The 72,089-nt window shown below is 43.9% G+C and overlaps 1 protein-coding gene across 2 annotated transcripts; it reads left to right on the top strand.

Annotated features, from left to right (window-relative positions):
• Positions 1-12,461: 12,461 nt before the first annotated feature.
• Positions 12,462-71,198, top strand: LY86 (lymphocyte antigen 86). Of its 2 annotated transcripts, XM_057493840.1 has the most exons (6): positions 12,462-12,596; positions 12,944-13,076; positions 44,385-44,471; positions 45,926-46,054; positions 65,592-65,644; positions 70,156-71,198. In XM_057493840.1, the coding sequence occupies exons 2-6, from the start codon at positions 12,953-12,955 to the stop codon at positions 70,237-70,239; spliced, it is 477 nt and encodes a 158-aa protein (XP_057349823.1). In that variant the 5' UTR covers positions 12,462-12,596; positions 12,944-12,952; the 3' UTR covers positions 70,240-71,198. The 2 variants fall into 2 exon arrangements, with proteins under 2 accessions (XP_057349823.1, XP_036777224.2); XM_036921329.2 differs by lacking the exon at positions 12,462-12,596 and having other exon boundaries at positions 12,865-13,076; positions 70,156-71,197.
• Positions 71,199-72,089: the final 891 nt, after the last annotated feature.

The following is a 72,089-nucleotide window of genomic DNA, read 5'->3' as shown; positions in this document are numbered from 1 at the left end:
CTAGTAGAGCAATATTTAAAAATTTTTAACTTGTCCAAGTGCTTATGTGTTCATTGTAAAAGTTACAAATGTTATAGAAATATGCTTTTAGAATCTTTCTTCTTACACTGCCTATTACAGATTATTAGACTGTTGTGAAAGTTACATATAAAATTTTCAACATAAAATGTGTAGTATACACTCCAAAGATAATGTAAAGAATTTAAACTTAAAGAAATTAAATGGTGTATAGGATCACTCGTGGCTACCTGCCACTATAAAATGGCCCTGGTGTCATCAACTCAGCTCAAAAATCTTTTTTGAGGGGATAAATTGAAATGCTTTCCCACAGACATGAGGTGGGATTTGAAACATTTTTCCCAGACCCAAGGACATAAGAAAACAGGGATAATATAAGGTCAGTGTGAGGTTGCCAATTGTCTTGATTGTAAAGAACTGTTTTAATCTGAGAATGCATTTTTCTTCTCTTTTTTTGGTGTTAAAATACCCTTTCTTTAAAAACAACTATAACAAGACTAAATGATAATTTGGGGTTTTTTTCCCCTAATACCATTTATTACAAAATAAATTTATTAGCAACACTAGCATAGCTCTTTATTAACCATTTTAAACATCTTTAAGTGTACAATTAACTGACATTAAGTACATTCACAATGTTGAACAACCATCACCATCTCCAGAATTTTTCATCACCCCCAACAGACATTCTGTACCCACTAAACACTAACTCCCCAATTCTCCCTCCCCAGTTCCTGGCATCCTCTATTCTACTTTCTGTCTCTATGAATTTTCCTATCAATGAGCCTCACATATGTGGAATCATACATTTGTCCTTGTGTGTTTGGTTTATTTGACTTAATGTATTTGAGGTTCGTCCATGTTGTAGCCAGTGTCCGAATTTCATTCCTTTTTAAGGGTGAATATTATTCCTTTCTATATATAAGCCAGTTTGTGTATCTGTTCTTCAGTTACTGGACATTTGGCTTGTTTCCACCTTTGGTCTTCTTTGAATAATGCTACTATGAACCTTGATGTACAATTACCTGTTTGAGACTCTGCTTATAATTCACATGGATATATACCTAGGAGTGGCATTGCTGGGGCATATGGTAATTCTATGTCTAACTTTTTGAAGAACTGACAAGCTATTTTCCATAGTGACTGCACCATTTTGCACTCTTACCACCATTCATAAGGGTTAAAATTTCTCTACATTATTAACAATTGTTACTTTCCATTGTATCATTATATATACATATTTACTTCTTTATATAAATATCATATAAATTTATTGTAAATATTATATAAATACATGTGTATATTATAATATTTATATATATATAACATATATAATAGTCACTCAAATGTGTGTGAAGTGGTATCTCATTGTAGTTTTGATCTACATTTCCCTAATGACTAAGATGTTGATCATCTTTTTATGTATCACAGAACTTCTTTGGAGAAACACCTGTTCAAGTCCTTTGCCTTTTTTAAAATTGGACTGTTTGTTTTATTGTTGTTGAGTTGCAAAGTTCTTTATAAATTTTGGATATTAATCCCTTATTTGTATCCTGTAACTTTGATGAATTCATCTATTAGCTCTAAAGACCTTTTTTGGGGTATGGGGGGAGGAGTTGTGGAATCTTTAGAGTTTTATACATACAAGAATGTCATCTGCAAACAAAGATAACTTTACTCTTTCCTTTCCAGTTTGAATGACTTTTATTACCTGGTTTGTCTGATTGCTCTAGCTAGAACTTCCAGTACAATGCTGAGTAGAAGTGGCGACAGTGGGAATCCATGACTTGTTTCTGATCTTGCAGGAAAAACTTTTCACCTTTCACCACTGAGTATGATGGTACCTGTAGGTTTTACATATATTGGCCCCAAATTTTTTAAATTTTATTGAGCATGAAATCTACCATCTTGGAACTACTGGTAAGAAGAAAGTGTGTCAGCTTGAAAATCAGACAGGCTTCTTATTTCCCCCTATTTCTTAATTTCTTTAATAAAAGACAACTGACTGTTGTTGGTAGAGGCAGTCTACCACGGGTCGTTGGCACCTGTGCAAGGTCTTCCTACCTTATCTGTCTTCTGATAAGGAGCAGTTAATGAAGCTAATAAAAAAGGCAAGAGCATTGCAGGTCATAGCATTGACAGTGCAAGTCCTGGAGAGCGGCTCCTTGACCAGGGGTGGCGACGATTGACGTGTTTGCTGTTTTCTAGTCTTTACTTCTTGATCAACGAGTGCTAGGCCCTTGGCCCTGGGATCCCTAAGCTGCATCACAAACCCTCTGCACAGTATTTATCTAGGCCCATCACAATGCCCATGTGGGATTTGGGGACAGGAGGAATCACTACAAATGTACTGATGTTCATACTGCTCATTATACTGTGAGTAATAAGGTTCTTTGTCTGGGCCCAGGAATTTCATGTCTTCTGCCAACCCCCATTAAACAATAACCAAGGAACTTATTAGCTTGCAAGCAGGGCAAAGTCTCTGAAACATCACATGGGTTTAAGCAAAAAAATAATAACAGTCTATTGTGAGGTTTATAACATATGTCGAAGCTAAATGTATACAATAGAATAAAGAATGGAGGGGATTAAAGGGAAATGTTTTACTGTAAGTTTCTTATGGATGAATACTATAAGCCATAGAGTAGCACTAACAGAAATATAAACCACAAATGCAAGCCACATATGTAATTTAAAATTTTCTAGTAGCCATATTAAAAACATAAAAGAAATAGAGGAAAGAAAGTAAAACTGAAGGAACAAAACAGCAGCAGATTCACAGACTGCAAGGGACTAGTGGTTACCAAAGGGGAGGGGGAGGGGAAGGTGGGTGGGGAGGGAGGGAGACTGGGATTGAGGGGCATTATGATTGGAACACATGGTGTGGGGGGGGTCACAGAGAAGAGAGTGTAGCACAGAGAAGACAAGTAGGGACTCTGTGGCATCTTACTACGCTGATGGACAGTGACTGCAATGGGGTGTGGATGGAAACTTGATAGTATGGGTGAATGCAGTAACCACAATGCTGCTCACGTAAAACCTTCATAAGAATGAATATCAATGATACCTTAATAATAGAAAATTATAAAAAAAGAAATAGAGGAAATTAATTTTAGTGCTTTCTCTAACTTTAGTGATAAAATGTTATTTCAACATGTAGTCAACATAAATATTATTAAGACATTGAACAACCTTTTCTTAAATTTTCAAAACTCAGTGTATATTTTACACCATCAGCACATCTCAGTTATTTTAGCTGCATTTCAGGTGCTAATGTAGCAGATGGCTGGCCTATTGGACAGCACAGCTCCAGAACAGCCACAAGCAACATAAACCGGGAGAGGTAGCTCAACAGCCAAGAGAGGAGATAAAGTGAAATACTCAGGAAATATTATGTTAATTCAGAAGAAGGCAGGAAAAAGAAAGTCAAGGAACAGGTAGAACAAGAACATTTGTAGGTATGGCAGATGAATTTCTCATCAGCTCCAGCTGCAATAGGGAATAGGAAGAGTGAGCAAGAAGGCTCGATAAGGCAAAGAGAGAGTTTGAGGTCCAAACCTATCAGTAATAGGATTTCTGAACTTGGGTAAGAGACCTAGTCTTTCTCATCCTATGTTCATTCTTTTACTGTATAACTTGTTGATCTCTTTACTGGAGAGATACAGTGTTGTAGTTACTAAAACAGATTTGGCTATTAGCCCTAGATTTGAGTATCAGCTCTGCCATTATCGACCATGGACAAATTACTTATTTGTTCTAAACTTCAGTTTCTTCATTTGTTTAATGGGTATTATATAATACCTACCTTAAGTCCATGTAAAACAGCACCTGTTATCTGGGAAGACCTGAAAAATATTAGTTGCTTATTAATATCATCCAGCAAACTAACTGTAGGGACCATGAACTGGACACCACTCACAGCATCAAGGATTCAAGGGCAAATGGCAAAATTCTTTTCTTCAAGAGAGAGGTCAGACACATGATATCTGACTGCTAACTCAAATGGCTATTATGAGGTTGAAGTAGGAAAATAGATAAAAACACTAGAGTACAAATATGAATTTGCTGTGTCAGTGTTCATATTATGATGTGTAATCTTTTTTCCTTGACAAAATATGGTAACCAAGGAGCCTGGGCCAATCATGAACAGTTCTGACCCAGTCATTCTTTCCAAAAATTAGTAGGTTTTATTCTAACAGTGAATAGGGAGTAAATTATTCTCATTTAACCTAAAAGAGTATTTTCCATGTGTTCACCAAGATGTTCAAATTTTCTGAATCTTACTCAATACTGTCAGGAACTAGTATTTTATTGATCTTTTCCTCCACAAAGCAGATAGTAACTACAATAGTTGGAGTGAGAATTTAATAATATATATCACTGTTGAATCACTATGTTATATACAATATTGTATATCAACTAGTCTCTAATAAGAAAAATAAGTCAAAAACAAATTTTTTAAAAAAGGTGTGTTTATTCACATATATGACCCAGCCACTAATTTATAGAGTGAGAGTTATTCCCTAACGAGGACCATCAGGTTTTCAGGGCCAGGTATATAGCAAGAACTTTCTGTATGTATGTACTCGGTCTAGTTTTGTTTTCAAACCTGGAGCAAGCTTCATTTTACAGATGAGTGTCCATGACTTGCCAGGGTCACACAGGGGTCAGCGGTGGGGCCAGAATGCAAAGTTCAACCTGACTCTAGCCACTTAATGCAAAGGTTCCTTCTGGTGGGCGCTTAGGAGAAAGCAATTGTTGACCAACATCGTGTGAGGAAATGTCTTCAATTGTTCTTACCAAAGGTTCAAGGGTTTCCAGGAGGCCCTACACTCCACACCACAGATGCAACAGAGGCAGCCCTAAAATCCAGAATTCCATGTCTGCTGTCAAGACCGCTGGAGCACAGTACCTGGGGAATTCTCCTCCCACTCAACTTCCAAGTTCATCATCTGCAGATAGAAGTTACCTTATGCCAAGAATTCCTCTCATTTGTATTTCTGTATCATAAGCGCCTTATATCTTATTCATAGTCTGCAGCATCCCCCAAGTATACTTACATCCCCAGCAGACCTCAAGGCAGGATCTGCTTGCGCGCACTAGCTCACAGCACAGCTTATTCAGGGACCAAGAGCACCATGCAGAAAGGAGGCAACAATAGAGGTTTTCTGATTGGATTTTCACAAAGTTCTAAATTCTCTTTCTGCTTCTTTTGTTCAAATTTGATTGTCATAATAAGAAAATAGGCAATAGCCAAGCACTGGCATTTACAAAGGAAGAAATACAAATGACCAATAATAATAATGTGAAAAGATGTTCAGCTGTATTCGAGCTGAAAGAAATAAAAATAAATATAAGGAGAAACCAATATTTATCTACTAAACTGATAAAAACATTTTCTAATAATAATGCCTAGCTACTGATGAGATTGTTACATTGCTCAGTGTATCTGGAAAATAGTGTAGTAGCAGGTAACAAGAGCCTTAAAAAATCCAGTACCTCTTTTCACCTAGCATTTCACTCTTAGGAATTTACCCAGAGGGAAAAATCACAGCTAAACAAAAAAAGTTACAGTTAAAATTATTATAATCAGGAAATTTCCCAAAGCATTATCTGTTATTATTTTGCTATTAACAGTGGTCTTAATGTCTACAGTATAAACTGATTGAATAAATCCTGGTCAATCCAATCTATACAATAGAATACTATACAGTTATGAAAAGTCACGTGATGGAGCAATTCTAAATGACCAGTGTAAATAGTGTAGTATGTGACAGTATGTGCAATTTTTATAGTACAATCCTGTGTGTGTGTGTGTGTGCACATGTGTGTGCATGTAGAATGGAAGGATAGTTCACAAAGTGCCAGCAGGTTATCTCTGGGTGTTAAGATTATGGGTGATTGGTTTTCCTCTTTCCCCAGCCTCCCTGCCCCATCTCCCTGCAGGGGAACGTTATCATATATATCCCAAAATTCAATTCCAGTATATTAGTTTAAGGATGAGAAGCAAAAAGACAGAAAAGGACACTGTGATATGCTTTTGGACACAGGTGATATACCACTTTCCTAACTTCTCGGGGATTGTAGACTCTCAGGTGAGGAGGGGCTCTGCTATACCTGTGGTGGTGCCTGGTACCATACCTGGGAGGATGGTGGTGGACCAGGGCTAGGCAGACATGGATGGGGCAGTAGGTCCTTATGCAATGAATGGAAAGCACTTGATGATGAGACTGTTTTTCAGCAATTTCATCTTTAAATCACTGATGCAATCTTACAGTTCAAAAGCTTGAACAAGGGAAAGACCAGCTTTTTGAGCAAGAAGTGACATCGCAAGGCCATGGGTTTTTAGCATAATTAAATTCTAGGTGAGCAGAGGCCACAGCCATGGAGAGAACTGTTTTGCCTGAAAAGTACAAAATGCTTTTTTCCCACTTTATTCATCAATAACCTTACAATTGGAATTGATATACTCAAGCTTCAAAGGAGAAGCAAAGAGCTCAGTTTCTGAATGTTAAGTGTCTTGCTGTGCAATCCTTTGACCTTTTGTTTCAGAGTGTCCCATGGAGACAGGGAATGGGCCGTTCACTGGGCTTCTCCAGGAGCTCATCCTTCCACTGGTCGCCTACCATGGCCTCTCGCTTCTGAACTCTCAAGGTCCTGTTTTCCATTGTCACGTCACATTTCCAATGGGAAGACTTTTCTTCTCAGGTGAAGATATCTACGTCTCACATGGGTCCATCCATTCAGCCACTTGCCATGGGGTGTAAGGCCTGGTTTTGGTGACGAGCAAAGCCTACAAAACTATTTTACTGAGAAACTCCTGAGCTGGTTGTGCAGCCCACCTCCCAGTATCTGGTTTCCTCTAAAGATAAAGGTAGTAATAAAAACAGTTACCATTTATTATTGTTGACCTTTTCAAAGGTAAAGGAATTTATATTCAGAGAGGTTATGTGCTTGCCAGTACCACACAGCAGAGGCAAGATTTCAACCCAGGACTCTCCGACTATGAAGCGCATTCCTTGCACGGCTCTAATTTACCCTCCTCCCCAACTGGTGCAATTCTTCTCTGACAAAGAGAGAATCTGGGGTCAAGGCTGCTCCTTGAAGCTATATAGGCAAAGGCTCCTCAGCTTCCAAGCAGTGGGGATAACTTGCTTTGCTATCACTAGAAGGATGAGCAAGCACAAAGCTAGGCACAGTTTTCATAAAGGGGTCTTTTCCTCAGGGGTCCAGGGCTTGGTTTCTGGAGTCCAACTGTCTGACTTTCAACTTGGCCCTACCACAAGTGTGACCGTGGGTTACTTACTAACTATGCCTTAGTTTCCTCATCTAGAGAAGGAGGATCATCACAGAACAAGTGCAGAATCCCTTAACTGAAATCTTTGGGTATAGATATATCTTAAAATTCAGAATTTTTTTAGTTTAGAAAGGTAATAGTGCTGATATTTCAGAACACCCCCAGTGGGGTCTGGTGCAAGACCCAGTGCCCACTAATCAATCACATTAATATTTCTGCAGTTAAATAAATTAATGTTCATCTAGATGGAATAAACTAAGATTTCAAGTTAAGACTATAAAACTGATGAGACTTAGGTCAGATTTTTTTCCACCAAAAGAATTCCAAAAGCAATCCCCTTTTTTAAGACTTTGGGATTTCAAAGTTGTGAATGAGGGCATCCTGGAACTGCACCTACCTTGTACGGACCAAGAAACGAAGTGTTTATATCTTGAAGTGTTTAGAAGAGTGCCTGGCACATAATAGGGGCCCAGCACATTTGGCTATTGTTGTTCATTCCAGAGGAGAAAAAACATAGGCTACTTTATTTAGATGTCAGAATTGCTGCTGAGTAAGCTTGCTGCTTCAGGGAATAGACAGCTGTCCATGTTCCCTCTTCAGAAGACATCTAGGTAGATCCAGCCACCACCACCAGGAGAAAGAAGTCAAGAAAATTTCCAGGGGTCTAATGCTAAGAATTGGCAAGTCGTTTTATTCCAACTACCACCTACCAGTCCAGCACAATGTGCTCTCAGATAATTTGGTCTAAATGTGACAAGCACCAATCCCGTAATGGCCAATTGGAAGCTCTGCAACCAACCAGAGTTAGAGATAAATACTGAAGCCTGAGCCTAGGGTTCAAGCTACAATAGCAAATTAGGGCTCCTCTTCCTGCCATGTAAAGGAACTCTCTCCATTCTTTACCAAACTTCTGGCTTCCTCCCTCGTGCTTTTCTTCAGCTTACTAAAATCACTTCAATCCTATCGAAAATGAAATTTGGAGCACAATCTCATTTTAAGGAAAGTTTTAGCTACAGGTTGCTAATTTGTTCCATACTATAGAGAATTTTCAGGCAATGTGCATCAGTCCTTTCAGACTAGAACTGCTCTTTCTCTGAATCTCAGAGCAGTTTTTTCTGCCTTAATCGGACATTGCAATTTGTTGCCCTTTTCACACTGGGAAATTAATCAGATTGATTTATAGAGCCCACCTCTTCCTTGGCCCAGAATACATGTTCCTCAAATGAGCAAAATTCATTTCTGCTTGTAGTTTGTCATAGAATTTATAGACCCATTTAGGAACCAAGTACTTTGCATATTATGTCCCCAGAATAACTAAACATTAGTGATGACAATAAATGGGGCAGTAATAAGGAAATTGGTGGGGGAATGAGGCAGTATTTCAGATAAGCCTGTGACAGTTTGTTGAAGCAAACAGTTATAGGGAAGCCACGATGAGCTAATAATAGTCTGGGGCAAACTTTAAAAAAAGTTTAGTGTATATATGAAATAGTAAGCTGAAAATATTTCTGAAAGCTCAGTCCATTTTCTACATGAAACCCCAGCAATTTTTCAAGAAGCAAAGTCTCTTATTAAATGATAGTACTACACAAATTTTTGATTGTCATATCCTCCCACTAGAAAGTAAGCTCTATGATAATAGGGATTTCGCCATATTCTCGGTGCTTGAAATTGTATCTGGCATGCTGAGGGGCTGAATAAACATTTGCTAAATGCATAAGAAGCATGTAGACAAATAGAAATTTTTTCCTCTGTTTTCTGCAGAAAGCAGGCTGTTTCTGTGCTTCTCTATTAGATAAACATAAAATGTGAAATCAAGAATCCAAGAGTCTGGAGATCTCACACTTAGGATGAATCTTCCAGAAGTCTGGGAGACTATGGCAATACTCCACTGAAAAGCTCAGTAGGCTGGCACCAACTGTGCAAGATATTCGTGTGGCCCACAGGACAGTTGGTGTGAAAATAACCAAAGAGTAAACCCGTAGCGGTCAACCTGGGGCGGGGGTAAAACCGTGTTACACAGGAAGCAGCAAAGCTTCCTGGCTTCTGCCCAGTAGGTGAGCTGTTCTTAGGTGGCACTCAGTCTGGGAGACAAAAGCAAGAAGACATCAAACCTGTGTTGTCCCACTTAGTGTGGCAAAAACACAGTGACAGGCCCCAGAGAAAAGGAGCAAAGTGGCAGTGCTATATACAAAGGGAAATTGCCCCCTGAGATAATGAACGCCTGAGGGCATTAAAGGAGAGCGGTCACAGCTAAGTACCAGTGATGACAAAGCGCATTTGCCATTGGAAAACAAGAGTGCTACATCATCCATGTTCAGGGCTAAAGGATGATTGGTTAGGGCTAAGTGCCATCTGCTGGCATGTGAAATGGAGGTACAATTGGCCTGAAGCCGCTTCCGTGGACTGGGGCAACGCAGTGTCCGCCCAAGTCACTTTCCCCAGGGGGCTGCATTCCCTTGGGGAGTACAAGCTGATGCAAACTGAGAATGCCCTACTCTAAGTACCCACTCACATACACAGACACACACACACAGACACACACACACACACACACACACACACACACACACGGCATTCCTGGCGCAAAAGTCTTCACTGAACTTGTGCGGGTCACAGAGTAGTGAGGCTGTCAAAGAGAACAGTGCACAGCGAGCAAGTTTGAATCTGTTCTTAAAAGGCCTCTGGCTTGTCCCACCTGCAGACAGGCTGCTGCACTCCCCCCAGGGGCAGCCTTTCACCAGCTCGCTCCCCCTCCCTTTTTCCCTCCTCTCCTTTCTCTGTCCTTCCCCTGCTCTCTGCAGTAAACCTAACCCATCGTATTTTCTCCTGTAGAGCAGCTGGACCCTTACTTACTTAGGTAAACTGGACCGTTGCCCTCAGTGTCTCCTTTTATCCTTAAAGTCTCTCCTTAAACATGAGTTCTCTTCTCAAGAATCCTTTTAGAGGCAGCCGTCCTGATGGTAACATTTTACCCTGCAAGAAATGAAAGTCTCCATCCTTAAGCAAACTACTGTGAAAAGAGAGCAGCTTGAGAAAAAAATCATCCAAAGAAGTAGAAGAGAAATTAACAAGCCCAGGATGGCTTAGCTTCTTCAGCCACAACATAAGAAGGCGTAAAAGTATCAGGGCCTGTCAGTATATTTGGTTGCTATTCATACGAATATAACCATATTTTAAATAACTACCATACACTGACTCTAATTTTATTTTCTAGTTAGGAAGCAAGACATTCTCAATGAATTCTTCTGTTGTCTTTATAAAGCTTCTTGTTAAAGAACTCAACACTGGACTGGCTGACTAGGTGAGTCATAATGATGATTTCAGTCAAATCCTGGTTCTCAGGAAGTAACACTCCTTAGAGAAGTTCTCAGTAAGAGCACTCTTTATTCCTGTCTGTATTATGTGTTATAAAAATGTTGTCTGTCTTTTAACACAAGGATGTTAAGGACTAAGACGATTTTTTTTTAATTGTGCATTCTGCAACAGACTAAATCCTACCACCTAGAGCAGGGTTTCTCAGACTGTGGCCCCCAGACCAGCAGCAATGGCATCATCTGGGAACTTGGTAGTAATGCAAGTTCTCAGGCCCCTCCTAAACTCTCTGAATCTGGTCCTAGAAACCCTGGGTGTCAGGCAGGGCCATCCGTGTGTGCATGAGCCGCCCAGCTTCCATGATGCCCACTCCAGTCTGAGCACCATCGCTCCAGCAGCAGCCCCTCCAGAGCCTCTCAGTCCATTCTGAATACTTCCAAATGCTAATGCAATCCTTGATTTTTATGATTCTTTTCATCACTAGGTCCTTTGATTCACTAAAATCTGTAGCCCGGTGTGCAGATGGCCTGTTCCTCTGCTGGCTGCTGCTCCCAGCTCTCTGCCCAGACGTCTGCCTCTGCTCTGTGCTCCTGGAACGTTCCTGGGTGGGTTGGTCATGCCCTGCTCTGTGGGGATAGACGAGTTTAGTCTCAGGGGCTCTCCTCACTCTAAACAACTCCTACAGCCCTGACAGGTCCCCAGGGCTGGAGCTGACAGTGGTCACAAGGCCTCCCCCAGGGCAACAGCTCCAGCCAGAAACCTCCTCCCAAAGCTCTTGTTCACAGCACAGCTGCCCACACATCCCCCTGACCCACACAGACTAGGCAGCTACCTTGTCTTTCCTTAGAGCAACTAACCTACCTCTCCTCTTGGGCTCAACTTTCACCTTGAGTTCCACAAAAGCCAGTGCATCTGAAACTTGAACATGTGTCAGACTCACTCAGAGGGCTTATTAAAACAGAATGCTGGGCTCACCCAGGAGTTTCCAATTCGGTGGGTCTTGCACTTAGCCCAGGAATTTGCATTTCAAACAGCTCCCAGTTGAGATGGATGCGTGGTCCAGGACCGCACTCGGGGGATCGCTGTTGGAAGCCAGCATCACTGAACTTACACGCGGATGAATACCTAAAAGAAAAATCGATCTAGACCCATCCTTTCCCCAGATGACTACTCCTTGATGTCTCCCAACAAATCCAAGTATCCAACAACTAAGTCAATGTATTTGTCTGTCTTCATTGGTAATTAAATCCCATTTCCTTCAAAAAGTCTTGAGGTAACTTTACTTCTTACTTGGCCATTGGCAGAAATAGTCAATTTACCTAGTGGGCTCAGAGAAATGCTTTCTTCCCAAGGACAATAGTGTTCTTTGCTACTAAAATCTGCTGGCCTTAGCACTCCCTTGGTTCTCTTAAGCTGAGCTGGAGTTTGGGGCTGGGGTGGGAAATCGGAGTTCAGAAACGTTGCTGTCTCCATGCAGGACAACAGAGATGGTAATATAGGGGATAGAACCTTGACTTTGAAAAAAAAGTGGGAAGTGACATTAACAGTCCCACCAACAACCAAAACAATTAAATCCCCAGTCTTAAAAGGGAAGCCCTCACTTCCTCATCTTTCCCCACCCCTTCCACCAAGCCAAAAACCTAGAAATAGAACACAGTTCCCTTGTCAGGGCTTGTCCCTCCTCCTCATCTCCAGGGACCCCATCTGCTGCTCCCAGAGCAGGCCCTGTTCCCACAGCTGCACGGTTCACTGCTGAAACCCTAATTCTAAGAGCAGAGCCAGAGGAGAGAACCATGCTGATAGGGTAGAAGCCTCATTCTGGATCCCAGTGTCATTCGCAGCCCTTAAAATGCCAGCTGCTGCCTGCCCACCCTGGTCCTGGTGCACAGCACCCACCAGGAGCCTGCAGAGGCCGGGGGCGTGCTGATGGAAAGCACATGGCAGCCTGTGGTTTAGCTTTCCCAAGGTCACCGCTCTCCCTTGGGGCTGGGGCTCTAAGGAGGGCTGTTTTGGGGGGTCGGGTGTACAAGGTCATGCCTTACTTGCTGGCTTCTCCCTGTGAAAGCAGAAAGCCAACATCCAGCCTACCCCAGACCCAGACCTGCCTCACCTGCTGATTCAAGTGCCAAAGGTCGTGGGGGGGTGGGTACTATTCAAATGTCTCTGCTCACTCCCTTTTGCTTCTCACATTGGTTCCCAGGAGTATAAAATATGAGAAGTGAAACTGAATATTCACTCCTTTAGTGAGGGGACAGGAAGAACCCTGACGGCCCTTTTTATTGGGCCTGTTGTTTTTCTGTTGATCCCACACAGGGCCACACCATGAAGGGTTTCACGGCTGCCTTCCTCATCTGGACTCTGATTTCTCCCAATGGCAATGGCAAAGCCTGGCCCACACACACAGCCTGCAGGGACCGGAGCTTGGAAGTGCTCTACCAGAGTTGTGGTAAGGCCTGAAAAACATCCCTTTGTGTTTATGGGGAAATGAAGGCCCCCAGATGTGGGCTGCTGAGGCACTTAGCCAGGGTGGGTAAAGGGCACTTTCTCTACTTGCGGCTGGTCTACAAGGGAGCCCTTGGGAGGCGGAGGCGTGGGGAGTGGGAGAAAGCCTGACATGAGTGACAAAGTGCACAGAAAAGGCACTGAGAGTCTAAACACAGCAATGTTAAAAACTAACACCAGAGCTAGAAAAGAACAAACTGACAAGTCTACCAAAGCATGAAAGCTCATCAGTTCGAAATCAGTAAGAGATGCTTCTGATAGCCGTCGTGCCCACATTGTACAGCAGCATATGTAGTTTGCAAGTTGAGCAAAAAGATCGCTTAGGCCAAAGGACACAATCCCTGCCTGTCTTGTGACACTCCTTGAGCTCCGCTGCAGCAGCATGGCTCATGAAGCCAGCAAACACTCATCCTGCAGGTGTGAGAGTCAGGGTTGCTTCTGGGGCTGGACATAACGAAAGGGACAGAACCTTGGTCATGAGCCCACTGGGCAAACATATATACCAGCAAAAATGGCAGCCTGATAAACAGAATGCAGGGAACTGCCATAATCAGGATCCGAACCAAGCCTTCGGGGTGTATATTAGTCTACTAGAGCTGCACCAGAATGCATACCAGAATGCTACAGGCTGGGTGGCTTAAAAAACAAAAATGTATTTTCCCACAGTTCTGAAAGCTGGAAGTCTAAAATGAATGTGTCGGTCGGGTTGGTTCCGCTACGGCCGGCCTCCTTGGCTTGCACATACCACATTCTTCCTCTGTCTTCATATGATCTTTCATCTGTACCCACACAGTCCCAGGGGGTCTCTCCTCCGATAAAGACACCAGTCATAATGGAGTAGGACCCACCCACATGAGCTCATTTCACCTGAATCACCTCTCTAAGGACCTTGTCTCCAGCACAGTCATATTCTCCAGTACAGAGTGTTAGGACTTCAACATATGAAATTTGGGGAGATGCTCTTCAGTCCATAAAGAGGGCCTGAATGGGAGGAGATGAGCCTAGTCTCAGGATTACATCTTGATTGAAGATTAGAGAGACCGGCTCATGAAAGGCATGACATTGTGAAATAGGACACTTTGGACGTAGATGGGACAAAATGCCATTTGGACTGAAGTGGGTGGAAAGGAGATGCTGTTCAGGAATCTCTTGGCCCCAGTATAAGCTGGAAAGCAGTGGAGGTGCTGCACTTGAGCAGATAGCGGGTCCCTCCTGACAGCTGCCACCCAAGGAACTGCCACAGAGGTCAGGAAGGTCAGGCTGCTCTCCTTGGCCGTTTGTCCAAACTGACTTTATTTTTTTAAAAAAAGGAAGTTTAAACATTGAAGTATACAAACATTTTTTTAATATAAAAAGGAGAATGAATAGCTAGATGCTGGAGGTATTGATCTTATTTACTCTTGCTTTACCCATGGGAATGAGATGTTTCCTGCTGGCATCTGAAGATGACCCTTGAGCAACATGGGTTGGAATAGCATGGATCTACTTACACACAGATTTTTTTCAATGAATATGTTATACATTTTCTCAGAGATTTGCTACAATTTGAAAAGACATCTTATTTTCTATATCTTACATTATTGTACAAATACAGTATATTATACATATAACATGTTTGCGTTAACTGTTTAGTTTATTGGTAAGGCTTCCAGTCAATAGTAGACTATTAATAGTTGCCTTTTGGGGGGAGTCAAAAACTGTATGTGGATTTTGACTGTGCGGTGTTTTGGCCCCCTTATCCCATGCTCTTCAAGGGCCAGGTGTATTCATTTTAGATGCAGGATAAGAAGTAAGACCTGAGATGAGTGGACCACTCAGGATTTGTTTTTTCAGTTCATCCTCCCATAAAAGGTTGCCATGGCTGGTCCATCTTCCCCACCAGCCTCTAGCCTGCAGCCATGCCTGGCACAGCCTTTCAAGTCACTGCTGGAAGAGGCAAGAGGAGTGGATGCATCAGCAAAGAACAAGGGCATGTCATCCACCTGTGGGAATAACTCCTCCCTCTGTAGGGGCAGCTGTTCCACAGAGTCAATGAATATGCGACACAAGCCCCACTCTGGGCATTCAGAAAAAGGAGTGGGGGAGACATATTTCTTGTCCAGGAGTAGTGGGAGGATCAGACAATTAACCAACAGAGTAGATGCTTGATGTAAGGACCTAGAATAGAGGCACAAGACATGCACCAGGGGACATAGTGGTTGGAAAGGGTGAGATTGTGTCCAAACCTGTCCATTAAGCTTGAGTTCAACCTTAAAGAATAATAAAAATACTAATTATGGCATCTCATGTTCATGGAAGGTTTGTATATGCCAGGCTTTCTATGCATTATTTTTATTTTACAGATGGGCAAACTGAGGGTTAATGATGTCAGGTAACTTTTCCAGGGTCACACAGGTAATTGTGGAAGAATTACACCCCAGGGGTGATAGCACTGAGTAAATATTTGTGAATTAAAATGAATTGATCCCAGGTCTGGCTGACTCCAGATCTATGCTTTTAATTTCCTGCCGTGTAGAGTTTTGCCAGAAGGCAAGTGGAATAGAGGTGGGGATTGGGAAGGAGAACCTCAGTACAGAGAATGGCATATGTAAAGGCAGGGAGACGTGGCTAGGCATGGCATTCAGGGAGCTGCGGGAGGACTGGAACGCTGGAATAGGGAAGGGATGAGAGCCTGGGTGGGAAATGGGGACAGAGCCCTGGTGTGGTGGTGAATTTATGTGTCAAGTTGACTGGGCCACAGGGTGACCAGATAGCTGGTTCAACATTATGTCAGGGTGTGACTGTGAGAATGTGCTCCAGAAGAGGCTAGCATTTGGATCAGTGGACTGAATAAAGCAAATCACCCTCACCAGTAAGGGGAGTTGAGGGGGTGGATCATCCAGTCTGTTGAGGCTTGAATAGAAGGGGAGAAAGGCTACATTAACTGACCCTGCAGAGCTGGGACGCTGATCTGCAGGGGTCACCCCTGGCTCTCAGGTCTTCTGCCCTATTTGGTCTCGTGCTCTCTGGCCTCCACACAGCACCGCCACCTCCCTGCTTCCTACACGACCAGCTTGCAGATGGCAGATTGTGGGACTTCTCAGCCTCCATAATCAGATGAGCCTGTACCTTATAATAAATTTCTTTGTAGAATATATTTATGCACATATATATTTATAATTCCATTGGTTCTGTTTCTCTGGCAGACCCTAAGTTGGGCTGAATGTCTTTGATGAAGAGAATGTTGCATTTTGGAAACATCCTTCAGGTAGTGGGTAAGGGCATGGACATCAGATTGAGAGCTGTTTGTGGGTACAGGCAGGGTTTGTAGCCTGTAGAATCAATAACTCAGGAAAGAAATGATGACAGCCTAAACTAGCACCAGTTGAATAACCTTAATGTCAGAGAGAGTCTTTGGTACACAGTGGGGCCAGCAGAGAAGAAAGCTGTGTCCTGGGAGTTTCTCCAGGGATGGGTCCAGCCTCATCTCTTGAGGGCCACTGAGCTATCAGATACTGAATGCTGCTACCCCACCCTGAACGGGGATGGTCTCCCTTTCGGCTGTTGGATTCATAGCTGGGCAGTCCCCCAAGGCCTTCACACAGATAGCATAGTGCAAAGGCTCTGTATTGTGACACTCCTTTCAACCCTGGTGTTCACACAACCTTGATGCACATCAGGGGCTTCTAGAATCCCCATACGCACAAAGATGTGGGAGGGGCAGCTGGCAAATACAAAGGATTTACTGTTTTCTGGGTTTGATGCTTTATTTTTTCCCTTATCTTTTTTTGGGTTAAAATTTCGATGGGAAGGGGAGATCTTAGGCTAGAAATTGTTTTGAATAATATAAAAATCCTTGAGGAGAAAGAATTTCAGAAGCAGTTCCTGGGCTCTGAATACTGGCCAGGAAGTGAGCACAATGTTCTGAAAAAGCAGAAGTCCTGCTCCCTGCAACTACAGTCGAGTGACAAAAGCAAATGGGGGGAAACCAAAGCAGTCAAGGGCCTTCCTTGCGTCAAATCATAAGACAATTCTCAGGGCTGGAGAAATCGCAGGAACTGAACGCCTGCACCTGCCGCCAGTGCACACCGATGCATGTACTCACACGCTGCCGCCATCACCCCAGGACCCGAGGCCGATTACACAGGGACACGTGATTGGAAGCTGAACTAGGAGAAGCAGGGAGAGGGAAGAGGAGAGGGATAATGAAGCCAGGGAGGTCAGGACACAGGCCATAGAGGAGTGTCCTGTCCTTGACTGTAAAGCGGATGTAGAAGTTTCCTGTGGCTGCTGTCCTGGTTGCCACTTGGTGGCTTCAATGACCCACATTTGTTCTTTGAGAGTTCTGGAGGTTTAGCCTCACTTGGTCAAGGGCTTGCATCACACACCCTTGGGAACTCTAAGGGGGACTCTCTTTGCTTGCCTCCACCAGCTGCCGCAGCTGCACCCCTGCAGTCCCTGGCCGTCAGCCCCTTCCCCCATCTCCAAAGCCGGCAGCCGTAGCATCTTGCTTCATCCACCACACTGCCTTCTTCTTCTGTGTCAAATCTCCCTCTGCCTCCGTCTTATGAGGACGCTTGTGATTAGGACAATCTCCATTGAAAGAGTCTTACTTAATCACATCTGTAAAGTCCCTTTTGCCATATAAGGTAACATTCCCATTTTTCTGGAGAATAAGACCTGGATATCTTTGGGGGCCATTATTCAGCCCCTGCAATAAAGATAATAATTTTGCCTGTCTTGTATGATGATTATGTGAAAAGAACCGTATGAAAAGTGCTTAGCACACACTATGTGCTCAAATCCATCTTTGCTGTAGACTTTTAAGCCACTTTCCAGTCACTAGACGTATAGTTGACTCTGAGCTTCCCTGAAGCCAAGTCAAACAAGGAAATTACATTGTTTGCAAGATAAAATTAATTTTTAAGGAGATGTTCAGTTTTTCCTGATACTAGGATGATCTATGAGAGGAATTTCTGCCTGGAGAGATGGCATTGTAGACAGCATCTCTGTGAGATGCCACAGGGACTCACATCTGCTGTTTCTTATGGTGCCCCTACAGGTTCCCAATGGAACTTGAGAAATATCTGAATGTGTGCAGAGAGGGGAGGCAGTAGAGGGACAGAGGTGGGGGTGTAAGAAGAAATGATCCTTGAATCAAAAGACAATCCCTCTCTCCTCCTCTTCCTTATCAGCAAAACGCAATTCAGGATAGATTTTGCAAAGGGCCACAGTAGAACATTCCATGAATGCAACACTTGCAGGAGTGGGTTACCCAAGAGGACAGTTACAGGAATGGATGAGCCATGTGTGCTCCAAGCAACCATCCAAAAATATTATTATTATTGCCATTGCTATTGTTGCTCTTACAGGGTTTTTGATAAGCATTGGAGAGCAGAGATCCAGGTTTATTTTCTGGCAAGAGCCCTGAGTGTAGAACTCAGTGTTCTCATTTAACATACTTTGACATGCTATAACAAGCTTTGACAACACTCAGGCACAGCAAAGGTTCGTAAAGAGTGAGGGCCCTGTGACACATGCCTAAGTGACTTCATGTCCCCCTTTTGATATTCGCAGTCAACCTGGCCATTCAAGTGGCTCCTGGAAGTATTCTAGGGCAGGGGTTGGCAAACAAAACCCACCTGCTGCCCGTTTTTGTATAGCCTGTGAGCTAAGAATGGCTTTGACTTTTTTATATAGCTAAAAATTGCATAAGAAGAATAATTTTTGTGACATATGAGAACTGTATGAAATTCAACTTTCTGTGTCCATAAGAAAGTTTATTGGAACACAGCCACACTCATTCATTTATGTCTTGTCTGTATCTAGTCCCATACTGTAAGGCATAGCTGGGTAGTGTGATAGTGACTCTATGTCTCACAGAGCCTAAAATATGAGCTGTTTGACCCATAATAGAAAAAATATGCTGCTCCCTGGTCAAAGTTAGAAAAGAATATCTCAAGCTCTTCACCTGGATCAGAGCCTCAAGTTCTAGATCATTCTGGCCATTGAGAAGCTGTGTGGCCAAGTCCTCTGGACACCAAAACCACCATGATTGCAAGGATGCCTTGGAGAGACTCATCATCGCCATAGTAATCTCTTCCTTCTGTGTACATGGTGCAATTTATAAAGTCCTTCCATTTATACAGCTTCATCAGTCCTTACAAAGAGCCCTGTGAGGTATGCAAGGTGTTTATTGCCATTTCCCAGATACAGAAACTGACGCGCATGCAGAATAACCATCTTAATCCAGCAGCATTCCTGAGCCGTGACACCCGCCCACCTGCCTGACAGCATGCCCAGTGGCTCGGAGTGCTGTGTCCCATGGAAGTCTAGCACGGAACAGCCCGCCCCCTCTGATCCAGAAACGCAGGGCGGGGACAGGGAGAAGGCACAGCTCAAAAAAGAAGTCTCTGCGTGACGAGGTGAAAATCCCAAGGACTCTGTGGTGTAGCAAAAGAAGGAGGAAAAGGTGGAGGAGGAGGAGAGAGATTTGTCTTTTGAGTCAAAGATTGCTTCCTCTTCCCTGCCCTCGGCCCCCCTCCAGCCTCCTCTCTGTGCACACACTCAGGGCTGCACCATCAGGGCTGAGCGTCCAGAGGAGAAGGAGCAATCAAGCGGGCCTCTTTCAGCCGTGTGTGCCAGGGGCAAGGCGTCTGGGAATGACATCCACCAAGTTGAGACAGGCACACACAGGGACCTTCTCCCATCAGTAAGAAAGGCCTGTTTCCCAGTCAGAGCCCTCCCACGTGGTTGGCATACTTACTTCACAGGGAAAACCTATTTCTCCTGCACCTGACAGCAGTTTCCTCTGTGGAGAAGCTGTTGAGTAGGGAGAGTGGGGGATGGGGAACCCTCTCTCTGCAGTAAGTTGAGGGCTGTGGGTGGTCCCTCTCGGTCCTGGGCCAGCCACCTGGAAGGTTCTAGGGTCAGGGGACCACAGCATCTGGTCATCTGGTCACCATGCTTCAAACTCGTGATCAACACCTGCTCTCCTCTCCTTGAAGGCGATCGGCCTTGTCCATATCTGCCTTAAAAGGTTTTCTGTGTTGCTCAAGTTTGCTGCAGGCCGGGGGCACTTTATCTGCCTTCCAAAAGGTCCTTAATTACAAAGTCACAATCAGGTCACGTGGACATGAATAATCCATCAAGATAGTCAAACTGGATAATTAATCAGGCTTTAAGAATGCAAAGCGATGCTGGCAACATCGCCTCCAAAACAGAGGGTAAACTGCGAATGCCCCAGCTGCATAGCAGAACAAACCAGCATGTTGATATAATGTTCATAGAAAAAAAGAATTTTTAACTGCCCTGGGAGGAAAGAGAAGGGGAAAAAAAACTGCTTTCCTCAAAACCTAATAATTCTGAAGTAAATGGAGCATAAGAAAAACACTGAAGAAACAACATCAAAAAATAATAATAATGGAAACTATCACATAGTCATTTAGCAGTACTTCAAAATACTGCACCCAGAAAGCAATTTCTTAGTTTATTTTCCTAGATTAATAGGGATATAAATACTGTGCAGTTAAAGAAAAGTAGACACATCACCAGAGAAACAAAGATGTGATTCCAAAGGGACAACCTTGGGGACAACCTTGGAGACAACCTTGGGGACAACCTTGGGCACGCAGGACTGAACAGCTAGCTACCTTGGGCAGAGAAGGGCCTTTTTGCCCCAGCTTAAAGACAGGAAGTTGATTTAAAAAAAAAAACTAAACGTGTGTGTGTGTGTGTGTGTGTGTGTGTGTGTGTGTGTGTGTGTGTGTGTGTGTGTGTGTATGAATGCCAGCACTAAAATGAAGATTTTTAAAAATGGGAACAGGAAAGAGTTGAAAGTGAACAGGAGCTGGGTGAGAACAAATCCTGTAGGTGTGTTCCTGCTACCAAGCCCCTGGGTTTCTGTTTGGTTGTTCACATTTACAGCCAGACCTCCAAGGTGGTGTCAATCTCCCAAGCCTTTTTAAAAGAGATGTTAAGAAACTTAGCGAACTGGGACCTAAGGAGGGAAAAACCCCCAGAGTCTGTGTGTCTGAGGCTTCTTCTGTGCAGGCAGGAAGCGTCTTGCCAAGCACTGTTCACCGCTCTTTCCATCTTCAGGCAAAAACATGATGGACAGCTTTGCTCATAGTTTAGAGGAGAATCTCCGGAGATGTGGAGATGGGGGAGGGAGGTTGTCCGGCTCTGTGGCTATTTTTGTAGACACTACGGCATAGACAACACATTCCCAAAGCAGCTGCCAGTGAGAGGCCCTGGGCGAGACTTCAGACTCAGGACTGCAGAAGCGGGTGTGGGGGACCGAAGCAGCTTGTTTCCCAGAGGCCAAGTGAGGTGACAGTGAAAGAGCCCCTTCCCAGCCTGGCTTGTGCAGCTGGAGCGCCTGGCAAAGGCCAGCAGGCACCAGGCTCCCTCTGGCCAAGGAGCAGCCTGCTGGCAGAGCCCTCGGCAACACTGATGAGGGTAGCAGGAGATTTAAGGCAGGAGTGGTGCCAGTCATGCATATGGGGGCAGGTGCTCCTCTCCAAAAACTAAAAACAGTGTGGTTTTAACCAAAAGACAAGGGTGACCTGCCCTAGGGCTGTGTGCCATCTGGGTTGGTGTTAGGCCTTTTCTGGGATGCCTTGTAAAGTGCTATTCCAAGCCTCTGATCCAGTAGCTTTGCTACTTAGAGATCTTAGAGAAGCCAAGTGGGCATCAGAAGAGGTACTCTGGGTGTATCCAGAAAAGCATTTGAACATCCATCTGGGCGCAGTCGATGGGTGATTCATGCTCCGTGGGCCATGTGCAAGTCAGCAGCTGCCAGCCTCCTTGTGTGGGATCCAGGAAGCCATCACTGTGTGTCCCTTCTTGAAATTCTGTGCCAGTTCCCTCTGCTGCCTCTCCATTTTCAGGACAGAAGTGAGTGGTAACCAACGCAAAGGCTGGGAGCAGAAAGAAAAGGGTCCTCAGCCCAGAAAGCACTGTTTCCAAGCACAGCTTCTCATCCACCCTTTCCCTAGGCTGCCTGCTAAGCCAAAGTACTGCCAAAGGGCTCCCCTATTTGAAGCCTGACATCACCCCTTCTGGACTGAACCAGGCCCGAGAGAAATCCAGAATACATTGACCAGGTTTCCCTCTGCCTGTCAGCCATCAGAATCCTTTCCCATAGCTGGGGGTCTTTCTTATTCAAAGGGTCCCTCTGCATGTTTCAGTGCTTAATTTAGTCTTCCTATACTGGGTGAAAAATATCCCTTTAAACAATTAAACACCACTTGCAGAACAAATAAGTCAAAACTTTGTAAATTAAACAAATTAATGTTATTGCAGACATACATACACTGACCACAAATTTCTTAATAGATTTGTCTTATGCATTGAATCTAATAGAGCAGATTTCCCTAATTGCTTTAAATCCTACCAGCAGGCAACACACACACAAATGATCACAATGAGCATTCCACTCACTACCCTTTTCCTTAAACTAGTTTCAGAATATTGATAACATGAGTTATATTTATTTCTTTATCTTTACATTGATATTCATTCTTCCCCATATTGTTACACTTTCTTGGGCTTCTAGTAATACTTAACTCAGTATTTTCCCAGGTGTTTAGTGCATTACAGACCAAGGATAAAGGCTATCACTTCAGACCAGCTGAGGATACAGGTTTTGAGCCAACAGTCAGTTGATTCTGGACTTGGTGGCTATTCAGCAAGCTCTTCACTTAAACTTGACCTGTTACATCCTGAGGAGCTTTTAAGCTCCTTCCTTTCACAAAGTTCCGTGTATCCTGGTGCTTTTCCCTCAATCAAGGAATATTTTGCTGGCTCACTGTGTTGTTACTCGCTGTCCTAGCATTATTATACATTAACCTCATCTGCCAACATTGCCGGAACTTACACCTGCCATAGAAATGTCAAAAATATAATGACAGGGGTCATGTAGAGGAGCTGATGGGTTTTCCTGCACAGTTGAGACTCATTTCTACAACATTCAGCCTGACTCATCATCTTAAAGCATAGCACTGAATTGTCTTTCTACTTCTATGTTCTATGTGATTGCTGGTACTGATTTCAGTTGTCCGGCTTTCCATCCATTTTCTATCAGTCTTTCTGATCTATTTTTTCCCCAAGTCCTTCTGTTCTGTATTTTATCCTGGCTCATTCACAGCTCTGTCCTACTCCTACCTACTCATAAAGATAGAGAAAACCACATAGTTCTCTCTGGTCTATCCACAGGGGTGGAAACACTCAGAAGCCCCAAATAACTAAGAATGAGGCTACGTGCTCATCTAGTGCTTGGGATGTGATCCAACTTCCTTCCTGTCATTGTTAAGGCTGTATCACCCAGGCATGCCTGCCTAAGTAGTTCTTAAAGACAGACTCCAGAGAGATGAGAGCAGGAGCTGGGAACAGCATGCACTGTCTTTCATCCTATTCCCAGCAACTGCTGCTATGGTGGTGCTGTTTGCCCCAGCCAGCAAGCAAGATTGAGGAAGCTGTGGTGAAAAGCTCCTGCCCTTGCGCCTCAGTCGGAGATAAGCACAGAGGCTGCAGTAGTGTTGGCTTTCAGCCTGTTTAAAATTCCACGGTCAGTGTACCCTATCCATGCACAGTGGCTGCAAATCGAGAAGAGGGAAGCCTGCTGCAGCACACAGTGGGGTTCCTGGGGCAGCTCTTGAGGGCAGCCTTACACTTTGTGAGACCAAAGAATCAGTTTCTGACAGTTGGCCTTGTGGCCATCTATTGTGGTCATGGATGCTAACTGGCGCTGGGCCTGCAGCTGTCACATGACCATCTATTTCTCCACAAGTCTGGTGTTTGCAGACACATAGAGTGAGTCAGCATTGTGCCAGTCCCTGCCCACTGGCTCAGGGCACACTGAGGACCTCGTATAGAACTGGGAAATATTCTGGCCAGACAACCTCAGAGCTTCGGTCCAAGCACTTCCTTATTCGGAACAACTGTGAGTCAGAGAAGCACTGCTTCCTAAGCACAGCCACAAAACTAGATGGCAGCAGAGCCCAGCAGGACCCTCCCAGGTCAGCTTTGCTACCTCATTAAGCATAGATGTCACCGTGCAACCTCACCCGATTTCAGGGTCAAAGATACCACACACACCAGGACCAGACTATCTCCTTTATACCCACATCCCCAGTGGGCAAAGAATCATCTCCCTATGCAGACCTTCTACATGATTCGCCTGCATCCTTTTTTGCTCCTCTAAAACTAGAGTACTTGATTATACTGAAGATATGAAGGGGCTCAATTACAGTATTGAGAGAACCAACATTTCCATAAATGTACTATCATTGCAGACTGACATAGAAATGATGCGGTTTCATAGGACACTGAAAAGCCGGAGCTTGTTTACAAGAGCCACCTTCTTCTGGGCTTGGAGCCTCATCAAGGACTCTAACAACATTTAGAAAACAAACAACCATGACAGGGGACACCTGATGAAAATATCACAGGTCACTTGGGCCTTTAGAGCCCTAAAGCTTGAAGCCAGCAGCCTGCTTCTTCTGGTCTTTTCTCCATATGTATAAAAGTTTGCTCAGGACAACCAACTTCAAGCAACAGGCAAATGCCCAAATCCTTCCACCTCCCAACTCCCCTGGGGTCAGCTGGCTAGGGCCTGGAACCTGGATGGAAGCTATTCCAAAAGGGAAGTCTCCATTTTTCAGAGACTCTGAATTCTAATTTGACCTACACTGAGTTGCTTGGAATCCAAGCAGTGTGGAGAGTGGGCAGGAAGATCATTTTTCCAGTGAACAATAGCTTTCCTGCCTCACATTTAGCTTTGGTTTTAACTAAGTTAGCTCACTTGTGTGAGTGTGTACATTTTAAAAAGTACCTGGGGAGAAAATTGCCAATGGCTCTTGCTTTATTTGAACCAGTGGTTGAACGGGGCATAGGCTTACTAGCAATTATCAAGTATCCTGATGTTCAAATACACAGCTGAGTTTGCAGGAAAAGATGGGGGGTCTCCAAGGGCCAAAACAAAGAGAAAACTGCATATCATAGGAAAGCCAACACTGAAGTTGTATCTGCCCTTAGAAAATGTGTCTGCATGAACCAGAACTTAGGCTGCGCGGCCATGTGGGGGAGTCTGGCAACAGTGTCCTGCGCTGTGCAAGATGACAATTGATCCCTCCATGAAGCTAGAACTTTCAAAGGGTTATATCCACAACAATTTTTAAAAAGCCAGTTAAGAAAAAAAAATAAAACAAAACACTATTCAGCAAAAGTGGAGAACAAGGAAACTTACTTAGGTCTTCTGGCTTCTGGAGAAAATAAGTTTTCCCTGAAAAAATTAGTAGCTCCAGACCTGAGATCCTGTGGGGCTGAGGTCCAAATTTATATTACCTTCATGATCTGGGAAATTCCCAAGCCTAGAAATTAAATTGAAGAGGGCCTTGATTGGGAACACCTGGGAAATATTCACAGCCACTTATGTAAATCATGTCTAGGGGACACACATCCTGAATTCAAATTTCAGAGAATTTCTAAAGATTGAGATCATAATCCAAAATTTAAAAACACAAGAAAATAAACCACCAGGAGGGATAGTCAACAGAAAAAAAAAAAAAACCCAGCAAAATTATACCTCTAAATATATTAGATTTAGAAAATATAAGATATAGAATATATAGTAAGAGTCATTTGTGTAAAGAAATAAAATAGGGAGTCTAAAACATGAGCAGAAAAACCCCAAATAGTCAGAGAAAGATCAGAAAGATTTGAAAAAGAATGAAATAGAACCCCTTAAGATGAAATATTTCATTGTAGAAATTTAAAAGAAAATTATGGTTAGGTTAAAACAGAGGTTTCAAAATAGCTCAAGAGAGATTTAATGAACTGGATGAAAGATCTGGAGATATTACCCACAATGTGTCACAGAGAAATAAAGAGATGAAAAATCTGAGCTACAGTTATAGTAAAGACTAGAAGAAAATGAGGGAAAGGTAGTTGCTGAGGAAAAATGCTGGAATATTCTAGAATTAATAAAAGACATGAATCTTCAGAGTCAGTAAACACAACAATTCCTATGAAGGACTTTTAAAAAGAATTCCACAATTAGCCTGATCAGAGTAGAACCACAAATCAATCCAAGAAATAAAAAACTAGCTTAAGTAGCAAAAGAAATTACCTAACAAGAAATTATATTTATACTAATGGCAGACTTCTAAATAGCCCCAAGCAATATACATATTCAGAGAAAAGGGAAAATAACAATCAACCTAGAATTCTATGTATAGCTAACTGTCATTCAATAACAACAGTGAATTAAAGACTTTCTTTGAACAAAATCTAGAGTTTGCTACCAAAAGACTCTCAGTAAAGGAACTTCTAAGGCATACATCAGAAAGAAACAAAATGATCCCAGAAATAAGTTCTGAGATGCAAGATGGAACGGCAAGCTAAGAACTGGTAAATTCAAATAAGCAGGGAATGTAAAGATGAATGTCTAATTTGAAACAGGAATGTTTCCATTTTCTATTGTTGCATAACAAATTACCCTAAAAGTTAGCAGCTTAAAACAAGAAACATTATTATCTCACAGTTTCTGGGCAGGAATTTGGGTGTGGCTTAGTTGGGAATCTCTGATACAGTTTCTCTCACAAAGCTGATCAACGTGTTGGTCTGGGCTGCAGCCGTCTCAAAGCTTGATGGCCCAAAGCAGTCATCTGCTTCCAAACTCATGTGAGTGCATGGCTGTAGGCAGTCATCAGAAGGTCCACTCCAAGCTCACTTGCATGGCATATGGCTGTCAGCAAGATTCAGGTCCAGTGACATCGATTCCTTGCCACGTGGGCCTCTTCACGGGGCACTGTGCTTCCCCACAGTGAGGGATCTGAGGAAGAGAGGAAGAAAGGGCAAAAGAGTGATGTCACAATGCTTTTGTAGTCTGATCTCAGAAACAACACCCCAGCACATCTGGCATGTCCTGCTGCTTAGAACAGGTAACGGAAGGGGAGAGGTTTACACAAGGTGAATTTGGAGGGATCCCTGGGAGCTGTCCTGGAGGCTGCCCCCCACAAAGGAATAATATAGCACAAAACCTCAGGACAGTAACAGCATGTGGAGAGAGGGGCTGATGATGGAATGCAAAGCATTCTGATGTCCTTGTCATTGCATTTTTCAGGGAGAGGGTAAAGATAATGTTTCAGGTAATAATGCAAGATGACAAAGGTCTGGCGATCTGTTGTACCACAATGTGAATATACTTATAAATGGTGAAGATGGTAAATTTAATGTCATGTCATGTGTTTTTTACCACCACAACAAAATTAATTAATTAATAAATGCCAAGAAAAAATTTTTTAAAAAAGATGATTAAGTTTTACTAAGTGTTTGTGTTAGAAATTCAAAAGTAACCATTAAAAAACTAGAAGTATAGTGTATAACTTTCAGACTAGTAAAAGGAAAAACGTTAAAACACTCCAATCAACCCAAAGGAATGATGGAAAGAAGAGGAGAAAGGAGTGTAGAAAGATCAGGGTGTAAAAGAAGAAAACCCAAATGTAAATGAGAAATAATTACAGGATGTGAATCCTAATACTATAAATTGACTAAAGGAAACTGATTTTTAAAAAAAGAATAGCAGATTGAATTTAAAAAATCAGTTCTCTGCTCTTTAAGGAAATATACCTAAAATAAAGATCTACAGTGAACATCACATGGAATGGTGAAACATTAGAAGCATTCCTTTTAAAACCAAGAACAAGACAAGAATGTCATCATCACTTCTATTCGGCATTGCAGTGAAGGCCCTCACCCACACAGTAAAACAAGAAAAATTGAAGTTTAAGGATTTGAAAGAAGGAAACAAAAAATATTATTATATGCATACAATATGACTGTCTGCAGAAAAATCTAATCTAAAAAGTATTGGAATTAATAAGAGAGTTGCATTAATATTCATTTGGGGACCAATTTATGACATTATTCCAGGAGATTGCTAGCATGCATAGCATTGGTTAATTTATTTTCAGGGCTATAGAGTATATAATTATATACAGCTTTTTAAATTATTGTATAGACTACAACTGTGTCCATTCTCCTTTTGATCAATATTTAGATTGCTTCCAATATTTTATAATTACAAACTGCTGTGAACATCTATTATTTATGTCTCCTTGTGTCAGGAAAGGCTTCCCTGCCCGGGACTTTTCTTTCCACTTCTCTGAAGTGGAAGCCCCGCAAAGGTATTTAGAGGAATGGCTCAAGTTTCACCTTTTTTGTCTAGTAACAGTTTTTAACTGTTATGTTCTGAAAACACATAAACAGCTGGCAAGAAAAGGCTGAACGGTATCCAAGTGGGCACAGCAATAGGGTGAAAGAGAAGGCAAGTGTCAAGTAGGGGTCACATACTGCATCTAACTTGGGGGGGGCGGGAAGGCTGTGGTTTCTCAGCAGGTGCCCTATTTTCATGAATTAATCTAAAGTCAGGTTTCCCATCTTATTTTTCCTGTCAGTTTGCTACGTTCTGACATAATTCTTTTTATATTTTTAACAAAAGTATATTTTTAATCTTTTAATCAGGAGGCAAATATGAGGGTTGTGTTGATTTGGGAGGCAGAGAAATTAGTCCTTGGTTAGGAATTTATTTTGCTGGCAGAGGGGCCAAGTCAGAGGCAGCTGGTCCTTTTCTCCTCCAGGATTTACCTGTAAGTGCTTGTAGTCCTGTATTATTCATGTCACGGGATCCTATTCCTGGGTGATCTATGTCACAGAAATCACAAGGTATAAATGAGAAGTGCAGTTTCCCACAGAAAAGGCTCTATGGCCAAGTTGGGATATCTAGCAGACCCATTCTGGCTCCATCTCCTGATGAAAGAAACGCAGTGAGAAATGGGGCATTGATTTTGAGATGAGGAATTCTGCTTTCATAATTTCAGCACAAGACATTCTAGAAACTCCCATTGGGGGTACCCACTTTGCCTTCTTGGGAAGTCTCCACGGTATCTTTAGGAAAAGTCCATTCCATGCCCTGGAAATACTGTTCCTCTCGGTATCTGATGAAGAACGAGTCCATCATCCTCCTTGAAACCTCTTCTTCCTCCAAGCACCTCTTTGGGGGGGCACTCTTCCACTTGCTCTAAATCAAGGGGGTCACATTCAGAAAGTGTCATTCAATGGCCCCTTTGCCAACCTGCTACACATGTTATGGACTGAATGTTTGTCTCCCCAAAATTCCTACACTGAAGCCATAAACTCCGGTGTGATGGTGTTTGGAGGCAGGACCATTGGGAGGTAATTAGGTTTAGGTGAGTTGGTGAGGGAGAGGATCCATAAGAGGCCTTTATGAGCTCTCTCCTGCTCTCGCTCTCTCTCTCCGTCTCTCTCCCTCTCTGCTATGTGAGCACACCTGGAGACGTCAGCTATCCGCAAACCAGGAAGAGGACCTTCAGACAGCACTTGATCTTGGACTCCCCAGCCTCCAGAGCTGGGAGAAATAAATATCTATTATTCACACCATCCAGGCTGTGGTTTTGCCACAGCAGCCTGACAGACTAAGATACACACCAGCTCCATCAATAACTTGCTTCCTAGGAAAAGTGTAAATTGATTTTTTTTCCTCGTGTGCGTCTGATGGGGGATTGGAAGCAGCAGTGGGCAATTCATTACCACGTGTGGGGACAGCAGCCCTCAAGGGGGAAGAAAAATACATTAAGTTGATCTCATACCAGAAAGCATTGGGAAAACAAATCTCAAAAATTAACACTAGCTCTGCAGGTCTTTGTATGATGGAGTGTGGTCAGAATTGCCTCGGGGGCCCTGAATGCAGCACCTGGAGAGAGAGCTAAGTGACCTCCTGACACAGTCATCCAAGCCCCCTGCCCCACACGGGCATTAACGACGGTTAGCCATGGCTGCCTGTACACGTCCTGGCTCTTAGTATTTGAACCATTCCTGGGAACATCCTTCTCTGTCATGGCAAGACTCGGGCCAGACTCTCAAGGGCTGAGTGGATATAGAAATTGCCAACCCCACATCAGCCTGCAAACCCCTCTCTTGATTTCTCCCAGGAACAAGCTTCTCTAGCAAGACTTTCTTTTTAAGAGGACCTGCCTATATTGCTGGAGGAAATGTAAAATGTGTGGCTTCCCTGGAGAGCAGCTGGGCTGATTCTTATAAAACCAAGTATAAACTTACCATACAACCCAGGACTCTCGAGCCCTGGGCATTTATCCCAGAGAAATGAAAACTACATCCATACAAAAACCTGTATGAGAAAGATCATATTTATATAATAAGGATGTAGTAGCCCCAACTTAGTCAAATGTCCTTTAGCAGGTAAATGGTTGAGCTGTGGTAGGGCCATGCTGTGGAACACTAGTCTTTGGTAAAAGTGAAGGGACTATTTATACCCCAGCCTGATGGATCTCCAGGGCATTATGCTCAGTGAAAGAAATTCATTCTCAAAAGGTTATATACTGTATGGTTCCATTTATAGAACATTCTCCAGATGACAAAATTATATCGGTGGAGAACAGATTAGAGGCTGCTAGGGGTAAGGAAGAGGGAGAGAGGGTAAGGAGTGATAGCAAAGGGCAGCTTGAGGAAGATCTTTTCTATCTGTAACTTGAGTGTGGTGGTGGTTACAGGAGATAAAACTGCACCAAATTACATATGCATGTGTAAACACACACACGCACATGAGTGCATGTGAAAACTGGTGAAATATGAAGGTGGCAACTGTTCGATGTCCATGCCCTGGCTTGGATGCCCACCTATTTTCACTATGAGGACTATGAGGGGAGATGGGGAAGGATGCACAGGACTTATCTTTTTGCAACTTCTTGTAAGTCTCTCATTATTTCAAAATAGAAAGTTAAGGGGAAAAAAAAGACCTCAAACCCTCACAGTGCAGGCCCTATAGCCTGGTCTCTAGAGCATCTGAGAAGCTGACAGCAGCGGGAAGAGCAAAGCTTAAAATGGTGCCACATTCCTTCTTTTCCAGGTGAGGAAATGGAAACTCAGTGAGGCAGGGTGACTGCAGGCTGTCATCCCCCACTTAAGTTCTGGGTTAAGTGAAAGCAGCTGTTCCTTGGACTTCACCAAGAAAGAGTCCCCCAAAGTCGTTAGCCCAGAAGTCAAAGTGAGGTTGGACTGGGGATTTTGTTTTTGTGGAGTTTGTGTGTGTGTGTGTGTTTGTGTGTTTATGGGCTGCAGAGAATAAATTGGTTTTGATGTCAAACTGGACATCAGTGGCGCCGTCATTCAATATCACATGATGGGCAGATGTTCTGCAATTGGGAAAAGGGGGAGAAAGCTGGAGCTTACCTGCAAAGCTCAGGCTGTGGTGACAGTGCAAACGCTCCCTAACCCCAGCAGCCGTAGGAACTTGAGTTTCACTAGGCTTGGCTCCTGCCTTGGAAATGTATAGAGAGAAGGCAGAAACCTATCTTTTCATACCATTCTAAGCAGCAGAGGAAAAAAATAATTAAGTATCTGGACTTTCCAGGATCCTTCCAGAGAGGACTGACTCTAGGGTCTTTACTATCTGTGGATAGTCATGCAAACAACACCTATCTCTGACCTCAAGTTTTCAAAGAACTCCCCATGGGCCAACAAAGGCCCACCTGAAATCAAGCCACTCCTGCTCAGGATCTGAGCTAGTAACATGCTCAGAACAGCACATGCCTGAGGTCAGAGCTGTAAGTGACCTTAAAAGTCACGGAATTAGCTCCTGAGGCCCCAGGGGGCCTGGTGTGGTTCCCAGACCTCAGCACTGAGAGGAGGGGAAATATTTTCTGCACCCCTGCATGCAGAAGTGGTTTGATTTCAGGTGGGCTTTTGTTGGCCCATGGGGAGTTCCCAGAAATCTCATGCTATAGGACTTCAGAGTTTTTGTGTATGTTGTTCTCTCTGCCCCGAGGTTCATAGCAAAGAGTGTAGAATCTGTATACAGATGGTCTGCTTGGGTTCATATTCCAGCCCCTTCTGGATGCACACTTTCCTTAAACCCTCCTTGCCTCAGTATTCTTGACTCTAAAATGGAGATAATAATGGTGTCTTTCTCTTAAGGCTTTGTAAGGATCTGAGCTAGTAACATGCTCAGAACAGCACACGCCTGAGGTCAGAGCTGTAAGTGACCAATCCCATTACATTCCCCTGGAAGCTCTGTAGCCTAAAAGTCTGGGCTCTGGTGTCACCTCCAGCTCTCAACCACCCCTGAACCCCCACACTGGTTCGCCTGTGCCTCCCCTGTTCTCTGCTAGGCCTTGTATCTAAGCTATGTGGCAACTGTCAAATACCTTCTCTTCCTCACTCTACGCTCTGTGCTCCCAGAAGTCAAGAGCTATGCCTAAAACTAGCTCATCTGTGTACTTCCATGTCTAGCAGAGGTACTCAGCTCATAGTAGGGGCTCCAAACATGTTCGCAGTTGGATCAATAGTGATCAGGTTTCCTGTCTCCCTGTCCAAGTAGCATCCCCTGCTCTGTTTTCTCAGCAGTCACCAAAAGGTCATGGAGGTTTGTGGAGGACAATGGACACATACAACACAAAACACTTTGCCAACACGCACACCCACACTCCCGAGGCTATGGACTTCGGTGACTTCCGTGACCACAGAGGGCACAGTCATGGCAAAGCTGACAAGGCCACAGAAGACGCTGCTGGGCTGTTAATTATTTCCTTAGGTTAGGCAGGCCATCTTTCATTTACAACCACAAGTTGATTTCTGTTTTTTAACTTCAGAGATGGCTTGGGTCCCTACCCACAAGTAACTGCTCCCTGGCTCAGCCCAGAGGTCTCCTGAGCCCCTGCAGGTGCCCTCCCACCCCCGACCCTGAGCAGGTCCAAGCTCCTCCATCAGTGCTCCCAGCCCCACACCTGCCCCTCCCGTCTGCCAAAATCCTGCTGTGCTCCCCATGTTTGGAGTTTGTTGCAGATGTGCCCTGGGCTTGTACGCCCACATTCCCCTGCAGCGCTCATTGTCCATCTTTTCAGCTCTGTCTTCTTCATCCCTGGATCCTCATCCCCAGCCTTTCCGGCCTGGGTGCATATTTGGCATAGAGTAGATGGTCTTGAAATGAAATCGAAAAAACTTCTCTTAGGGACTGTTACAAGAATTTTAATGAGAAGAGCCCTGCCTTTCTTGAAAGAATTCCTTAAAAGTCACGGAAGTAGCGCCTGGGGCCCCAGGGGGCCTGGTGTGTTTCCCAGACCTCAACACTGACAGGAGGGGAAATATTTTGTTGTTTCTCTAGAGAAAGAAGTTAGAGAGAAAAGAGAAAGGGAGGGAGGGAGGGAGGGATATGGTGACAGGTAGCTTGAGTGCAGGGCATGCCTCCCTAAAGCCCCCCAGATCTTCATAAATTCTATCAAATTTGTGAAAAGGTGTGTAAGGAGATTTCTTAGGAAATCTATGAAGGACTTAAACTTTTAGCTCAGAGCCCACCCATAAGATCATATACCCATACACTGAAGACTTGCACCTCAATCTTATAATCAAGATTGATTACAAAGCTTGGTGTGGCTTAATAACAGTGACAAGAGAATCATCTGAGAAGCATTTAAAAATCTCGATGCCCAGGCAGTACCCAGGATGTCTAGGGTAGAATCCAGGCATCAGTATTTGTATGCAGCTCCCCTGATGTGAGGCCAAGTTTGAGAATTGGTAGTGAGGACCATCCTCAGGCATGCATCATGTTCAGTGCGATCCTATTTCTATCTCAAGGGCTAAGACACACTAGCTGACATCTAGATTTCTGTTTCAGAAATGTCTACTGAACTTTAAATTCTTTTAAACCTAGAGTGCTTGTACCTTAAAAAGGAAAATTTTAAAAGAAGTTGGCTTCGACACCATCAATAGAACAAAAAGGCACCCTACAGTATGGGAGAATATGTTCATAAATGACAGATCCGATAAAGACTTGATATCCAAAATATATAAAGAGCTCATGCACCTCAACAAACAAAAAGCAAATAATCCAATTAAAAAATGGGCAGAGGAGCTGAACAGACAGTTCTCCAAAGAAGAAATTCAGATGGCCAACAGACATGAAAAGATGCTCCACATTGCTAGTCATCAGACAAATGCAAATTAAAACCACAATGAGATATCACCTCACACCAGTAAGGATCACCACCATCCAAAAGACAAACAACAACAAATGTTGGTGAGGTTGTGGAGAAAGGGGAACCCTCCTACACTGCTGGTGGGAATGTAAATTAGTTCAACCATTGTGGAAAGCAGTATGGAGTTCCTCAAAAAGCTAAAAATAGACATACCATTTGACCCAGAAATTCCACTTCTAGGAATTTGCCCTAAGAATGCAGCAGCCCAGTTTGAAAAAGACAGACGCACCCCTATGTTTATTGCAGCACTGTTTACAATAGCCAAGAATTGGAAGCAACCTAAGTGTCCATCAGTAGATGAATGGATAAAGAAGAGGTGGTACATATACACAATGGAATATTATTCAGCCATAAGAAGAAAACAGATCCTACCATTTGCAACAACATGGATGGAGCTAGAGAGTATTATGCTCAGTGAAATAAGCCAGGCAGAGAAAGACAAGTCCCAAATGATTTCACTCATATGTGGAGTATAAGAACAAAGAAAAACTGAAGGAACAAAACAGCAGCAGAATCACAGAACCCAAGAATGGACTAACAGTTACCAAAGGGAAAGGAACTAGGGAGGATGGGTGGGAAGGGAGGGATAAGAGTGGGGAAAAAGAAAGGGGGCCTTACGATTAGCATGTATAATATGGGGGGGCATGGGGAGGGCTGTGCAACACAGAGAAGACAAGTAGTGATTCTACAGAATCTTACTACGCTGATGGACAGTGACTGTAATGGGGTGGGGGGTGGGGGTACTTGGTGAAGCGGGGAGCCTAGTAAACATAATGTTCTTCATGTAATTGTAGATTAATGATAACATAAAAAAAAAGAAGTTGGCTTCATTTTTTACAGCTGCAATGAGAATGCCAATATTGCCCCTAGAACAGAATCCACCCTTATTTTTGTCCAACTATTGAGTGCCTACTATGTGTCCAACACTAGCCTGGGTGATTTACATTGCATTATTTTTCTTCATTCCTACAAAAACCTTCTAACGCCTCTGCTTGTCCATCTGTACTGTGCTAGTATCATTGGGTTTGAGGAACAGTGCCCTGTTTCTAGCCAACAAGCCTGAGGGTAGGTCTTGTCCCTCCCTGTGAGCATCCTGACATGGAAAAGGAACAGGGTCTTGGCACATGTGTTGGAATTCATTCTGCCTCTTCCCTTTGGTCAGTCAGCCTCCTTTGCCATTTGTCCTTTGCATCAGCAGTGGGAGGGCAGAGCCACCTCAGGCTGAATCCAGGAATTGAGACAGGCATTTAGCTGCCCTAGAGCTCAGCCTTTCACCAACAAAAGGGGATATTATAATATACCTGATGTCCTGGCCACTCACAGGACAGAGGAGCGAATCAGTGATTCAGATGTTTTGGAACCTCTCATCCTTTGGGTTCAAATTCAGTTCTGTAAATGAGCAAAGACAGAGCAGGAGTCGGATGTTCCCTCTCAGGTCCCGATCCCTGTTCACTCATGCATCATATTCCACGGCAGCAGATGCCAAGGACAAATACCTCGGCTTTTTCTAAACCATACCCAGTTATTGATGTCCAGAGGCAGGATGGAACTCCTTTTCAGCATTTCCAGCATTTAAAGGAAGGTCCCAGAGTTCACCTTTGCAGCCACCCCCACCAGCAAGTAAAACGCCTCTGCTTCACAACCCGATTCTTGTCCCCTGTCAAAAAACAGATTTGCAGGAAAAGCACAAATGAAGTAGGGTAAGTGCATCCCGGTAGCGTCTCTTGTCACCAAACACTGCCACAGTTCCCAATATTCATAGCCAAGAGGTGAAGCTACCCGGAGGCTCCCTCCCGGGGAAGGGGTTTGCCTGCTGGTGAAATTCAAACCCTCACTCTCCAAGAGTAGTGGAAATGCATGTTCTGAAGTCTAATTTCCATTAAAAAACAGAACAGGCTAGCTTTTCTCTGTTTTTCTATCCCATGTGGACTGACTCCAGACTAGTAGCAGAAAGTTAAACAACCAAACAGAATAGGCAAGTTCCCCAGGTGCTCCCGGACTTGGGGGAGCCCTAATTTGGTCACTACTCAACTGACAGTAAGTCTCTGGCCTGGTCAAAAGCCTCCTGCCCAGCCGTGGTCCCACAGCAGCCAGCACATATTAGACAGTTAATAAATACTGTTGAAGAATGAATAACAACACTGTCACTAAAATTGAGTTTTAAATGAAGAAGGGCTGGACTAGAGAGTACAGGTTGAATTCATGGGACACACGTCTTGCATATAAGACCATAAAATGTTCACTATATGCTGACTATAAAGTGAGAGGTTTAGAGTATACATCTACCTTTTTTGTATCTATTATTTGATCACATAGTATTATAATTAGATGATGGGAGGGTTATAATCAAGATGGGAACAGACGCGTTTTCTGATTTTCTTTGTATCCCCAAGGCCAAGTACTCTTCCTGCCATATCTCAGTCACCCAGTAAAATGAGAAGCTAAGTTGGAATTCACATTCTCAGACCACTAAGATGAACTACATGTCACCTATGAGACAGGTTCAAGCTCCTCTCATCCTCATATTAAGATTCTGTTACATGAGTGTATGCATACACCAAAATTCATTAAGCTGTACACTAAGATCTATACATATTAGTGTATATACTTCAATATAAAAAGAATGCCTTTAATTATATAATATGTTTTAAAAAAAGGATTCTGTGCTATATTGCACCCTAGTGCCCTCTTGGTAACACACAATAAAACTGTGCGTATAGTGTTCATATTGATCTACTCCTAATATGAAAAAAATCAGGCACAACAGCCTCAAATGGGTCATTATTTTTTTCTAAGACATTTTTTGAGGTCTTTGGATGAAAGCTCATCTTCATTCCTATTTATCTCTTACTGGTCTCTAATGTTTATGTAATGATACAGAAACCAACTCTTCCTAGGTGATGGAGGCCAAATACAGTTTATTCCAAGGGAGTGAAATTCAGAGGCCAAGAAGGCATGCAGGTTTACCCCTGCCCCATCTCCAACAGTCACAAATTCCAGTGGATTCCAGTTCTTTAGCAGTTAGAAGCAGAGAAGTGAGGGATGCAGAATCTTGAATTTGGCAGCACACACACACCTTCACACCCAAAAATGCATTCACCAGAGTTACCAAGCAGCCTGTAGAATTTTGGAGTCCAGGCCTCTCATGTCACAAAAAGTCAATATTCCATGGTGGTATTCATTCCATTTTTGTTATGTTTGGTATCAAGAACTATGTTTAAGGATTTTGAATACACAATCTACACATCCAAGATGAAGAAGCCAAAAGCCAAAGCCAGACTATCTATCTAACTTTAGCTGGTTGATTCCTAGTGAGATTCAGCCGGAGCCTGGACTGGGATGCAACTACTGTTACATGACAGAATGGCCCATCAGGAGGCCTTGCCGTGCATGCTATCGTAACAAGATTTGAAAGAGATCTGGAAATGACAGAGCAACAAAACTAGAGTATGTTTACATTGAAGATCATTTCTTTCTCTTCACAGGCAGGGGAGTGGGGAGGGAGGAGGCAGGGGAAAACACTAACATGGCACCAAGGACAGGAAAAAGGAACGTTAATCTTTCATTACCCTGGCAATGAGTTTCCAGGAGCGGCATCTCACTGAAGCCTTATACCTCGCCTTCCTTTTAGGGAGGCACAGTGACCCTGAATGTTAGCCTGTAGATCACACAAGAAAATCAAAACACCCTAATCAATATAAAAATCCAGCCATGCAAGAAGGCAAACTTTCAGATCCATCTACCCCAGGCCTGTATAGTAAACAGAATATAAGCCTGCAGAAACCGTAATCATGCAACCTAAGGGAGGAAGTCAAAAGTTAGGTCTGTTTGTTATTTTGTTTTATTTGGAAAAGAATTCTGAAAGGTGGCCCACGAGTATCTGCTACTACCTGGCCTGGGATCAGATCTTCAACCGCACTCAGAAGCTCCATCCTCAGCGCCAAAGCAAATATTCCCATTATTACGATGCCAAAGTTGATGCACTGGCACCTTCCAAGTGTGGAGAAAGACCTGTATCCCTGGTCTCACCACTCAGACTTCCCAAGTGATTTCTGGCACCCATCACAGCTGGAAACAAGAGCTCAACTTCCCTTCCACTATCCCCCAACTCTCTGACCTTCTCCCCTATCCATCTGTTTATGCAACTATCTGACAGTCTGGGGCATCTGAAGATGGATAAAACATAGTTCCTAACCTCTCACAGCTCCTACTCTAGTACTATCTACTAGAGATGCAAACTAGCAATAATTACCATGCTTGTGATGGTAAAGATGGATACCGTATGCCTTGAGAGACCAGAGGAAGGACAGAGGAGGAAACCCCAAGTGGGACCCTGGACAGGGGCTGGTTGACCTGGATAGTGGAAGTGTGAAAGTCAGGAAGAGGCCAAGTTTCCTGTGTGAGATCAGAACCTCTCTCAGGACACCTAAGAAACCGGAAATTGACCAAACTGATTTTTAGCCTGCAGAAAGAGGTAAACATGTTTTCTGAAAGTAAAGAATATAAGAAGAGCTATTTATCCCACAACACTGAGTTAGGACCTGCTATTGGAGGCACATGCATGCAGGATGAGAAGGGAAGGGGTAATCAAAAGCAAAAGATACATTTTGTTTTATTGTTTAAATTCCACATGAAAAGGAAGTCATATGGTATTTGTCTTTCGCTGTCTGACTTAGTTCACTTAGCACAGTGCTGTGCAGGTCCATGCATATTTTCATGAATTCTTTTTATTGCTGAGTAATATTCCGTTGCATATATATTTATTAGATAAGCCACATCTTCTTTATACAGTCATCTACTGATGGACATTTAGGGTACTTCCATATCTTGGCTATTGTAAATAATGCCACAGTGAACACAGAGATTCGTTTCTCTTTTCTGATTGGTGTTTTCATTTTCTTTGGATAAATATCCAGAAATGGAATTGCTGGGTCATATAGTATTTCTATTTTTAATTTCTTGAAAAACCCCTATACTATTTCCATAGTGGCTGCACCAATTTACATTCCGACCAACAGCCTATGAGAGTTCCCTTTTCTTTGCATCTTGGCCAACACTTGTTATTTTTTATCTTTGTTCTGATAGGTAGTCTGTCAAGTGTGTGGTAATACCTTGTGGTTTTGATTTGCATTTCCTTGATGATTAGTGATGTGGAGCATCTTTTCATGTACCTGTTGGCCATCTTTATGTCTTCTTTGAAAAAATGTCTGCACAAGTCTTCTGCCCAATTTTTAATCAGGTTATTTGTTTTTTGCAACAGTTTTTAAAACCTAAGCAATCAAACTGCAAGCACACGTGTACCCACACATACACAAGTGTGTGTAATACTGGTACAATTTGAACAAGCTCTGTGGATTATACCAATGTCAGTTTCCTGGCTTTGATACTAGTCTCTATGTAAGATGTTACCATGCAGGGAAGTTGAGTGAAGGGTACATAAATCTCTGCAGCTTTTTGCAGTTTCCTGTGAGATATAATTATCTCAAAATAGAACATTAAAGAAAAAAACCTTAAGCAGAACTATGAAATATGAAAAACAGGGCTAGCAGTATGAAAGTTGGCCCTCCCTCTACCCCTCAAACCACCCGACCAGCTCCACCGAGGCTGCCGTGTGCCACACCGTGGACTCCAGGCCCCAGGAAGCAGGCCTGCGGGGAGCCAGTGGACTGCTCCGCCCAGGGCCCATCAGGCTCGGCCTGCCATCCCCGGGGGAGGAACTGTGCTTCAGGGGTTGCCCTGTTGGGTTTATTTTCTGTCCCCTGGTTCCAGCTGAAGCCCAGCCCTGGCTGGAAACCGGCAAGGCAAGGTTGTCTTCCCCTGGGAAGCCGCCCCGTTCCAGCCCAGTCTGGGGGAGCACAGGCCACTCTCAGAGCCTAAGGCACAAAAATAGTCTGAGATTTGTTAAGCCCCTGCTCGTGCTAAGCCCCATCCATTTTTCTTTCATTCAAGTCTATTCTGCTCTGTGAATGGGCAAGAACGCAGTTCCAGGACACATCTGACCGTCACTACCCTGGGTGTGCAAGGCAGAACCTGCCGGCTGCATCCCAGAGCCTCCTCCTCACCCCCAGCAGGATTTGCTCTCGCTGTTTAGAGGACTTGCTTTCCATGCGCACGTGTCCCAGGCACAGGGCACAGCGGGGACAGGCTGGGGACATGGTGGGCTCACTCACTGCAACTACAATCCTCCCTTGGGTGGAGGCCGTAGATGGTGACAGGACAGGCAGGGGAGTAACAGAGAGGCTATGGGAAAAAAAACTGAAAATGAACAGATCATCTATTTCACAATGAAGCTTTTGCTTCTTTCCTCAGCTCATTTGCCTGTTACACAATGAAGTGTCTGTAGGAAACATTTATCTCTGCCTTCAAAGCCCAGGAACACCAACCCTCATTAACTTTCCAATTTTATTCTTTCAGAAGATCCACATTCAGATAATCCAATTTATATGTATTAAAATTTACCCGGGCAAGTGTCCAAGAGCATCTCTCCCTCTATGTCCCCCAATCAGTTCTCTATACTATATATAAGAAGAAACACTTAAAAATGTAACCCACTGTCTTTTATTCTGGTAGGTGAGTCTAAGGCACTTGCCTGATAATTGAGAAAATAATTTTTTAAAGCAGTTGTTCTCCACAAGATGTGAATTTGTTCCCCAGGGGACATTCAGCAATGTCTGGAGACATTTTTGAGTTTCACAGCTGGAGTTGGTAAGGGGCAGGGGGTGGGAGTTGCCCATGGCTCCTGGTGGGTAGAGCCATGGGATGCTATTAATAGTCTATAATGCACAGGCCAGTGCCCACAAAAATGGACTATCTGGCCCAAAATGTCAATGAGAAACTTTCTTTAAAGTTCTCAACAAGTTTACTGCATATAAACCCTTATTATTCATTGAGCAAATAATCACTTGGAACCTAGTATAATCTTAAGACATATGCTAGGCCCTGAGATGGGGGAGCCCACCTTGCAAACATCTAGTAGAGGAATGGCAGAGGTGTAAAAGAAAACATAATGCAATACAGAGTGTGTGAAGGGCCCGAGTGAAAATACAAATCAAGAGAGGGAAGGACATGGGTTTGCAGGGATGGGATCAGGGGATGGGAGGGATTGATGTCACTCTCCCCAAGACAACGGCAAACAGCAAATTCACTCCCAAATGTAAAACCACTCTCAATTACAAAATTCAAATAACTGCTAGGAAAGATCACCAAAACCCTAAACCCTTTTTAAGCAATCTTTCTGTTTTTATTTACACATCCTCAGAGAGAAGCAACCTACCTCTCTTTCCTTGTGACTTTGTTCCTTATTAAGATTATTTTCCCAACAATAATATTTTTTTCCAATACCAAGGAGATGCTTTGTTTCCTTCGCCTTCCCTAAGTTTAGTCCTTCTACCTATACCTTTAAAATATTTATAGACATACAGCGCAATGCAGTAACAGTTAATTAGCTAAGCCATGCTTAGTCAGCCTCTTTTATCTTTCCTCAGATAGCAGCTTAAATTCATTCACAATTTTGAGGCAGCACTTACTTAAATGTTTGTAAGTTGCCTCTCTTTTTCCGATACCGAGTGCCGAATATGTGGCAGTAACAACTGTCTCCCTACCTTCAGCTCCCATTTCCCGACTGGAAAGAGGCCCCGGGACAGCACAGAGATGCTTGTGAAGGAGCAAAAGGAACCTAAAAAGTGACTTTCCACCCAGGAAAATCAGTGACCAGATTAAAGACAGTCGTATCAACCAAAAGAGCGCCCAGATTAGGTCTGCAAAGCAGAGATAGCCTAGTGGTCATTGCCGCGGCACACACCACAGACAACTACACATCTTCCAGGTCAGCGATGTGGATGGTAAAACTGCCTGGAACACTGTCATTGACAAATATGAGCTCATAGCTCAGCTGAAATTGAAGCCAGTTATGAAACTGAACTACCCTGTGCCATATGCCTGCACACAAAGTACTCCAAGCAATCTTTCAATTAAATAACTAACATACATCTTTGAGGCCACACTTTGTGAATGCGTCTGCACAATGCTGAACCACAACTTCTTGTTTTGTTTTTAAGTCTGGGTGTGAATCTTGGCTTTGCCATTTTATAGTTCTTAGACCTGGGTAAGTTAATATAAGCTCTCTATTTTCCCATTGTGAAATGAGGAAAATCATTCCTTTCTCTCAGGATTGTCGTTTATTGTATCAGTCTGGGTCCCATTGGGGAAACAGAGACTGTGTCTGTTATTTTAACAGAGAGAATTTGATATAGGGGATAGGGAATAAGCAGTTGTTAGAGAACCAAAGAAACAAAAAGGGACAGTGAGGAAGCAGTTACCTCCTCAGGGCTGAGAGCACAGAGAGCAGAGGGTGGCGTCACTAGAACTGGAAGCTTGAAAGAAGGGCCCGGGGTTGCTGAGATTCACAGAACCCGGGAAGGCGTGGCAGCTTCCAAGGCCCCGTCATTACAGAAGCTTAGGGGCCCACAGAGCTGAGCCTCAGCTGGTTCTGGGAAAGTGCAAAGAGAGCCGGACATTGGAACCAACTGCCACTGCCAGGGTGATGGGTCATCGCCAGGTAACACTCTCAAGGACCAGCCAGTATGCAAAAACAGCGAGTCCCTTTCCTGTCTCAGTCTGTCTCCCTCTGCCACCTCTGCTGGAAGATGGCAAAGAGAAACGTAATTGCACAGAGACCCAGCTCCACAAAGCAGGTTTCAGAGGGCTGGATTTATATGATAGCACAGTACATGGCCCGTCATCCATTCATTATATACATTTATGGAGCGCTTACTATGTGTCTGCGGGGCTCTGTGCTGGGCACTAAGGAGTCTGGAAAATTAAATTCTATAAAGAGCACAGTTCCAAGAGGAGGGTGACACTGACCCTCAGTGAAAATCAGCTCTCCTCTTCTCAAGCCCAGTGGGAAACAAAAAGGAAAAAGAAAGACAAAACAAAACAAACAAAATGAAAACCAGCTCCTGCCTTTCAGGAGTTGTGTGTTTGGATTACATGTTGTGGGATAAGTCAAAGAGCAAAGTACAAAGTAATGCATGTTTGTATACACTTTAAAAGGTATTTCAGATCTGACTGCTTTAGGAATTCAGAGAAGCCAAAGACTATTTGGGGGACTAGCAGAGAAGCCTTCCCAAAAAAGATGGGAATGAGCAAGACATTAGTATTTAGACAATAGCCCAAAGGGGTAAGACCATGAGAAATGGGAGAAAGTATGTGAACAATCTAACATCATGGGAATTGTGGGTGAAACTGAAATATTTCCAGAATCTCTTGCCTGGCCTTAGTGCATCTCCATATCAATAGATGTTTGTACTGGAAAGTTTTGGTGGGGTCCTTTTTTGCAGCTGGGTCACAAGAGACATGGGTGAGCAGAAATGGATGACTGTTTGTAAGCAATAAATGGGTTTCTCCCACTTTATTTCTCCCTTTGACTGATTTTGGCTTCAAAGGTTATTTGTCCTGGGCTGGTAACCTATTTCCCCCCAGAGTTACAGGAATTTACTGGGTGCTTACATTGCCACCCAGATCTCAAGGAATGGAGGATAGATCCATACTGCAGTATGGAAGGTAAAGCCATCAGAACATCTCTTGATTTTACTCTTAGGCATAGATGAGCCCTTGGAGTTTTTTGAATAACCAGAGGTTATGTGTAAAAAAATAATATCTTTGTAGATCCTGTCATATCTACCACAACACCTTTCATAAAGTGGAATGTTTGGAAAAAAATTATTACATTGAATGAGATGGGATGGGATAAAATTATAAAACCTGGTCTTAACTTAGAAAACCTGTATATATTTCTCTCTGCTTCAGTTAAAATAATAAATACTTTGTGAAATGTTTTGTGTAATCAATGAGTAACTTTAAGGCCAAAGTTCAGAAGCTAAAAAATTTCAAACAATGATAAAACTTTTAACAAGTACAGATGTAACCCACCCAGCAAGACACTGCCCATTTCACAGACTGAGATCCTGTCATTTAAGTGAACATGACCTTGACCAACATAGACTTTGCAGAGACTTGAAAGGGGCTATTTATTGAAGGTGTCATAGACTTATGCAAAAAAAAGTGCTGGGCCATATTTTTTTAATCAATTTTATTGATTTCTGTAGAAAAATAATTATAATTGGTGTGAATTTCATATATGAGTTTGCAGAATATACAACGTACTCATACCTAATCTATTATTTTCTTCTTGGCAGATCCACTACAGGATTTTGGCTTTTCTGTTGACGAGTGTTCTAAACAATTAAAATCAAATATCAACATTAGATTTGGAATCATTCTGAGTAAGTAAAAACTACTGACATAAAAGAAGATATTGCCCAATCTTTCCCTGGTCCACACATTCAGTTACTTATATGAACTATAATGGCTGGCTAAGCCACTGTTCCCCACCACCCATGGGATTAACTCTGTTTTCATCTTCATTCCCAGTTCTCTTCCTGGGGAATATCCAGATAGTGTAGAATGCTTATTTAATGTTGTGCTTTTGTACTGAAAAGATTCTAGATCCTCATTTGAACGATATAGGTACCTGGAATCAGTATATTCAACAAAATTGAAAATATTTTGAGCCTAGAAGTCTACTCAGGAGAGAGCTTCTGTTTAGTTATCTCAGCAACAAATAAGTCTACTGCTAGCAGCATGGTCAGTAAATTGTGTTATTTCATTTCCCAAATAACTAATGAATGTCCTTAAATCTTAACAAAGGTGAAGACATGTAGTATATTCTCCCAACACCCCAACCAATGAGCTAGAATGCTTTCTCATTGTTTATTTTTATAGTCATCATATTGCTATAGCTACCAGAGTATCTCCTTTCTAAAAGTTTTATCAAAACCAGAGCAGAAGGATTTAATAAACCTAGCATGTGGAATCATTCCAGAGAAATGGAGGAAACATTTGCAAAGGCCAAGAACTCTCATGCATCTTCATATTTCCAGAACCTTGTAAAATATCTGCATTCTATGCATCAGCTCAATAAATGCTTAAATGCTTTGGGGAAAGAAAGAGAGAAAGAGAAAGGGAGAGAGAGAAGGAAGGAAGGAAGGAAGGAAGGAAGGAAGGAAGGAAGGAAGGAAGGAAGGAAGGAAGGAAGGAAGGAAGGAAGGAAGGAAGGAAGGAAGGAAGGAAGGAAGGAAGGAAGGAAGGAAGGAAGGAAGGAAGGAAGGAAGGAAGGAAGGAAGAGAGGGAGGGAGGGAGGGAGGGAGGGAAGGAGGGAAGGAGGAAGGGATAGGGGGAGAATAAAAAGAGGAGTGGGTGGTATATAAAAGGGACAAAGAAAAAGGCGGGGAGAACTGGAAGTCAGCACTGCAGAGTGCTCGGAAGCTCCCTCTGTTACTCTGGTATGCTGTCTACCTAGCAGCAGGTGGGGTGGAGTATGCAGGCTTGACTACACCCTGCCGCTCTCAGAGGAGGCACATAAGACTATGTAGCTGAGAAGCTGCAGAAGCTGGACCTGCCACCATCAGCAACAGGGCAGGGAGCACAGTGAAGAAACTACCTTGCTCCAAACAGATAGCTTATGACAGGGCCACATTTCATACCCAGGGCTTCTGCCATAATTCCCTGTAGATTGCTTAACTTCTGCTTTACCAGTAAGAGAACAAAACTATTCCCCATACAGAGCAGAACTGTGGAAATAAAAAGTCCTTTGGCTCATGCTTTCATAAATGTGGAATGCTTGGATACACAGCAAAACCCCCACTAATAGTAAAACTGGGCTTCTTATTCCTTTTAGGAGAGGACATCAAAGAGCTGTTTCTTGACATAGCTCTGTTCTCTCAAGGATCATCCATTCTGAATTTCTCCTATCCCGTCTGTGAAGACGATCTACCCAAGTTTTCGTTCTGCGGAAGAAGGAAAGGGGGTAAGCTGTCCGTTTTGCTAACTGCTCGCTGAATCCAGAGGGAGATGAACAAAAGGTCACAGCCAAGGTCAGGACACTCAGGCCAGAGTCCTGGTTCCCCACCTCACCTCTGGACAAGCTGAGCCTTACTTATCAGCACGTGTCCCAGAGAATAACCCTAAGGCCCACCCCACAGGGCCTACCTTACAGTGCGAGTGTGAAAATCAAATGAAACGTGCATAGGAGGCACTTCACAAGCAAGATCGTTACAGGGCGTGGTGGCACCACATGAAAAGAGCTGGCCCACAAAGAACCAACAGCTTCTCCCAAATCCACTGAAAGTCAGAGTTTCCAGGTTTCTACTCAGCGATCTTAGTGACAAAGTCTCCTTGATAGAGCAATAAACCTGAAAAAGGAAAGCGAAGCCTTCTAACGTCACTGTTTCCCTGTGGTCTTTCCCATCTGAGTCATTGACTGATAGGGGCATTGGGTAGCTGGACCCAAGGTATGGACCCATAAGACCCATCATATTATCTCCTCCTTCTTCATTGAGGCTCTGAGATGCCTGCTTATTTAACTAAAACTTGCATCTGCCCTGAAATTCTTTCCGCAGAAGTTGCTCTCTTCCTCCGTCCCATTCCCGTGGAATAACCCCTAAATCCACACACCAACACCTGTTTATCTTTTCCTCATTCAAGAGAGCTAGAGTGAAAACACCCAACTGTGCTTTCTTCACAGTGGATCTGGAAAAAATTGGGGTCCTCTCTCCATAATAAGGGAAGCAGACATAGGAAGTTTGTGTAAGAAAACAGGGAATGTAAAGTTGCGTGGGCCCGATGAAGCTGGGTGCACTTCGCTGGGAGGTGCAGACGACAGGTCTCAGCTCAGCCCTCCCTCCTCACTCTCCTCTCTGCTCTGGGCAGTAGGGACACATACCTCTTCTGTAGCACTTTCCCTGTTGGCCTATAAGCATTTATTCCCACTTGTCATGGCCAGCACACTATGAGCTTTGGGGGTGGGGGATGGGGTGGTATCGTCTTCATATTTATTCCCAGAGTTTCAACATGCCTGATCCACAGGACTGCTAAATACAGCCCACATGCCACATACAGAAGCTGACATTAGTAAGCAGCGGACCCCGCACTGACCTAAGAGGTTCATATCTGGTCAGCCACTCAACTCCCTTCCTAGTGCAATCACATGACGCAGTAACATCAATGCTCTGACTTTACAGATGCAGAAACTGAGGCACAGAGAGATTTGGCAACTGGTGCCAAATCACAGAGAGGAACCCAGGGCTCAAGCCCAGGAAGGCTGGCTCCAGAGCCTGTAATCTCAGCTCCTTAGGAATGAATAAACCAAAGAAACAAGGGCCCTTGTCTTTCGGCCAGGAGTTTATTTAAGATGATCATGTATGACCTCTTTCTAGCCAGTGATGTGACTTTGTTTCAAACTGGGACATCCTTTTTCTTCCTCGGAAGCCTACCATGGGCTGACTAGTCAGTTTTCCTCCCTGAACCTACTGGAAGTATTTCCAGTGACTCAGGTTCATTCGTGTACTGAATCCTCAGCGTGGAGAACTCTTCATTAGCAGGTGGCCATGTAATCTTTTCTATCTGCCCTCAGCCACGCCTGTGCCCAGAGTCTCACCCCACGGCATCATTTTCTTCTTACCCCCTTCCCTTCCCCCCTTCCCCTTCCTTCAACACTAACGCTGTGCAAGTGCTTTGAGGAGCCTGAAGGTGAGCCGAGAATGGTTCCTGCATTCGAGAGCGTTCATGATGGCCGAGAGGAGAGGAGAGATTCCTAAAACACCTCTTCCAAGTCGCTATGCGTGGTGCGTGCCTTAAAGAGGTACAAACAAAGTGCCAAGGAGACTTGAGGCATGGAGTTGTAACCCAAGGGTTCCACCTGTTGGCACATGAACAATCTGAGGATTTCATTCAGAATTACTTTCCTGTTTGCAATAGTGTTATTTGAAAGCCTGTTACGGGCTTTTCAGCATCCTTTTATATATATACACACACACACACACACACACACACATATACATACATACAAACACACATGTATATACATATATATGATTATGTACATACACACATAACAAACATATGTATACATATGTGTATACACACACATATATAATTAAATGTAGTATAATAAAATTGGTGTTCTGCATGCATTCCTAATTTTATAGAATGTTTTGGAGGAACTCGAAGCATTTTGAGTTGATGATTAAATAATAACCACCAAGAAAGATTGAAAACTTCATAGGCTGCCATCTGCAGTCCTGTCTCCTATCTTTTGCTTATCTTTCCAATTTTTCCCCAAAATAAGTGTTTCTGAACCCAGATGTGGAAACAGGTGCACTTGGAAGTGCTACCAGTTCTTAGTAAGAAAGAGCGCATTCTGTGCTGTCCTTCATTCCTACTTCCTTCTATTTCCTGACTCAAGTCTCCCTAGCTGCTTCCTGAACCATAGAAATGGCCTCCTAACTGGTCTCCCTACCTCCCCAAAGCTACCGAGATCATCTTCTCAAATGCAGATCTGTTAATGTCACCTCCTTTCCCAAAAGACTCCCAGAGTTCCCATTTCTACCTAACAAAGCCCAAGTTCTTTAGTGACCAGAGTTCTCCACACATTTGACTCTAACCTGCTTCTTCAGCTATATCTTGCCCCATGGGTACCTTAAGCAACAGTTTCATTAAATAATTTGCCCATTTCTGACTACACTCTGTTTTAATACATATGGTATGGTTCAGATGGTCCCCTTAGCTTCTGATGCCTATTCCCCATTTGTCTTCCATCCAGACGTAACTCAGAATCCTTCTTTGAATGCCCAGCCAATGAACTGCTCCCTCTGGATGCTCCTAGAGCACCACTTTCTTATTTATCTCAGCCAGAACTGTATTCTAGTGTGTGTGTGTGTGTGTGTGTGTGTGTGTGTGTGTGTGTGTGTGTGTGTGTCCCTGGAAGGCAGGGATAGTTCTTGCTCCTCTTTGTCTCAGCAGACTTGGCAAAAAGATCCTGCCAGAGTAAAAATGCAATAAATAATTGTCTTTATTTTTAGATTGAATGCAAGTATACCAGCCCACCTTAAAAGTGACTATGTAATGACCCTTATGCATGCCACAGAGACACGGGCACATCAAATCCTAACAAACAGTAAATGATCTTGGTACTCCAAGTTTAAGAAAACCTGTTTTTTCCTCTGTGAACAGTTTTAATAGAATTAATGAAACAGAAGAGATGTTGTTCCCTCAAACAGAAGTGTCCAATTCAGTTTAGCAGCTCAAAAGGCTGGTGTTTACTTGATCCAAATGCTAGGCATCCCTGCAATCATTTTTTTGCTTTATTGCCATGGAGTTGATAACTGCATGGGCAGCTACACTTGGGGAATTGCCAGGAAATTTCATATAGTATGAAACAATCAGAAAAACGATACACAAATGCTACATGAACAAATAATTGTGTAAATTGTATAAGCCAGAGAAACCAAAATCTCAACTTCAGAGGTTTCCTTGGTGATTTAAATGTTATAATCCATTAAATGTTTTAATCCACCCACAGACCTACCACAGGAATGGTTCTATTGAAAAGAAGGGATTAATTCTAAGTCCAGAAGGGGAGAAGAGTGGCACCAAGGAGAACCAAAGTTAACCCAAACCCATGCGCCGGCTTCTGCTGACATATTAAGCAGGAAGCAGAGCCCCTCTGGGGTTTGCAGGTGCTTCTCAGAAGTGCAGTGAGAAAATGTGGCATCCACTGTGGGCAGTACATGATGACCAGTAGCAGTTGAGTTGTCTGATATACCATTTCCACGGCATTACCGTGCATTCCTGAGCAACTTGCACCGGCTAGTTATTCTCCAAGTCAGATAAAACCACAGGCTTAGTAACACTGTGTGAATAAAATGTTGTTTCCTTTTCTTCTGCATCTTCCTCAGCTAGCTCTAAGGCAAGAGTCATGGATTCAAAGACCAAATGATGTTCTTTGGCATTATCGTTTCTGGCGTGATTAGCAATCTGGGGGAAACAGCCTATATATCCAATTATAGGGGATTGATTAAATGGATCATTGTTCAGTCAAAGTTTCAATATGCTGTGCTTTTAAATGATGTTGTAGCAGGTTATTAAATTCCATGGAAATAGAAGAATATTGTTAAATGACCAGCTTGCTGTGAGAGTATTTACTAATGGATACTGTTTCTATTAAAATGTGTTTAAGTGTGTACACCAAAAGAACTCTGAAATAATATACAATTAAGTGCTAATAGTGGTTATCTCTAAATGATGGAACTACAGATCTTTATTTTTCTCTTTTTTGTAAATTTCTTTTGCTTTTATAATAAATTTACAAAGTTACTCTTTTAAACATTAGTTGATTATTGTACAAAAGAATAGAGAGGATGAGTTATCTCCCTATGTAAAGTAAATAAGAGTTTTTAAAAAGAATTATGACCATACTGAATATTCAAAGATACTGGGAGTTAGAAAGTTCTGAATCAAAGTGTTGCATAGAATGTCAAGGGATCATCATATACACTTCTGGTATTCTTTTCCTGGGATGCCCACTGCCCCTTCACCCAGCTGTGGGTTCCCTGAGAAGGAACCACTGCTCAGGGTAAAGGAAAGGGCCACTGCTCTACTTTCTACTTTGTTGACACTCCCATAGTTCCTCTCTCTTCTCTGGTGGCATTGGGTCATATCGATTAATTGCTTTACTTGATTCTGATGCTGTCAAATGGACACCAGTTCTTAAGAGTCAACTGGGATTAAACTGAATGGCCTTAATGACCACACCTAATTACCAACCCTAAGGAGGGAAGCTGGAGTAAACTTCCTTAACACTCAAGAACAGCAATGACAGGAGAACCTTCATGTGGTTACACAGCTTTGGTCTGGTTCACAATGACCAGCTGCCCTTACCTAGTGGATCTCAATTTTGGTTGCACATTAGTTAGATCTACACTGTTGTGTGTGGTGGCCACAAGTCACATGTGGCTACTCAGCCACGGAAACTATCTAAACTGAGCCATCTAAATTGAAATGTCCTGTAAGTATAAAGGACAGACTCGATTTCAAAGATTTTAATATGAAAAAAAATTAAAACCATTGCTATATTCATTGTGTGTTGAAATTATAATATTTGAGAAATCAGTTAAGTAAAATATATCATTCATATATTATTTATCAACAATAAAAGATTATTAGCATATTGTTAAACTTAATTTCACCTTCTTAAACATGGCTACTAAAAATATAAGTTATACATGCAACTGGGATTATATTTCTACTGGACAATGCTGCAGTATTATAATCTCCCTTTAACATTTTGAAGATCCTAACACCCCACATTCCAGACCAGTTAAATCAGAATCTCTGGGAGTAGGAGCCAGGCCAGGTGATTTCAACACTCAGCCAAGGTTAAAGTGTATTACCTCAGCCCAAGGCAGAGACAATACCAACTAGCATTGTCATTAGCCCTTAATGTGTGCCAGAAACCTTTGCAGGTATGTTAAGTATAATAACTAATTTATTGCTTACATCAGCCTTATGAAATGTAGAAACTACTGGTGAGGAAATTGAGTCCCAGAGAGGTTAGGTAACTTACCCGGATCACAAAGCCAGCAGCTGGTAGAACCGGGTTTCTCTCCAGTAAGTTGGGCTCCAGAGACTTGCTCTCAACTTGTCAGATACATACTCTCTTTGAACTTCAAGAAAACTCGGCCAGAGAAAATGTATAACTCATTTCAGATTGGAAAAATGGATTTAAAAGGCATGACCAAATTATAGGAATCAAATGATCATCTTTGGGCATAACCAGCCATTATAGAAGGCAGTGGTCCTCAATATGTGGTCCAGACCAGCAATATAAGTATCATCTAGGAAATTATTAGAAATGCACATTTCTGGTTCCCATCCAGACTTATTGAATTAGGAATTCTGGGGCTGGGACTTAGCACTTTGTATTTTAACAAGCCCTTTAGGTCACGGATAAGTAAACTTTTTCTGTAAAAGGCAAGACAGTAAATACCTTAGGCTTTGCAGGCCATGTGGCCATCTGGTTTCTGCAGCGTGAAAGCAGCTGTAGACAATATGGACATGAATGGGCATGACTGTGTGCCAGTAAAACTTTATTTATGCACACTGAAATGTAAATTTTGTAAATTTTTTTCATGTCACTAAATATTATTAGTCTTCCAATTTTTTTTTCTACCATTTAAAAATGCAAAAAAACATTCTTAGCTTGGGATTGCCCAAAAACAGGCCCTGGGGGGACTTCAGCCACAGACCATAGCTTGCCCTTCTGCTACGGATGGTTTTGTTGCACCCAAAAGTTTGAGAAGGAGTGCTATAGGGTAAATGCAAACTCAGGGCTCTTAACCAGAATTTCTGAGCATAGGTGCTTTCTGGCTGTCCTATGGTAAACACTGACCTAAGATCCACAATAAATTCAGATCCAGGTTACTGTGGAAAATGTAATAGCTTTCCTTTAACTATACTTTGCCAGTGCCAGCAAATTAGACTTGGGGCAAAGAAAAGGGATTTAACCCAAAGACTGATGAGAGAGGCTCCTGGCAGGGAAGTAAGAGCCAGAGAGCAGGACAGATAGGTTCCTCACCTCCCACAGCCATTTCCTATGGGATCGGAGGCCACCTTTCTGGAGGATTGTTGGAGCTCTCCGGTTCCTAGTTACTTCACCTATAAAATGGGCATAACCACAATTCTTTATTGGGTCACAGTGAAGACTAAATAAAAGAAAAAAAAAAGACGAATAGCATGCCTGGCACATTAGAAAGCATGCAGCAACCATGGCGATGCCTCTCTCTGCCTTCCTCCCCTCCCGGGACCTTGTGGCAGGGAGTGGGGCAACCTGAGCAACCCAACGGTGTTTCATGTACTCTCACCAGGGACTCCCATAGAAACGAGCCTGAGGTGAGGACTCTGGCTCTACCCAGCTCACTGGAAGCCGGCCTAACATTCCACAACCTGTCAGGTTCCCAGGATTTCCTGAAAGATGGCTCAAGAAATCTTTTCTTGCTTTCTGTTCTATTTTGTTCCCTTATCTCAGGTTAAGGTCAGCCCCTAAGGTTCTCATTTTCTGCCTCTGGTTTGCCTTTCTTCCAGAATAATGAGTAGCTGCAGGATGTTCACTCCCTTCCCAGAAACCTGACATCAGTCCATGGAGATGGCATTGTCCCTATGGCCCCAGCAAGACTATCCCTCAGTTGTCTGACAGTGACTCCTTCCAAAGTGTGGGTCTGTCAGTACCAGCCAGCACCGTGCATAAGATGCCCACAGCCCCTTCTAGCTTGGAAATGGGCAGAGTTCACTCCAGTTCCTTTCATTGTCTTCTGATTTCTCAGGAGTTCAACACACCTGCAGGTCCATTCTCAACAAAATGAGGTTCATTTTGTCCAACAAGTTTCCTAGAATTAGAATATGCTGTCTCAGGAAGAAGAGAGTGAAAAAGTAAGTGAAATAGAACAAAAAATTGATTACAGGGCTTACAGTTGGACATGAAACTAAAGTATCAATCTGGAAAGTAGGAGCAGGCTCCTTGGGGACACGTTCCACCCATACAAAAACTGGGGGTGAGGGGCTTGCTTAAAGGAACAGGGTGGCTCATGTGTGGCTGTCTAGACTATGTAATACAGGGCTAGTAGAAACAAGATTCACACCTGGAAATGAACCTGGAGATTTCAGCAAAGATCCAGATTAAGGCCATAAAATAAATAGAATGAACACATGATTTTCACTCTTGAAGATAAAAAATACATCAACTGTCAAACCTGAGTTTCCATGAGTTTCAGCCATGTAGGTCAACCCAGGCAGACCAGTTTCACAGCACTAAATAATAATGGACTTTCAAAAGTGATTTGTTTATTGTTTCATGGATTAACATGTGGATATTGTAAGCTCTTGATACCTGGGTATCCAACCTTTTACCAAAGACAACTGAAGTTAAAGTAAAGGCTTGGGGAAGTTAAATAAGTAAGTCGTATATGTGTGTGTGTGTGCGCATGTGTGTGTGTGTGTGTGTGTGTGTGTGTGTGTGTGTGTACACTGGGTATATATGATCATAAACCAGGAGACCTGTAAGTCAAGGGCTCTTCTTTGAGACCTGGACAGCTGTGATTGACATGGATGAAACACAATGAAAAGCTGAAAGGAATGTACGTAGTCATCTCAGAATACCAGAGACGTGCAGAAGGCAGCAATCTCCACAGGAACTGCTGTTGCCCAGGGCACCTGTCCCTGTATGTGTGCGCTAACCGCTTCCCAGTAGAAAAAAATCTATTATGAAATACATACAACAGATACTGATATTCTTCACTTCATGTACTACGTAAACTACAGAAAAAATGAGCTGTGGGCTTAACTTTAAATACATCTGGAAAACTCGTTATGAAGATAAATATTACAGTGACAACTTTTGCAAGCTGAAAAACCCTTTAATTGAGGAAATAATTGCTCCCTGGTTTATTTTTTGTGTAAATCTGAACTTTCCTACTTGAAGTGTTTGTCCAATGTGGGGAATACATCCTAATTAGATGAATTCCAATATATGACCAAGCAGATCTCCTGAGAACTGTATTTAAAGTCTGACATGATACTGCCCACAAGGCAGATACGAGGCCTGATGGCAGCTAAGGGAGTTTGCGATAATACTCGGTGATTTTACGGATATAAATAAGACAAAGGTGAAAGCATAGTGGGCACTTATGCTGGCTGCCTGTCTTCCCTCCTTTTCATTAGCTAGCATGTTTCTTACCTACCCATGTTCATTCCTCCAAAGTGCACCTGGCCCATCTCTGAGCATCATTAATTGCAGCATCTTCTCAATCACACTGCCTGTAACAATTCAAAATTCGGTTTTAACAGCTCTATCAAGACCAGCAATCAGATCTCAGCAGCTAGATTTCTATTGCCCTAGCCCTCTCTGTTTCTATATCCTCCTTTTCACATGTCTGTGAAAGGGAGGGAATTTGGAAATTGCCTAGATTTGGGGAAATTCCCACAAATGCCTTCTGCCAAGTGCCTCAAACCTGGCACTGCTTTAGTAGAAGACAGGGCAAAACCCCTTCCGGACGAGTGCTCCCTTGAAGAAGTTCCACTGTTAATCTATGCCAACACTCTGAGAGCCTCTCTAAAGCACACCCGCAGCCATGCACCCCTACCACGGGCCTCACTTTTCAACTACTTCACATTCACTTCACACACATTAACAAATGCAAGCCCCAGGAATGAGGACACTGATTCCTGCTGTAAGAATGGAGAATAAGCAGCTTTGTCAGAGGCTTCAATGCTAAAATATATCCTCTCTGGGGTGTCACCTCTGTGCTCCCTGTTTGCTCACCTTTGATTCCTGGGCTGTTTTAGACCCCCTGTTTCTACAAGCTCCTTTGCTTGGTGCTTTCTGCTCTGCTGGTCCCATACTTCATTCTCAGTCTCTCCCAATCCCAATTTCTGCTCCTGCCCTTCATCAACCACTGCTAATAATAGTCCACGTGGTGCAGTGGCTTAGATGGGAATATGTATATCTTGATTCCACCTCTCATGGATGAATCAATAGACCCATGGAGGGAGTGATGTTCCCTGCCCCCTGGGAAATGGCAGTTTCTCCTGCCATCATCATCCCCACTGTCATTTTGTAGCTGCAAGCAGCATGCTACCAAAACCAATATTATTCCCCAAGAATTGTCACCTGCCTGCCTCATCACACAGCTTCATCAGAGAGCAGCGGGCTTAGCTCAGTCCAGCGGTTCTCAAACTCCTTCGTACGTCAGCATCACTGGGAGGATTTGTTTGACCACTGATGGTCAGACCCACCCCCAATTTCCGATGCAGCACACATGGAGAAGAGTCTAAACTTTGCATTTCTTACAAGTCCCCCAGCAAGGCTGCTCCTGGTGTTGTGGCCATACTTTGAGAACCACTAGCCTGGTTATTGGATAAGCACAGGGTTTGGGAATAGATCTGCAGAGAGCTAGACCTTTGCTGCCACCTATGGTTACATGACTTCAGGCACAATGCTCATTGTCTTTGAGCCTCAGTTTCCTTACCTGTACAGTTAGGAAACTATGAGTGACTTTACGGGATTGTTATAAGGATAAATTGGTAAGATGAGGATAATATAAGCAAAGCCCTTAGGACAGAATTCAGCACATAGTGAACACTCAAGAAGTGATAAATGGTAGCTACTTCTTGCAGCTGGTTAAGGATTTCTCTAGCAAGGGCTCTGAGCCCCTGAAGTCATCAATCTCAGAGTGGAAGTCAGCATTTTAACAAGGCCTGGAGAGGCAGTAGAGCCTTGGAATCTTAGAATTTAAAGCCGTTTTTGCTCGGAGGTAGCAGGAACATGATTGTGGCCCTAGCTGTGCATTCTCTGGTGGCTGACATCCTTGCACCTCTGGGGAGGGGTCTGCATTTCCTCTGCATCTCTCATGGAATTGGAAGTTCAAAACGCCATTATCCTCAGTCTTCAGTCTTTCTTCTCTTCATGCGTATTCCTTGTCCGTGGTTCCAGCAGCTATAGGCCTGCTGCCCGAGATTACCGGGCCATTGCCATGGCTGCAAATTCATGGGGAAGCAACAAAAGAGTGGCTTATTACTGCACGAGCAGAAAACTCCCACTCTGGAGCTGCACAAAATAGGAGAAGCGATGATCACACTACAGAGGGTGCCAACGGTGACCAAGCAAAAGAGGAATTTTTCTTGCTAAAAAAAAGTGAAAGGAAACATATTGCCTATTAAGGAATCCTGTAGCCCGGGGAGCTTACCCCCTCCCATCCCCAATTCCAAGTCCATTTGTAAATGAGCCAATAATGTATTGAAACTGTCCTTCAACATCAGTCCATTCTTTATTTAAATTGAGCCCAGCGTATTGAGACTAATGAGCATTTTTAATTTTATAATACAAGCTCTTTTACAAAATCTAGCTCAATAACTCACCTTTTTGTGTAATGATCATTTCAAAGGAAGCAAATTAAGAAGTCCCAGCTCTCCATAACACTCCAAAACTCTGATCCCGTGGGTTGCTGGTATTTGCATTTTAACAAACATCCAGAGAGCTCTGATGTGCGTGGGCCCCAGAGACCTCCAATCTAAGAAAGGGCACCCTCTGCAATGTTTATTTCGTTATTTCTAGTCCTGTTGCTCTTTCCTGCAGCTGCCCCAGGTCCCTGGAGATCAATTCAATTTCTTCTCTTCTCATCCCTACCACCATCTTCTTCATTTCCATTTCTGGGACTCCAATCAGCCCACCAATTCACAAGTTGTATTTTGAGAATGACATTAAGTGTTTATCCACAGAAATCCAGAAAGAGGTTGGTAGGGAAAAAAAATTTAAATTTTCTTTCCCGTCTTATTGCCAGGAAGTTATGCATCTCTTGGAAGGAAACTGGGCAGCAAAGACAAGAAAGGTCTTGTAGGAGGAATAAAGTTGGAAACAAATCATTTCACCTTCTGGCCTCAATTTCTCATCAATAACTTAATAACCGGCACTGTCCAGTATAGTAGCCACTAGCCACATGTGGCAACTGAGCATCACCAAAAATGTGGGCAATTCAAAGTAAGATGTGCTCTAAGAATATACACCAAATTTTGAAGAATTTGTACAAAAATAACTATGAGAAAAAGAACTTAAAATATGCCTCATTAATACATTTTATATTAGTTACATATTAAATTATAATATTTTTAGTATTTGGGTTAAAAATCTACATATTAATTTCAGTTGTTTCTTTTTCCTTTTGTTCAAATGTGGCTACTAGAAAATTTTAAATTACATATGTGGCCCGCATTGTATTTCTCTTGCACAGTGCTAACCTAAAGCAGGTCCAGTATGTCAATCCCTAGTCACATGTGGCTATATAAATCATGTACATTTAAATTAAATTGAAAATTCATTTCATCAGTCACACTGGTCACATCCCAAGTTCTTAATAGCCACATGTGGCTAGCAGCTACCATATTTGGTGATGCATATATATACAGAACATTCCCATCTTTGCAAAATGTTCTATTGGACATAACTTACCTAGTAGTTTCTCTACTCTCCTAAATTCCTTTTTAACAGTCTTCTCTGAGTTACAGCATATGAATTCATGTTGGAATATTCACTCTCTAGCCCAGCTGTGGGCCCAAGGACTTCTGCTGAGATCTTAGATTATGCTGGTGTTATGGTTCTGAAGGGCCCTTTGTTGGGTGTATAATTCCAAACAAGTCCCCGCTTCTCAGGTCGATCACCCAATCACCTGGAGCCTCCTCTCTTCATCTAAGAGCTCTGTGTTAGTTTCCTCTTCTGCTGTAACAAATTACCACACAATTAGTAACTTGCAACAAAAATCTTTACTCTTACAGGTCTGGTTGTCTGTAGGACTGTATTGCTTCTGAAAGCTTTAGGGAGAATCCATATCCTTGACTTTTTGCCTTTCTAGAGGCTTCTGGCATCCTTGGCTTGTAGCCACACTGCCCCACTCTGCTCCCATCCTCACATCACTTTCTCCTTCTGATCTCCTGCCTCATTCTTACAAAGGCCCCGTGATTGCACTGGATTCACCCAGATAATCCAGGGTCATCTCCCCATCTCAAAATCTTTAATGTGATGGTGTCTGCAGAGCCCCTTTTGCCATGCAAAATGACATATTCACAGGTTCCAGGGATTAGGACATGGGCATCTTTGGGGGAAACAAGGGGGGCATTACTAGCCTGCACAACCCCCAAATAGAAAACCAATGCACTTGACCTCTGTACACCATGTGAAGAGGCCACATACTGTGTCTAATCCAAGGGAAACCCAAAGCTGTGTAGTTTTCAATGAAAATGCCTTCATGGAAGTCAGACAGTTCTCAGAACATCACAGATCACACCGCAGTGCTCATTTACCTGAGCTGAGATATGAGTTTCTTTCTCATGGGATCATATCATCACTCAGAAAAGGTTTGTTTTGCTGGGCCATTACTGCCACCCTTCCCCAGACCCCACAAAGCTCCCACCTCCCATGTCCCCTACTCAGAGGAGAAACTATCTGGCCAGAATTCAATGACACAATCCATGTGTAGGAGCCCTTCCTGGCAGAAAAAGAAGATGAGGTGGCGTGAGTCCTTTATAGCAGCTGGTCACTGAGAGAAGCCAGTGTGCTATTAGAAAAAGAAGAGTAGGGGTGATAAGCCCATGTCTCAGTCGCTGGAGAGGTGTTGGCAGCAGGGCCATGAACGAATAAGCCTCAGAAGGATTCTCATTCATTACTCTCATAAACAATCCACTGCAAGCACACAGTTGAAGGTGTTCAGATTGTAAATAACATTAAGTTTCTCTAGTAGTGAAAGGCCATAAAAAAAAGACCTCATAAGCCTGTTTGAGTGGAAGGAAAAGATAGCAAAGCAGTTAGCATAGCAAAGCTAAGATAGTTCATGTCATAAACCAAACTCTAATTAGGAATTCCAAAGCACAGTTGAGATTCTGAAAAGGACCACAGCTACGATTCCCAGAACACGCTGACCCTACAAATAGCCAGAGGGGCCAGAGATGTTTGGAAATAAAATTGAACATGCTCTAACTACTGAGCTCCCAGTAGCAACAGAAATAATCCTCCCAATGAAAGGGTCATCTGACATGCCAAGGAATCTCCCAGTTTGAAAATCCTGTTTATTAGAGAGCATTGTATTTATTACAGGTCGCACATGCCACATCAGGCCACTGTTCAGTGACAGCACCATGTGGTGCCCTGAATGAAGAAGGCTCAAACCCAGAGGCTGACTGTGCCCCTGTCCCCTCCTTCCTCTGCTCCCTTTTTTCTCAAACCTCAGGGCCAGCCACCCAGCCAGCTGCGGTCTTCACCTCCTTGTCCCTCTCTCCCAGCCCCTGTCTTTTCCAAAGTGTGTGGCTTGGAGCCTTCGCAGGGACAATCTAGGCATCCATTCTCTTCCCTGTTTGGTGCAAAAAGCAGAGAAGAGTTTCCAGGGGGTTCAGATGTAGCTCCTCGGCTGGGCGGCTCCAGCATCAGAAAGGGGCCCAAATACAGCAACCACCAAGTTTCCAGGCCCACCACCAGCTCATGTGTGGCCTTTGTACAAATTAGTAAACCGTGCACCTTCTGTGAGAAGACATTCTTAGTTTGGGGTCCCCCCAGCAAAGCTGGAGACAAGGACTTGGGGGGTAGTTTATTGGGGAGCAATGCTAGGAAGCAGGAGAGGGAGAGGAGCGAGGGGATTCAGGGCAGGAAGAAAGGCCAGGAAGTGACGTACGGGGTCGCTGGCTGCCAGTGCGGGGACCCTTGGGGAGCGGTGCTTGTGCCTCAGAAGGTCAGGTGGTTGTGGCATTTATGCCCAGGGTGCAGGCCTCCTCGGCGGAGCGTGGAGGGCTCCCCCCGGGGATAAAGTCCCTGTGTTTCCCAGTGGCCTTCCATGGGCTGCTGTGCAGCAGGGCAGTGTGGAGAGGTGACAGGCTCTTGACCTGGGACAATGTCAGAGGACAGGGCCACAGCTGCTTTTACAGCAGCTAAGACACCGGAAGTCCCTGCAGGCTGCCAGGCCTGGCCCAGGGGAGCTGGATTTCGGCCCTGCTCAGCCCTTGGCACTGTACATGGACATGCTGAGGATCACTTCTGAGATGGCATGGGCATGCTTCCAGCACTGAAGTCCTCTGCTGGCCTCCCCTCGGGGACCCACAAAGAATGCTCTAGAGAGTAGCAGGTAAAATGGCCCTGGAGATGGAGAAGCTGACAAAGTAGGACACACTGAAAAAATGTAAAAAAAATAAAAACCAGGCCTGGGCTTAGCCTACAGCTACCTACCCACACTGCCCAGAATCCTCTGAAACCTTGACAGAACCTTGAGGCTTTCGGCCCCAAGGGCATTCCATCTACAGTCACACCACCCTGTGCACTTCTGAGTGTCCTACTGACCCCTCCGCAGTTCATTATTAATTTAAATGAGCTCAGTGCCCGGTGGGGGTGGGGGTGGGGGGCAGCAGACACTCTCATACCTCCCAGGGTTGGAGACTGAAGAAGGCAGAGCACAGTAGCTCAGGGCGACTCCTGGGTCTTGCCCACGGCCAGGTTCACGACTCTTTAGGGAAATGCCCACAGGCAGGGCGAGGAAAGAAGACAGTGTTCAGAGCTCCTGGAAATGCAGTCAGGCACTTGCTCCCTCTCACTCCCAAGGTGAGGCTCCTGGTCTGCCTGGAACATTCTCCCTGCCTCTCCCACCACTGTGAGGCCACTGCCCTTAGGAACCACTATAGGGGGGCTTCCCAGGCCCCCACTCACTGGAGGGAGGGTAAGGGCTGTGTCCTCCTCCCCTGGGGTCCCCCACTGACCCAGCAGTTAGGAAAGGGGCTCAAAGCCTAGTAAATGAATAAGTGGCATTTTTTAAAATCTTTGTTCTGAGTACACTAATTGGCCTATTTATGATAAATTATAACTCTAAGTATGTTTACATTGTCAGGCACCCTGTTATAATTACAATATAATGCTTAAATATTGATGACACTCTCGTGATAAACTTGGAAGACTGGAGGGAATTCCACTAAGATACTACCAAGGGCTAGGCAATGGCTCACATGCTGCCTACAGAGCCCACGCGCTGAGCCAGCACTTCCAGGCCAGCATCTGGGCTGGTTGTTGAGAACAAAAGACTAGGAAGCAGGATACAGCCCCGAGCCTCATGTCAGTCTAATCTGAAGCCCTTTGGGACCTTTTATTTCCACAATTTAAAAATCCATTTCCTCTCTAAAAAGACACTGTGTGCTAACCACACCAGAGATCTGGGTCAAAAAAGAAAAAAAAACTGATTAGCACAAATGACTTCATGGATTCAGAACGAGGGAGGTGAATTTCTTTAATCCACACCTATTAAAAACTGATCAAGATTTCACATGAAGGCAAGGAAGAACTGGGTACAAATATACTGTGGCTTTTTTATAGGAGTGTGAGAATGTTAATTAGAGGAGTCTCAGAATCGGAGAGCATCTGAAAAAGAAAGGAGTGAGGACTTAATTATAGACATTGTTTCATCAGGTTAAAAAAAACCCCACAGCTTCATGAGTTACTTGCAGCAGTTCTCAGCAACTCCATGGGCCCCCAGAAAAGCTCCAGTTGAAACTGTAAAGTGTAAGAAGAGACTGATGTAATGAAAATCTCCCAGCCAGTATAACAGAATGTTAGATATCCTTTTCACGGTGTTCTTCAGAGAGCTGCACTCATCCGTTTTTTAAAGCAGAAATTTTTTTTTTAATGCATGGACAGAATTTAGCAGTTGTTGGCCCTGCAAAAAAGGCTCCAAGGCCCAGTTTCAGTGCATTCCTTAGCACCCAAGGGAGCCTTGCTTCCTTTACTCTTCTTGCATTAGTGAATAACACACAATTAATCATGACTGTGTCTGCCCTTACCAAGAAGCCCACTCTCCTCAGGGACTAAGTGCAAGTTCTCTAGTCCTTGCAGTGCCCTGCAGAGGATGTGCTCATGCAATACCCATATATTGCACCCTGTTGTATGTCAGACTCTGTGCAGTGTGTGGGGAACTAAGCAAATACAGTATAGAATCCAGGCTGGTGAAGGAAACAGCCTGCAAACAAATGATTACAATTCTGAGTGGCCAGTGACTCAAATGGTTCACATAATATTCTTGTCTACTATTGCATCCAGCATCGAGAATAGTGCCTGGCCTGTACTGGATGGATGCCCAGCAGTGAGGACTGGTAAATGAGTATATTAATGGCAAACACCTATGGAGTCCTTACCATGTGCCAGATTCTATTGTAAGAGTTTCACATGTATTAACTCATTTGACTCTATAACTTGGATATTATTATTACTCCCATTTCCTCTTTCAGAAACTGAGGTACAGAAAGGTTAGGTGATTTGCCCAATTAGTAGGAAGAAGAGGCAAGATTCAAGTCCAGCCTGGACAGTCTGATGCAAGAGTCTGTGCCCTTAGCCACTTTGCTTGTAATAGGCTAAGTGCATGGTGCTGGGCAATCACAGAGAAGGCACTCAGCACCATCTGAGGAGCGAGGCAAGATTCCAACGTTCCATGCTGACGTGAGTGGCCCACCCAGCACCACGATATCTTGGCGCTTGACCTCCTTGCTTCCAACGACCTTTCCCATTATTCCACCTCAGCCACTGTCTTCCAGTCAATCCTGCATGTTGTCAGCACCAGTAAATGCACTTCTGAAATCTGATTGTCCAGCAAGCCTTCACCATACCCTTCCAGCTCACCTATTCTAAACCTTGATTGCAATGATGGAAACTCCATTCAACCGACTTCACCAGGGTTTTTCTTAGCAGTCAGCCCCTTCTGCCTTCATTTTCTTCCTTCCCTCCTTAGGTTCCATGGTCTATTAGTATAAGCTTTCCCCTGCATCTATCCCCACAGCCTTGCTTTCTCCTTATCATTCTTGTCCTGCAAAACTCCTACTCATCCATCTACTCACTTGTATGCTTGCACCAGAGCTACTGAATGTTGCTGAGAAACTACACATCTGGGCCACAAATCTCAAAAAAAAAAAGCTCTCTACACTGCCTAGCAGTCCTTCTGTTCTTCAAATAAATGTCTTCCCTACTGTCCATGATGACTGTTAGAAAACAGGTAACCAGACAGGAGCCCTGCTGGTCCACTGGCCCATCTGCAAATACATCTGCATCTGAACCCATTCAGCTCTGTTTTCTCTCCTACAAATATGTGAGCAACCTTTCTGCTCCTATCAAAGGCAGATCCACCCCTCCCGTCTTCCTAAACACTTCATTCCTTCAGTCATACCTGGTCTTCTGCATCTTCTCTCTCTTTCTACAAGATCATTCCCTTCAGATGACAAATACGGTGCAGTATCTTCTGACTGAAGTAAAGAAACAAACCACTCTTAGCTCCATGTCTTCCTCCAGTTTTCATTCATTTTCTCTTCTTCTTTACTTCCTCACCTCCATGTCACTCTTCAACCCACCCCTATACGGCATTTGCTCTCACTTCTCCAAAGTCCAAGTCAATGTCACCAAATGACACCTGTGTTGTCAAATTCATTCTACATTTCTGTCCTTACCCTACACAGACTTCAGCAGCATTCAAAACAGTTGCTCAAACTCATCTTCCGGCTTCTTCGATGCCGCACTCTCTGGCGACCCTCCACTCCACAGTCATTCCTTCTTAGTCTCCTTGGCTGGCTTCTCCTCCTCTGCCCAACTTCCAAGGGTTGAGGGCCTCACGAGTGGCCTTGGCACTTTCCCCTTCTCTGCCTTATTAGTTCTATCCTCTAGGAGGTACAGAAAGGTTAGGTGATTTGCCCAATAAGTAGGAAGAAGAGGCAAGATGCAAGCCTGTCCCAATGGCTTTATCACCATCTACAGATTAATGACTCCACCATTCACGGTGCTCTCTCTAACCTCCTCCCCAAAATTCCAGATTCATGTATCCAGCTGCTCCCAAGAACTCTTAATAACCACCCCCCAGAAATAGAGCTCTTTAATCACCCATCCTCCCCAAACATCTTCCTCCCCAGGCTCCCCAATCCCAATAAATGGCATCCCCACCTACCCAAATGCCCAGGCCAAGGCCCTCCCTTGCCCTCACTCCGCATATGCCACTCATCAGTGAGCCCTGTCTCCCCGCAGAGCCGTGGTTCCATTCATCTTTCTCCACCTCCACCGTCACCATGACCCACCAGCCCGTCGCTCACCTTGGTCCCTGAGCAGCCTCCACCTCGGTGTCCCCACACAGCAGAATGACCTCTTGAAAACATAACCTGGGTATTCCCACTTGGCCTAGGTACCTTTCCCCTCCCCATGTCCTCAGCATCCTGGAGTATCTGTCTCCCTCTCCCTTTCTAATCTCTTCTCAACAAACACAGGCCCTTTTATTCACTAGGCTTCGGTAAAACCATACCCCTTCTCTCCTTCCAACTGCCCAAACTCTGTCCCTCGCAGGGCTTTGTCTTTGTTCTGATGCCCGAAGTGCTCTGACCCCAGCTCTCTGAACGGTGGCCCCCCATTCTCCTCTCTCAGGACTTAGTTCAAATATCACCTCCAGAGAGACATGTTCCCTGACCAGCCCTATCAAACATGACATATCCCAGGGCATAATTATAGCGAATTTAGTGAGTGCTTTCCAGACACTGTTGGGCTTCACACTGATTAACTCTTTCATTCCTCACAGCTCGACAATGTGGGAACTGTTGCTGTCATTATTATACCCATTTTACAAAGAAGAAACTGAGCCCAAGGAGATGACCGTCCAAGGTCAAACAGTCATCTGGGGTCATCTCAAGATTTAACCCCGCACAGCCCAACTCTGGCCTGGCCTCTTACCCATCGCACCACCTGCCTCTCTCACCTGACCTGAATGTCTCCTTCTAGCCCTATTTACAATCTAGAAACTGCCTGGCTTAGTTATTTATGCATTGTCAGTGTCCCCATTAGAATATAAGCAACCTTTGGACAGAGACTTTTTTTTCATCACTGGATCCCCAGTGCAAAGTGAGCACAGATAATATGAGCAAATCATTTTTGTTTTAAATGATTGAATAACATGATTTAAATTGTGTTTATTTTTCAGAGCAAATTTATTATGCTGGCCCTATCAATAATCCTGGATTTGAAGTTCTCACGGTAAGATTTGGATTTTCTGTTTTGTTTTTCTACTTAAATACTGTATCAAGCAGTTTCTTGAAGAAAGAGAAGGTGAGAAGGAGGGGGAGGAAGATAAGAAGAGGGGGGAGAAGGGAAGAGGGGGTGGAAGAGGAGGGAATTGAACAGTTGAAACCTTTCCCATTGGCCAACACTAAGAAAGCCCTTTCTCAGTAAGGCCGTTTCCGCATAGTGGGGGTCAGATAGCTAGGCAGGCATGAGCGGGTCCCACCCTGTCCTGGACAAGGTCCTCCCCCTGTCTATCCACTCATGGTGGAACACCCCCAAATCCCCTCCTGTTTATGGGTCTCTCTCCTGCCTTACCAGGGCCAAACAAGATGTTAGAGAGCTCAACTGGGCTTCCACACCACCCACACAGGTTGGCCACAGACACACTAAGACCCAGGAGGTGTCTTATATAAGACCCAGAGTTACCTCACGGTTCATCATACCACTGCAATGATGTTATAAATGTGCATTGCAGTGGTGTCCACCACCTGCACCAAGAGTTTCTCTCGGGTGCTTATGGGTAAGTGCCTGAGCACCAGGAAGAAGGTTATATAACCTGAAATGTCAATCAACACTTCAATTAAATGAGGTAAGATGCAGGGAGGGACTTTTCACCACTTTAAAAACCAACCCTAACCCTAAAACCCTCTGGTTTCCAGGCAGACCGCTTTCCACCCATCTCAAGAGTATGCTTTCACTTTGCTTAATAAACTTTTGCCACTAAGACTGATCCTAAATCTGTCTCTTGATTGAATTATTTACTTTGCAAGGACAAGGATGGAGAAAACACAACACACTCAACTGGTAACATTAGGTACTTATAAATGCCTTGACACACCAGTTTTGCCACTAAGGTATTTAATATTTTATGTCCTGTCAGACCCTCAGAGATCCTCTGGGCAGATACCTCCTGCTGAGGGGGATGCCCGTGTCAGTCCCGTGGGACCACTGGGCTGGGGACTCCATGTGGCTACAGCTGCTGCAGCACTTGAGGCTGTCATGTGCTACACAGGAGCCTGTCATTAGCACTCCTAAGACTGCCTGTTCAGAGGAAGGAAGAAACACAACCATGAAGGAGGAAAGGTGCCCAGTTAGAGGCCTTGCACTATTATTACTCACGGGCTGCCACCAAGGAAATAAAATGCCTGCATGCTGAGCAAGACTCACAGTTGAGAGTAGTTTTCCACTAATTCCATTTTGTGCAAAACAATGTGACTTTATGAAATGGCTGAGATGAAATAGCTCTGATACAAGCAATACATTTCCAATATGCTACTACTGAGGGAATCTTACAGAACAATAAATATACAATAATTACAATTTTTTGATTTTCAACTTCATATTTGCAGTCCTCCAAAACCTGTATATGGCTCTGTATGGAGAATTCTTTCTCCGTGAAGAATGTAACTGCTTCATTTCTCTTGTATGTTTCCTGTCTGTACTAGCCTCCGGCTCTTAGTTCAAAGCCATTCTATTTCTGTGCCATCTCTGACTTTCACTAGTGTTGTTCTTGCAGTTGGGAAGTTTCCAGTCTAACCTTCCCCCACTGGGGCTCTTCCCCAGACTTTTCTCTGCCACCTTTTCAGTACTGTCTGAGAATTTTGCAAATTCTCTTCACTTCGAGGATGTGAGACTTAAATTCCCCCAGATAGATTTTTCTTTAAAGCTTTGCTATTTGATTTAGTTTTCTTTCCCCATTTTCCTTTTCAATCCCCCACTGGAGATTGGCTTAAAATTTGCGTAAAATTGATTTTCATTTTGCAATATTGGCTTAAAAAAAAAGAAACCCTTAGTAATTGCTATGAAATAGAGGGGGAAAGAATTTCTTAGTGTCATAGAATCCCTTTGGAAGAAACGTTACCAGTGATGTAAAAAGGTTTATTGCAATTCTGTAGAACACCTGGGTGGGTGCAGTATCTATGTTCTTTGACCAATGATGGTGCTCAACAATGTTGCCCAGCAAGAGGACACAGACAGTGGGCCTGGCCTAATGGCTTAACCATCAACCGAATCCCTTTGCCTGACCCTCCTACCTATTTCCCTTCTGAGGCTTGGGCCTAAGAAGCAGAAACCTGGCCAGTCCTGACTGTGCCCCTGATACCTGGCCAGACTTGACAAGGGACATAAGCCAAGTAGGACACATGTGGCCTGTCACGTATGCAGCAGAAGTAGCTAGAGGCCTTAATCCCAACACAGGCTCCCATGCTGGCCGAGGACCAGCTGCAGCCAGCCCAGGATACCCTGGCGGAGAGCCAGCTAAGCAAGGCCCAGAGATTTTGTTTCCTAATATGGGACAGAGACAGTGCAAAGCTTTCTGGTTTTCAAAGATCTACCCAGATCCCCTCCTCCCACCAAATACCCTAGAGATGGGCTCTGTACTAATTCCATCTCTGCTTGGCTGAAAGCTTTTCCACTCAGCAGTCAATCTTCGGTGTCTTGGTATTGTTTTCTTTTTAGTGCAGCCAGTCCCTTGGCCCAGATTAAAGTTCTGCCCGGAAGGCCGGCATCTGTCTCTGACTGCTGCTTTCTGAATTAGAACTGAGGGATCCTTTAGGCTTCCAAAGCACATGGACCAAAACTCATAGGTATAGCCTGCCAATGATACAACTACGAATTCCTAACTCACAGATTCAAGGCTCTCCTCAAAAGCAGAAAGGTCGCTGTTCTGCCCATCGCCCCCTCCGGCCTCTGCTGGCTGCCTGGCATGCCCCTCCATCTGCCTCCTGACACCACAGTTGCCTAAATACTCTCGCCTCTTAAACCAAAGTATATATACCTTGTAATTCATCATCTAGAACACCCTCCTTCAAACACTACATCTTTTCTTAGGCTTATAAAGCAACAATGAAAAATTCATTTGATTTTCAAAAATTTTGTAGGGTGTGTGCTTAAATGCCCATGGACAAGAAAAGAAAAGTAGATGATGAAGATGAAACACAATCAAATGCAAATTTGAGCTGGTTTTTACTCAATAATCAACTCTAACTCTTTTACTGCTTTGGTTAAATTCCTAATACTGCTTCTGAAATCACAGCTGCTCGACCTTTGAGCAGTCGGACTACTGGGAGCCTAGAAGGTCACAGATGCTCAGGCTGAAGGGCGCCCTAGGTCTCTACTCAATCCTCAACCGAGATTCCAGAGCAGAACCAGGCTTTCCCCAGGACAGTCGTCAGGGTTGGGGAACGTGCTCCCTCCTAGACCTCTGCTAATTGCTAGAAAGTTGTTCTAACAAAAACTTTCTCATGCAACTTGGATCCAGTGGACTCATTTACTCCTCCCCTCCACCTTATACAGATTAAACCCCTTTCCTTCAGCTGACAGGCACTTCCAAGATGTGCCAGGCCTCTCTTGCCTACCCTTCCCTCGTGGGCCCTTCGCCTTACTTACCACTACCTCCTGCCACCCAGAGCTTTCTTCTCCAGAGTGGACAGTCTACAGACACCACCATGTGGCCCGCAGGGGCTGGGGCAGGGCCTCAGCAGTGAACCAAACAGGTGTGGCTCCACCTTTGGGTTCTCTGCAATTCTGCGTACGTCCAGCTAGCAGCCACTAACCACGAACCAAGGGAGTCCTCAGTAGAGCATTTTGATTGTGTGAAGTTGAATTTTGCTCACCCAGAGGCCTTCTCCATATCAGCAAACAACACATCACCCTTCCATTGCCCATGCCAGAGCCTTTGGCATCACCCTAACCTTCTCTTTCTCTCCCACCCACATGGCTTTCCTCAGCAAATCAAATTGACTCTTACTTCAAATTCCATCCAGGATCCACCCCCTCCTCAGCTCTACCATCTGCTGCAAGCCATGTCCGGCTCTCACTGGGACTGGGTGTGCTGCAGTTGCCCCCATTGGCCCCTACCTGGTCTTCCTGCTGTCACCCCCTCCCCCACAGTGTCTTTTCAAATGCAGCCAGAGGAATCCTATCAGAATGTCCATCAGATCAGGCCACTCTTGGGGAAAATGCACTCATGACCTGCATTCCTTTCGGGGTGGAGGCCAACGTCCCCACCATGGCCTGCCAGGCAGTCCCAACCTCATCTCCTCTGTCCCCTTCTGTGGCTCTCACTCCCTACAGCCCCACAGGTCTCCTCACTGTTCCTCAGAATTGGGAGCACCAGGCCCCAGAGCAGCATGGAGTGTTCCCCACCTCCTTCGGGTCTTTGCCCAAAGCTCACCTTCTCCACAGGGCCTACCTTGACCACCCTACTTAAAACTGCAAGCTGGCACTAGCCCACCCCGTCCATGCCCCTCCTTGCTTGCGCTTTCCCAGAGCATCAGCACGTGACACAGCAGACAGCAGTAATCATCACATGCGCTGTCTGCCCCTCCCAGAGCACCTGGAAGCTCCACAGAGTGGGTGTGGCTTATCTCTTTCTACCCAGTGTCTACAACATGCCAGCACCTAACAGGTGCTCAAAAACTACTGTTGAACAATTGATCGTTCTGTGAGCCCCACACCTCATGCTTTCCTCATGTCCCTTTCAGGGAGAATACCAGGTTTTGCTGCAACTGTACAATGGAAACCATTCCACTGTGGCTTGTGCCAATGCCACCATCATTTGCTCCTGAGTGGCTCCAAGTGCAGCTGGCCCTTCAAGCTGAACGTGCTGGGTAAGAAGAGCCAGTCAATGACAGACAGAGGCTCACCGAAGGTGCAGGTGCTGATTTTAGCTCCAGGACCAGATGTCCCCAGACCCCACCAATGTAATGAAGCCCCTGAAAGTCTCTGCCTCTAAGGAGCATTCTTGTGGACACTAAGCAGTCTTGAAGGTCCATCTTTCTCCTCTAACTGGTCACCTCACACCAGACTCACCTGCTTTCAGCTCCATAGGAGCACTTCCCCAGTTCCCCAGAAGAAAGCAAGCTGGCCCACAGCTGTTCCTCATGGTCTGTTCAAAAAATCTTCACACAATACTGTAGTTATAACACAATTTCCTCCAGACAGTGCCAGGTGCTGCTGCAGTGCAAGTAGTTCTGAGAGATCCAGGAGGGTGATGGGCTGGCTAAAATTAGAGCGATGGGAAAATGGGCCATTCCTTCTCCTGGGCAAGGCCCATACCCTTGGGTCTTGAGGGCTGAGAAGCTGCTGAAGCCTTACAAAGAGTGGCATCAAAATCTCACCTGACTGACCCAGGAATTCCACTTCTAGGAATTTACCCTAAGAATGCAGCAGCCCAGTTTGAAAAAGACAGATGCACCCCTATGTTTATCACAGCACTATTTACAATAGCCAAGAAATGGAAGCAACCTAAGTGTCCATCAGTAGATGAATGGATAAAGAAGATGTGGTACATATACACAATGGAATATTATTCAGCCATAAGAAGAAAAAAATCCTACAATTTGCAACAGCATGGATGGAGCTAGAGGGTATTATGCTCAGTGAAATAAGCCAGGCAGAGAAAGACAAGTATCAAATAATTTCACTCATCTGTGGAGTATTAAGAACAAAGAAAAAAACTGAAAGAACAAAACAGCAGCAGACTCACAGAACCCAAGAATGGACTAACAGTTACCAAAGGGAAAGGGACTGAGAAGGATGGGTGGGAAGGGATGGATAAGGGCGGGGGAAAAGAAAGGGGGCATTACGATTAGCATGTGTAATATGGGGGAGGGGCTGTGCAACACAGAGAAGACAAGTAGTGATTCTACAGCATCTTACTACACTGATGGACAGTGACTGTAATGGGGTTTGTGGGGGGGGGCTTGGTGAAGGGGGGAGCCTAGTAAACATAATGTTCTTCATGTAATTATAGATTAATGATACAAAAAAAAAAAATCTCGCCTGACCAAACCTCACTATATCTTCATCCCCAAAGGCATGGCTGTCCCTGGTTGCAGCATATGCTGCCTCGATTGATGCACTTACTATTCACTCAGTAAATAACTGCAGAACGCTTACGTACTAGTACTCAGGATATTCCAGGGAGCAAAACAAGACACTGTCCCTGCCCTCATGTAACTCACTTCCCCCTGAAACATTGAACAGCCATGTGCTGACCAGAGGACACATTCATTCACATACAGGAACACCATCTTTATTGCTCTTTGTAAATAAGTGGGTTGCCTGCATGTGTCACACCCCTTGTGGCAGCCCGGTCTTCTCCTGTCCTGGGACTCTCAGAATTGCATGGAGGGCTCTGCAGCCCTTTTGCCATCCTGCACCCTTCTCCCCACTCTTCTCCTTCCCTGTCCCTGGGCCCTCCTTACTGAGGGGCTGGAGACAGGTGACTGGGCTGACTTTATCATTTGTAGGTCTTCCATATTCATGAAATTGCCACTATGATTAGAGATTAAAAGAGGAAAAAATCCATAGTTTAAAAATGTTTGTTGCTATTAATTACCATTTGTACATAACTCAACTACCTGGAATAGCATGCTGGTGAATCAAAACTTTAAAACCAGCATCTGAGGTTTTC

Source organism: Manis pentadactyla, chromosome 16, assembly GCF_030020395.1.
Source record: "Manis pentadactyla isolate mManPen7 chromosome 16, mManPen7.hap1, whole genome shotgun sequence".
NCBI classification, from domain to species: domain Eukaryota; kingdom Metazoa; phylum Chordata; class Mammalia; order Pholidota; family Manidae; genus Manis; species Manis pentadactyla.
Note: the sequence above shows the minus strand (reverse complement) of the source record. Positions and strands in the feature narration are given on the sequence as shown.

Excerpts from the sequence above, each read along its gene's own strand:
- LY86 (XM_057493840.1), top strand. The coding sequence starts at position 12,953 with ATGAAGGGTTTCACGGCTGCCTTCCTCATCTGGACTCTGATTTCTCCC. Across the intron at positions 13,077-44,384 it reads AGTGCTCTACCAGAGTTGTG|ATCCACTACAGGATTTTGGC; the intron begins GTAAGGCCTGAA and ends TCTTCTTGGCAG. Across the intron at positions 44,472-45,925 it reads TAGATTTGGAATCATTCTGA|GAGAGGACATCAAAGAGCTG; the intron begins GTAAGTAAAAAC and ends TATTCCTTTTAG.